Source organism: Erinaceus europaeus, chromosome 15 (genome assembly GCF_950295315.1).
Source record: "Erinaceus europaeus chromosome 15, mEriEur2.1, whole genome shotgun sequence".
Taxonomy (NCBI): Eukaryota; Metazoa; Chordata; class Mammalia; order Eulipotyphla; family Erinaceidae; genus Erinaceus; species Erinaceus europaeus.
The window spans coordinates 65,560,185-65,624,412 of NC_080176.1; the positions used below are offsets into that span (position 1 = coordinate 65,560,185).

The window sequence follows — 64,228 nt, forward strand, 5'->3', positions numbered from 1 at the left end:
TTACATATACTTACATGACATCAACTCTCTTGCAGATCATTATTTCTCCCAATAAAGTGATTTGAAAAATATATTAGATGTTAAAAAAACAAATAATAGGTTCCAACATCATAATTATGTATTAAATAGATAATTTTGTCCATTAATGTTTCTGTTGACAATGAATCCATTAACTTAAACATTAAACTTAAACAGTTGTGTGTGTGTGTGTGTGTGTGTGTGTGTGTGTGTTTAAACAAACCTTAATTTTCAAAATAAGCCTAGGACAGGAAATGGATTTCATTATCTGCTTCCAGAAAAGAAAACTGGGTATTTGGGGACAAGTTTTCATTCCCTTCCTTTCCTACCTTCAGTTTTTCAACACACGCAAATGAATGCTAAGATCATTAAATAAAGTGATAAATATTATTCCAATTTCTTTGAAAATACTACCAGGTTATTGTTAGAATTTAATGCCTCTCCAAGAAAAGGTTAGCTTTGAGTGATAGAGGTTGGGAGATAAAAGGGTAATTTGTATTTGCCTCAAAAGGTGGTTAGTTTTTCTTACTGTCTTTTGAACAGTTATTTCTTTTAGAAGAGTTTTCTGGGAGTCTGGTGGGTAGCGCACCGTGTTAAGCGCACATGTGCAGGGGGGTCGCCTCACAAGTGGTGAAGCAGGTCTGCAGGGGTCTTATCTTTCTCTCCCCCTCTCTGTCTTCCCCATCTCTCTCGATTTCTCTCTGTCCTATCCAATAACAATGACAGCAATAACCACAATAATAATAAGAATGATAAACAGCAAAGTAACTAAAGGGGAGGAAAAAAAGAAAAGCATTCTTTTCTAATATTAAGAAAAAATAAACAAACAAAAGAAAAACCTGCTCCACATATTGGGAAACCTTGGGCCAGGGAATGGTTCAGCAGGTGTGGAGCACACACCTTACAGTGGGTGAGGCCTGGGTGCAGTCCTGGCAGAGGGTGCTGTACAGGTGGCGGGCAGCACCTTGGTATCTCTCCCACTCCTCTCTTTGTGTTACAGTCATTAAATATGCAGTGTTAAAAACAAATTGGCCTGTGGAGGCATCTCATTGGTGCTATCACTCATGAACTAGCTACTCTGTTCATTCCCCAGTACCAGGACCAAGTTAAACACTTTTTTTTTTTTTCAGGAAAAGTGAAACTGGGTGAGGGGTACAGACTTTATCAACCTGAAACTTCTCTGTAACTAATAAAAGTACTGGGAAATAAAATATTTTTTAAGTGTGATTTCTTAAAGGATTTTTTCAGTTGTTCAAGATTTGTTTATTTGTTTCTATAAAAATACAGCCTTGCTACCAGTCTACACATTTTTTGGAATTGATGTAAACAGCTAAGATATCCTGTAGTTGTTCTGGATTTCTATCAGAAAAGACTGCTCTTTGCTAAGTGAAAAGAGAAATGAACCCTAGAACCTCTTCTTGGAAAATCAGTAGGTACATAGTTGTTGAAGGTCATATATTTTCCAACCTTTAATTTACTGCTATTTCAGTCCTCACTGACGTCTTTTCATGCAATTAGAATGCTAGCATTTACTAGCCTACTTGAAGTCATTGTTTCAACTTCTTTTTAAAATTCATTCTGAAATTACTGCAGATCAGGTCATAGAAGTTATACCACTTGGTCTCTTAATACTTCATTGTGTATTTGCAGGGTTATCAGATTCAGAACATTTTAAATTATCTGAGATATAGTTTATCTCCTAGTTTTGTAGTTGTCCTGGTATGATATTTTTCTCAATATGCAGTTCCCAACCTAGGCAGGTCTTGCACTTAGTTGCTGTATTTGTTTAGTCTTCTTTAAATTCTAATAGTGCCCTAGTCCTTGCCTTTTCACAACTTAATGTTTTTGAAGAAAACTGATCAGTTATTTGTGGTATGCCTCTCATCATTTGTGATGGTGCTTGTCATACAGATTTCTTGTTCTGTGGCCTTTTGGGGCACCATATTAACATGAACCATTCAGAATAGGGAAATCCATACAGACTGAAAGCTTGGTAGATGTAGGCAGTGGAGGGTAGACTAACAAGGATTAGCAGTTTAATGGGGAGGCATTACATTCTGGCATGGTAAATATTTTAGAACTAGATAGAGGGTATGGTGCATAACATTATGAACTTTTAAAATCCCTTGGAATTTTTGTTTCTGTTTTGTTTCAGAGACAGAGGCAGGGAGAGAGAGAGAGTGAGAGACCACACACCAAAGTTTCCTTCAGTGCGGTAGGGGCCAGGCTCCAACCTGGGCTGCACACATGGCAGAGCAGTGCACTCTCCAAGGATACTATCTCCCCAGCCCTGGAATTACTCATTTTAAAATGGTTGATTTTATGCTTTGTGAATTTCACCTCTGTAAAAATTAACTTTAAAATATTTCAGTGAGATGCTTTTGCCGTACCGTATATATAGACCATGGACTTCTTCATTAGAAATACAAATTTTAGACATTTATAATTTTAATGTAGAAAAATCCACTTAAAATTTATTGCAAGATATTTGTGATAAATTGCCATTGTGTATTAACTTTTATTTAAAAGGAGTTTTTTTTATCTTCCCTATTTATTGGATAGGAATAGAGAGAAATTGAGAGGAAAGGAGATGGAGAGAGAGATACCTACAGCACTAGTTCACCACTCAAGAGGCCACCCCCTTGCAGGTGGGGGCTGAAGGCTTGAACATAGGTCCTTGAGCATCGTAATACATGCACTCACCCAGGTGCAGCACTTCCTGGCCCCTGGATAACTTAGTTTTAATAGGAAAATTGATATGCAAAACAATCTCTAATTTCAGGGCTGGGTGGTGACACACCTGGTTGGGCGCACATGTTACAATACACAAGGACCTGGGTTTGAACCCCGGTCCCCACCTGCAGGGGGAAAGCTTCACAAGTGGTGAAGCAGGGCTGCGAGTGTCTCTCTGTCTCTCTCCCTCTCTATCACCCCCTTCCCTCTTATTTCTGGCTGTCTCTAATAAACAAAGATAATACAAAAACATTTTAAAAAGATCTGCGGGTTAAGCACATGTGGGGCAAAGCGCAAGGACTGGCGTAAGAATCCCTGTTCGAGTCCCCAGCTCCCCACCTGCAGGGGAGTCGCTTCACAGATGGTGAAGCAGGTCTGCAGGTGTCTTTCTCTCCCCCTCTCTGTCTTCCCCATCTCTCTCCATTTCTCTCTGTCCTATCCAACAACGACGACATCAACAACAATAATAACTATAATAATAGAAAACAAGGGCAACAAAAAGGGAAAAATAAATATAAGTAAATATTTTTTAAAAAATAGCTGTTTAAAAAGAACATTTTTAAAAAAAAAAAACCTCTTGTTTCCATCAGTAAATGTTGATGGGTTTAATATATTGGGTAGAGTTCTCCATTTTTAAAAATTGTCATATTTGTGATGGATATGGGAGTATATAAGTGTTTTCTAGCCAATTTGCATGATTTTAAAATATTAAGTGAACAGCTTTTCAAAACCACTGAAAATGTACATTACTGTAAATACTGGATATTGTGCTTTAAATTTCTCATTTTAAATTTAAAAATCTACATGAAAATTCTCGATAGCTTCTTTTCCTCTAAGTGTATATGTTCCAGATTTTCCTATCATTTACTTTTCACTTCTTTTTTTTTTTTCCTTCAGGGTTATTGCTGGGCTCGGTGCCTGCACCATGAATCCACCGCCCCTGGAGGGTATTTTTTCCCCCTTTTGTTGCCCTTGTTGTTGTAGCCTTATTGTGGTTATTATTATTGCCATTGCTGATGTTGTTCGTTGTTGGATAGGACAGAGAGAAATGGAGAGCAGAGGAGAAGACAGGGGGAGAGAAAGATAGACACCTGCAGACCTGTTTCACTGCCTGTGAAGCGACTCCCCTGCAGGTGGGGAGCCAGGGGCTCGAACCGGGATCTTTACATTGGTCCCTGTGCTTTGTGCCACATGCGCTTAACCCACTGCATCACCGCCGGACCCCCTACTTTTCACTTCTAACTGAAACTTCCACACTCATTTGCTTGCTAGCCCCTAGATGTTTCTGAACCTCTGAGTTCTTTCTCTGCCAAGTGGGAAATACATACTTGCCACACTTGTGCGGATTAGAAACAGTTAATATTTGATACTTGCTATTACCCTTTGAAAATCCAAAGGCCTATAAAAACATAAATGTATTTTGAAAAGAAGATTCCTCACATGTAGAAAGTTAAGCTTTCTATGAATACCTGTCCAGTCTGATGTATGGAAAATTTTATCATGTTCCTCATCACTGCTATCTTTTCTCTCCCCAGGTAAAAGGAAAAATGTTGTCCCGATTAAGAATAGTTGGCACTCCTTGTACCCAGACATGTCGACACTTCCACATAAAAGAGAAAGGCAAGCCACTTATGTTGAACCCAAGAACAAACAAGGTTTGTGACATTAAGCACTAGCGTGTATTTTATCTCTTCCTGGTAATGGCCTGATGTACATGTATTAGACTGCTCAAGTATAATTCCTTTTTGCATTTGTTGCTTTATACTAAAGCTGGTATTTGCTTTTTCTGCATTAATGTGTTCTTCACTTTTGTCCACATGGCAGGACTCATGGCTGCTTTGTACTTCCCTCCAATTTTTTTGAAGATAACTATTAAAATATATTTTCTCTTTTTTTATTAGTGATTTAATAATGATTTACAAAGTTATGAGGCAACAGGGATATAATTCTACACCATTCCTGCCACCAGAGTTCTGAGTCCCCATTCCCTCCATTAGAAACTGTAGTAGTCTTCTCAGGGTCACAGGGGACTTAGGGATTGTTATTTCATAATTATCTGTCTATATTTATATATTTTTGCACATTTCTTCCACAGTGCTGCCCCTCTACTCCCCTCCAAGTCAAACTTACACCCACTGCCACTTCTGAGTGTCCTTCATTTTTTCCTCTTCTTTCTCAGGTCCTGGTGGGATTGGAGTTCAGAGACCTCTGGCCATTTTCCCCTAACATTTTTCCCCTTCTGGGAATATGAATCAAAATTCTTTATGGGGGAGCAGAGGGTGAGAGTTCTGGTTTCTGTAATTGTTTCTCTGCTGGACATAGGTGTTGGCAGGTCGATCCATACCCCCAGCCTGTTCTTTCCCTAGTAGGGTAGGGTTCTGGAGAAGGGAGGTTCCAGAACACTTGGTGAGGTCTTCTTCCCAGAGAAATCAGGATAGAACCATAGTAGCACCTGCAACTTAGTGGCTGAAAGGTGTACCTTCCAGATTTAACCCCTCACAATTTCTTTCACCAGAAAAGTATTGACTTTGCTTCCTAGCTTTAGTTTAAAAAAAAAAATCCAGAAGAGTAGTCTGATCAGGACATCTGCCCAGGTGTGGGATTTATTTACTCATTCCTTCCTTTATTCCCTCTTTCATTCCTTCCTTCATTCGTTTGTTCATTCACTGCTCCAGGCTGGCTTTTTCAGAAATAGAAAGGGAAAGGCACTACAGCCTTGAAGCGTCCTCTAATGGAATAGGGGCTGGATTCAGGTCTTTATAAATGTGTATGAGAGACCAGAACACCACTTCATCCTATATGGTGTGGGGTTGAACTCATGATGCTTAATAGTTTCCTAGAGTAATTTGGGATCATAAAAACAGTAAGAGACTCAGCCTGCCTTCTAATGGCTATATACTCTTCAGTGTAGATCTAACCTCTTCTGATTCCCAGTTTCTTCATTTCCACTCCTATAAGAAAAAAAGAAAAATTGTAGTTATGTTAAAGATATAAAATACTATGCAAATGTGGGTTATTCCCTCAAGGTGACCTTTATTTTTAAATTCATTTATTAATGAGAGGGAGAAACAGAGCATGGCTCTGGCACATGCGATTCTGGATATCAAACTGGAGGCCTCATGCTTGAGAAGCCAGCACTTTGTGCACTATACTGCTAACAGGGCTGTGAAAGGTGACATTTTATCATTTTGTTAGTCTGACCTATAACTGAATATCGTTGCCAGTTTGGGCATTATGAATCACTTGTCATGTTATCAACATTATCAGCAAATATTTGGTAATTTCCTTCCGATAGATTATTCTAACTTTGGCAAGGGATGGGGGGGATAGAAGAAACCTTTTATTTCATTCAGAGCATTTTTACCTACACATTCAAGAGTTAAGAATTTATTATTATTATTATTATTATTTTATTTCTTTATTGGGGAATTAATGTTTTACATTCAACAGTAAATACAATAGTTTGTACATGCATAACATTCCCCAGTTTCCCATATAACAATACAACCCCCACTATGCCCTCTATCATCCTTCATGGACCTGTATTCTCCCCACCCACCCCAGAGTCTTTTACTTTGGTGAGATATGCCAATTCCATTTCAGGTTCTACTTGTGTTTTCTTTTCTGATCTTGTTTTTCAACTTCTGCCTGAGAGTGAGATCATCCCATATTCATCCTTCTGTTTTTGACTTATTTCACTTAACATGAATTTTTCAAGGTCCATCCAAGATCGGCTGAAAACGGTGACGTCACCATTTTTTACAGCTGAGTAGTATTCCATTGTGTATATATACCACAACTTGCTCAGCCACTCATCTGTTATTGGACACCTGGGCTGCTTCCAGGTTTTGGCTATTACAGATTGTGCTGCCAAGAACATATGTGTACACAGATATTTTTGGATAGATGTGTTGGGTTCCTTAGGATATATCCCCAGGAGAGGAATTTCAGGGTCATAGGGTAGGTCCATTTCTAGCCTTCTGAGAGTTCTCCAGACTGTTCTCCACAGAGGTTGGACCCATTGACATTCTCACCAGCAGTGTAGGAGGGTTCCTTTGACCCCACACCCTCTCCAGCATTTGCTGCTGTTACCTTTTCTGATGTGTGACATTCTCACAGGAGTGAAGTGGTATCTCATTGTTGTCTTGACTTGGATCATTTTTTCATGTGTTTCTCGTATTAGTATTATTATTCATTAGTATTATAGGGACTTCGATAAAGACTGCACTGAATTTATAGAGTGCCGTGTCAGTGTGTGTGTGTGTGTGTGTGTGTGTGTGTGTGTGTGTGATTTTTAGGATGTCTGTTTTTAAGGGTAGTTTCTTCTGCTGAAAAAAAAAATTGTCTTAGTTTGACTTAACTCTGGTGATTTATTTTTGCTTTTGTTGCTGTTAAACTTGAATCTTGCAGATATTTCCAAAACAAACACCATGAAATGTTTATTATCAATTTTGAGTTGACTTACTTTGTTGTTGTCATTACCAGGGCTTCAATGCTCTTAGTCATTTTTATAATATAGACTGAAACAGGGAGAGAGTAAAATATATCAAAGCCATAAATCTATTTTCTGTGCAGAAGGGAACATATTTGAACCTGGGTCATGTGCATGACACAGCAGGCCCGTTATGCCAGTCTTTGAATTGACTTTTGTACATGATGGTCTGGTTTCATTCTTCAACGTGTAGCTATTCAACTTTCCCAACACTGTTTATTGAAAAGACTTTTCTATTCTCATTTTCTATTTTGGGTTCGTTTGTCATAACTGTTCATGTATATGAGTACTTATTTCTGGGCTTTCAGTTCTGTTCCATTGATCTGAATATTTCTTTGTTTCAGTACCACACCGTGTTGATTATTATTGCTCTGCAAAATAGTTTTTTTTTAAATATTTATTTATTCCCTTTTGTTGCCCTGTTTTATTGTTGTAGTTATGATGTCGTCACTGTTGGATAGGACAGAGAGAAATGGAGAGAGGAGGGGAAGACAGAGAGGGGGAGAGAAAGATAGACACCTACAGACCTGCTTCACCACCTGTGAAGCGACTCCCCTGCAGGTGGGGAGCCGGGAACTCGAACCGGAGTCTTTAACGCCAACGCCTATCCTTGCACTTTGCGCCACCTGCGCTTAACCCACTGCACTACTGCCCGACTCCCTGCAATGTAGTTTTAAGTTAGAAAACGTGGTGCCTCTTGTTCTTTTTTCTTAGGATTTCTTTGCAGTTCTGGGTCTTTTGTGGTTCCAGATAATCTCTAGTATTTATTCTATTCCTTTATAAAATAGTCTTTAAAGAAGTTTATAGGGACTTTGATAAAGACTGCACTGAACTTATAGAGTGCTGTGTCAGTGTATGTGTGAGATTTCTTTTTTCTTTGCCATCTTTAGGACTTCACTGCTTCTGACTTGCTTATTTGTTTATTTGTTTGCTTGTTTTCCAGAGAAAGACAAGCAGGAAAGGGGGTGGAGTAAAACCATAACACCAAAGTTTCCTTCAGTGTAGTGGGGGCCAGCAGTAGACTGAGTAAACTATTTTGCCATCCAGATTGACTTATTTCAAAATTCTATTGAGGTAAATGTTGCTTCACTTATTAACACCAGCCTAGTTGGTTTAAGAATTAATGACCATTTTAACTTCTGTATTATAAATAAAGCACTTTTGAGTGTCCCTTAAGTCTAGAGAATAAATGATTAATTAACTCATTTCACCTACCCCTTTTCCTCCGGCCATGTTCCCCTCTGCTCACCACCCAGCTGTTCTCTGGATTTTAGTTTGTTTTGGTTTGCTTGCTTGATCTGTTTCTTTATATTCTACACATCAGTGAAACCATATGATACTTGTCTTTGACTAATTTAGAGTAACTTTTTCTTAAGTATCACTTCTTCTTTTCCTCTTCCTCTTAAGCAGCTTCTCTCCTTTCTGCCAACAATAGCCTCTCTTGTCAGCTTTGTTCTTTTTATTTTTTTTTTATTGCCACTAGGGTTACTGGGGCTTGTCACCTGCATGATAAGTCCACTGCTCCTGGCAGCCATTGTTTCCATTTTTGTTTTTTATTATATAGGACAGAAACTGAGACAGGGGTAGGGAGACAGAGACACCTGTAGACCTGCTTCACTGTTGGTGGAGCTTCCCCACTGATAGTAGGATTGGGAACTTGAACCTGGGTCCTTGCACATGGTAATGTGTGCACTTAAGTAGGTGCACCACCACATGGCCCCTTTTGTTCTCTTTCAAACTATTCTTTTATTTCTTAGATGTACATACATTTGTATAATAATGTACACTGGGGGGGTTATAAACTTAACATTTAATAATGAGAGTGTGTCTTATAACTTGCTCTTTTTCTTAGCTGTATATTTGAGAGAATTTTCTACTATACACTTATAAATTTGTGTTTAGCTACATATTATTTCATGGTATGGATGGTACCTCATGGTATGAAAACAACATTCACTCCTTTACTAATCCCTAACTGGTGGATATTTAATTTGTAGTACCCAATGAATAATAAGCAGTGTTACAAATAATCTCCTTATGTATCTCTCTTTATACTTATGTACAATTGCTATCTAGAAGTAGAGTTGCTCTGTTGTAGAGGATTTGCCTTTTTTTTTTTTTTTTTTTTAAAATCAGTGCACCGTGCAGCTCCGACTTATGGTGGTGCCAAGCACTGAATCTAGCATTTCTGGTGCCTCGGATGTTAAAGTCTGTTTCACTGTATTAATTTTTTTGTTTTCCAAATCATTTTTATTGGGGGAAATAATGGTTTATAAGACAACTGTTGGCATATAGGTATAGTTTTTTTTTTTAATTTTTATTAAAAGGAAATACAAAAAACATAGGATAAGAAGGGTACAACTCCACACATTTCCCACCACCAGAACTCCATATCCCATCCCCTCCCCTGATAGCTTTGCTATTCTTTATCCCTCTGGGAGTATGGATCCAGGGTCATTATGGGGTGCAGGGTATAGTTTCTTATCTCCCCACAGTACGTTTTGGGGACTGCTCCCAAAACCAAACCAAGTCTCCACCATCATGTGCTGGATACCCGACACCCTCTTTCCCTCCCCTCTATCTCCCTGTAGTCCAGAGACCTTTCTTTGCTGCAGTATAGTACATCTAGTCCAAGCTTCACGCTATGTTTTCTTTTTCTTGTTTTGCTTCTTTTTTTAAATTTTTTATTTTATTTATTCCCTTTTGTTGCCCTTGTTTTATTGTTGTAGTTATTATTGTTGTCGTTGTTGGATAGGACAGAGAGAAATGGAGAGAGATGGGGAAGACAGAGAGGAGGAGAGAAAGATAGACACCTGCAGACCTGCTTCACCACCTGTGAAGTGACTCCCCTGCAGGTGGGGAGTTGGGGTTCGAACCCGGATCCTTATGCTGGTCCTTGTGCTTTGCGCCACCTGCGCTTAACCCGCTGCGCTACAGCCCGACTCCCCTTGTGTTGTATGCTTTACATTGGGTTGTTCTAATTCTCCCCCGCCAAGAGAATTGGATCAGTCCAGTTAGTTTCCCGGCCCGCTTGGCCCCGCCCCTAGGAACCCCGGCAGAGTTCCAGAGTTGGAGAGTTGCCGAGTTCGAGAGTGCTTGCGCCGCCGCAAAGAGACAGCAGAGTTCTGCTTGGTGATTAGTTTGTCTTAGTTTATGAATCGTTGCTCCTGAATAAAGAAATACAGCTTCCCTGCCCAGCCGTATGTCTCTGGTTGTCTCTGTTACCCGCCCGTGAAGCTAGCCCGGCCAGCTAGAGCCAGCCCGAATTTTAACAACACCCTTGTTTTGCTTCTTAAGTATCACCTGTAAGTGAGAGCATCCTGTATTCATTCTTCTATTTTATCTCATTTAACGTGATTCCTTCAAATGCTGTCTAAAATATGGAGAAGGTGGTTTCATTATTTCTTACAGCTGAGTCATACTTCATTGTGTGTATGTACCACAGCTTTCTCAACCAATCATTTGTTGTCAGGCATCTGGATTGCTTCCATTACAAATCATGCCACTGTGAAAACAGGCATATAGAGGTCTCTTTGGAGAGGTGTTTTTGTGTTCTTTGTATAGATCCATCCCTGATAGAGGCGCTGTACTGTCTCATAGGGTAGATCCATTTCTGGTTTTCTGAGTAACTTCCAGTTTTCCACAGGGGTTGAATCAATTTAAGTTCAACAACACATTGTTTCTGTCCTTTCTGAGGTATGACATTTTCACAGGTGTGAAGAGGTGTCCATTGTTGTCTTTATTTACATTGGCTAAGCATTTTTTTTTTACAGTTGGCTTTATTTACAGTTGGCTAAGCATTTTTTTACATGTCTGTTGGACATGTGGACATCATCTTTGGTGAAAATTCTTTTCATACCCTCTCATTTTTTAGTGGGGTTATTTTTTTTTTCTTGTTGAGTATTGTGAATTCTTTATGTCATTGGCTTATCCTTTATCTGATGTATGACCCATAATGACCTCCCATTCTGTATGCTGCTTTTATGGTTTGATGATGGTTCCTTTTGCTGTGTAGAAGCATTTCAGTGTGATATAGTCCCATGGTTTTATTTCTGCTTTTGTTTTTCTTGCTGTTGAGATTGTCTTCAAACATGTTTCCAAAGCAAACATTATCGAGTATTCAGCCAGTGTTTTCTTCTATGTATTTGATGGTTTCTAGACTAATTTCCATGCCTTTGACCCAAAATGAGTTGACTTTTTGCGCAAGATGATATGTAATGATCCATTTTCATTCTTCTGCATGTTTCAACCTAATTTCACCAGCACCATTTATTGAGAAAATTATTTTCTGCATTTAGTACTCTGGGACCCCTTGTCAAAAAGTATTTGTTCATAGGCATGAAGTGTGCTAATTTTTAGATAATACGTTAAATTGCCTTCCAGGAAGTCTAAACCAATTTATAATCCCAACAACAGTATGAAGGTGACACTTCCTACACCCTGACCAGTACTAGATAAGATTAGTCTTGGGAGTCGGGTGGTAGTGCAGCGGGTTAAGCGGTAGTGCAACGGGTTAAGCGGTAGTGCAACGGGTTAAGCGCTCATGGCGCGAAGTGCAAGGACCGACGAAAAGATCCCAGTTCAAGCCCCCAGCTGCCTGCCTGCAAAGAAGTCGCTTCACAAGCAGTGAAGCAGGTCTGCAGTTGTCTGTCTTTCCTCCTCTCTGACTTCCCCTCCTCTATTTCTCTCTGTCCTATCCAACAATTACGACATCAATAACAACAACAACTACAACAACAAATATATATAAAATTTTTTTTAAAAAGGTTAGTCTTAGGACTTCTTTACAGTATTAAGTTTAATTTTAAGTTCATTGTCTGATCTTTTTCTTTTTAGGGAATGGCATTTACACTACAGGAACGACAAATGCTTGGTCTTCAAGGACTTCTACCTCCCAAAATAGAAACACAAGATATTCAAGCCCTACGATTCCATAGAAACATAAAAAAAATGAATGGACCTTTGGAAAAGTAAGAATTGATTGAATGTCAGATTTATATTGATGTTCTGATCAGAAAAGAATTTGGAGTAGTATGGTTATTATGGCATGAGAAATATATACTGTCTTATATTGGAGTTTGTGCTTTTGTCAGTTAATTATTATTCTTTTTTTCTTTTCCATTTCCATTTATTCATACATCTCTTACACCCCAATTATTACTATTTTTATTTATTTTTTATTTAAGAAAGGATAAATTAACAAAACCATAGGGTAGAAGGGGTACAACTCCATACAATTCCCACCACCCAGTCTCCATATTCCATCCCCTCCCCGATAGCTTTCCCATTCTCTATCCCTCTGGGAGCATGGACCCAGGGTTGTTGTGGGTTGCAGAAGGTGGAAGGTCTGGCTTCTGTAATTGCTTCCCCACTGAACATGGATGTTGACTGGTTGGTCCATACTCCCAGTCTGCCTCTCTCTTTCCCTAGTAGGGTGTGTCTCTGGGGAAGCGGAGCTCCAGGACACATTGGTGGGGTCTTCAGTCCAGGGAAGCCTGGCCGGCATCCTGATGGCATCTGGAACCTGGTGGCTGAAAAGAGTTAACATACAAAGCCAAACAAATTGTTGAGCAATCATGGATCCAAAGCTTGGAATAGTGGAGAGGAAGTGTTAGGGAGGTACTCACTGCAAACTCTAGTGTACTGCTTTCAGGTATACATTTTGCAGTAGTTTATGGATACGTGTGAACATATGCTCTCTCTCACAGAAACTGGTGTATATCTAGGTTTTGGGACTTTGTTAGAAAGTGATCCACCTGGGATAGAATTAGAGAATGCTATGAAAGGAAAGGTCTCACCCGAGTAATGAAGCTGAAGGGATGTCATTCCACTCGTGAAGTCTCTGGACACAGTCTGAGCTGAAGCATGTTGAGGTGGCAATCGTTGCGTTCATTAGGTTGCGATCGGCTGATGCAATATTATTTGATATGGTTTGGGAGAGGCATGCGGGAAAGTGGACCCTATCCTAAGGTTCCAGGACTGGGGGAAATATAGGCTCTATAGTGGAGATGTGAGGTTCCTGCTGTCTTAGGGTTCAAAAAGACAATGGATAGTTAATGTTATCATCACATTATTTGGTAATTGGGTTAACTTTGAAAAGTCCTTTTATTAGGGTATGCTGTATAGTACCCAGTATCTTGTAAATATCTGTGCCACTAGTTGCCTCTGGTCTAGACTTTTGAGAGAGTCCGCATATCAAATAGACAGCCTATATATTAAGAAGATTCAGTCTGTGTTTTAAAAACTTCAAGACATACAATTAATTTTTCCCCTCTCATATTAATTAACTAGTGATTTATATGACTACACTTTACTAGGAGTGTACATAAACACCATTCCCACCACCAAAAAACTGTATCCCATCCCACCCACCCACCCCCACCCCCCCACCGGCCCAGGAAGCCGCATGTCTACCCCTCACCACAGGGTTTTTACTTTGGTGCCTACTTTCAATTTAGTCAGATCCTGCTTTTAGTTTCCCTTTCAGATCTTCTTTCTCAATTTCTGTTGATGAGTGGGATCATTCCATACTCATCTTTATCTTTCTGACTTAGCTCACTTAACATAATTCCTTCTAGCTCTGTCCAAGATGGGTCAGAGAAGGTGGGTTCATTGTTCTTGATAACTGTATAGTATTCCATTGTGTGTGTGTGTGTGTATATATATATATATATATCACAGCTTTCTCAGCCATTCATATGTTGTTGGGCACCTGGGTTGCTTCCAGGTTTTAGCTCTTATGAATTGTGCTGCTATGAACATAGGAGTACACAACTCTTTTGGGTTGGGTGTTATGGAGTCCTTGGGGTGTAACTCCAGGAGAGGAATTACTGGATCATATGCAAGGTCCATGTAGCCTTGTGAGAGTTTTCCAGACTGTTCTCCACAAAGGCTGGACCAATTTACATTCCCACCAGCAATGCAAAAGGGTTCCTCTGTCCCCACAGCTTCTCCAGCATTTGTTGCTGCTGTCCTTTTTGATGTATGCCATTCTCACAGGAGTGTTGTCTTAATTTGCATTTCTCTGACAATCAGTGACCTAGAGCAGTTTTTCATATGTGTATTAGCCTTTTGGATCTCCTCTGAGGTGAATGTTTTGTTCATATCCTCAGCCCATTTTTGGATGCTAAGTTTGCTGAGCTCTTTATATATTTTGGTGATTAGTTTCTTGTCTGATATATGGCATGTGAAGATCTTCTCCCTTTCTGTGAGGGGTCTCTTTGTTTGTTTAATAGTTTCTTTGGATGTGCAGAAGCTTTTCAATTTGATGTAGTCCCATGGGTTTGTTTCTGCTTTAGTCTTTCTTGCAATTGGGTTTATTTCATCAAAGATGTCCTTGAGGTGTAGGTGGGAAAGTCTTTTACCAATGTTTTCCTCTAAGTATTTGATTGTTTCTGGTCTGACATCTAGATCTTTGATCCATTTGGAATTGATTTTTGTTTCTGGCAAGATAAAGTGGTTCGATTTCATCCTTCTGCATGTTACAACCCAGTTTTCCCAGCACCATTTATTGAAGAGAGCCTCCTTCTTCCATTTAATGCTTTGGGCCCCCTTATCAAAGATTAGATGTCCATAGGTGTGGGGAAGTTAATTATTATTCTTAAGTGCTCCCTTCAGTGAATACTTGGGTTCACTACAGTAAAATTTAGCAAAATTCATTTTATTTAAAATCACAGAGAACATTGGTTTTAAATGGGATATTCAAAACAAAAACTACCATCTTATTTGCACACATTCTATTTAATCACTTTTACTAATGTACTTTGTTTATGCCACTGCACTAGACACTGAAGATATAATCAGGTTAAGAGGTGATATTGCAGGGAGTTGGGTGGTAGCACAGTGGGATAAGCGCAGGTGGCGCAAAGCACAAGGACCAACAAAAGAATCCCGGTTCGAGCCCCCGGCTCTCCACCTATAGGGAGTCACTTCACAAGCAATAAAGCAGGTCTTCAGGTATCTATCTTTCTCTCTGTCTTATCCAATAACAATCACATCAAAAACAACTAGAACAATAAAACAACAAGGGCAACAAAAGGGAATAAATAAATAAAAGAGATGTGATTGCCATATAATATATTGTCCAATCCAAGATACTCTGGGGCGTAAAAAAGAGGAGTAGCAGAAACTGTGCTAGGCAGAATTGAGTGTATTATTACCCTAGTACTGAAAAGCTTTACTTCTTATGAGCTCATCCGACTATACTCTTTGTGACTATACTCTGTCATTGCATTTTGGATGAAGTATAGTCGTGTGTAGGACAATATGAAAAAGATACGTGGATGCTTTAAAGTTTACCTAGCCTACCTTGGCAGGTCAGCTTGCTGAAGACAACTGAAAATTAAGCAGTGTCTTAGAAGTAGAAAGCAAAATGAGAAAAAAAGGGCAAGTGTTCTCGAGAGAGGGACCAGTGTGAATAAAGGATTGAAATGTCTGTAGATTTATTAAGTATAGATTATTAATTATTGAAAACTGGTGAGTAGTTTCTTTTTAAAAAATATTTTATTTATTCCTTTTGTTGCCCTTGTTTTATTGTAGTTGTCATAGGATAGGACAGAGAGAAAATGGAGAGAAAGGGGGAGAGAAAGACAGACACCTGCAGACCTGCTTCACCGCCTATGAAGCGACTCCCCTGCAGGTGGGGGGCTGGGAGTTCGAACTGGGATCCTTAAGCTAGTCCTTGTGCTTTGCGCCACATGCACTTAACCTGCTGCGTTACCGCCCGACTCCCAGTACTTTCTTTGATATGAGCCAAAAGGTGAATGGAATAGATTGAGACATGAATGAGTGGGGTAGGAATTAATAAACTTTTAAAAGAAGTTTAGATAAGAGCAAGCAGAAAGACATTGAACTGTAAACAGAGTAGGATATGGGCTTATGGGAGAATGTTTCAGACGGGAAGGAAGTTGGGCATGCTCATAGATGGAAGGAATAAACCCCAAAAGAAGAATAATTTTATATCTCAGAGAAAGAAAAAGTGTATGGGTCTGGGGTCAAATCTGGTGGTAGAGTGATTGGCCTTGAACAAGAAAAAAAGACCAGCTCACTCTCTGTGCATGAGCAAATACAGGTATAAGTCCAGATATACTAAAGCAAGTGGTGGTGCAGAACTTGTGAAAGCTTATCATACCTGCTAGGTCCTTGATTTTCTTTGTGGTGTAGAATATGAAGCTTGTGACTAAGACTAAGAAGGACCAAGGTTGAATGAATTGGATAGGAGACTGAAGTATGTTTGGATGAAAACTGGCTCTTCAGGGCCCAGGTGGTAGTGCACCTGGATGAGCACATGTTAAAACGTGCAGGGACCTGGGTTCAAGCTCCCTGTCCTCACCTGCAAGGGGGAAGAAGCTTCACAAATCAAGAAGCTGTGCTGCAGCTATCTTTCTCCTGCCTCCTCAATTTCTCTACCTTTACCCAATAAATAAATAAACAAATATTAAGAAAAAGAGAAAATAAGTCCATCTTGTTTGTACTGGTGCTGTTCTGTCCAGCAATGTTGTTTTCTCATGGAAAAGGTGAAAATACACAAGCTTAATGCAATGATAGAGGCACTAGATAGCTAGCCAGAGAGTAGAGGGTTGTGATTAGAGTGTGAAACAATAACATTAGATTACTAAACTGAAACAGTTCTCAGCGAGGACTGTAATAATCAGTGTGAGGCACTCAGTAGAGTGACCAAAGTGCGATGAAGGAGAAAGTGATTGATAATGTTAAGGCGGCCCAAGAACTGTACAGCTCTCACATGCTAAATAGACCATCAGTTCCTCTTAATATTTCTGCTTCTGTTTCATAAAGCTTTTCTATCTTACAGCCCTGTTGTTAGTTTTCTTCCTTAGGTAGAGAAGAAATCTCTTGCCCTTTAACTCTTGCCTGTTGGTAGGATTTCTGCCCATGCTTCTGTGTAGAAAAGACTTCTCTTCTAACTTAGATTCCTCCTTGTTTAGTCAGAAAATATTTGCACACCAGTTGTAGTTCATATACTCACTCATTACTAGAAGCATGGAAGTGTATAAGGCAGTAGTTTCTAACTCATATCATCTAGGCTGGTGGGAAGATAGAAAAGTGAAAAGAGGGTTACAAAAGAGGGAGTATGGTGTTAGGGGAGCTGAAAAAAGGGAAATTTAAGATATATAATTGTGTGGTAGGCAAGTAGAACAAGCAGAAAAAGACCCCCAGGGAACATGGCATATGGAAGGTGTGAGTAGGACTGTGGCTGAATAGAGGGTGTTCCCGGGAGAGAATGCAGAGCGAGTAGCAATTCCAAGGAAAGAGTCATGGTGCATTTGATTCCAGTAAGTGCAGAATGAAGGAGACAAAACTAAAAAGTAGGCTGAGGTCGTGTAACTATTTTAGTAACTTAACTTTTTTTTTTTTTTTAGTAATTTATTTCTTTATTGGGGAATTAATGTTTTACATTCAACAGTAAATACAATAGTTTGTACATGCATGACATTCCCCAGATTCCCATTTAACAATACAACCCCCACTATGTCATTCATCATCTTTCATGGACCTGTATTCTACCCACCCACCCACCCACCCCAGAGTCTTTTACTTTGGTGTAATACTCCAATTCCATTTCAGGTTCGACTTGTGTTTTCTTTTCTAATCTTGATTTTCAACTTCGGCCTGAGAGTGAGATCATCCCATATTCATCCTTCTGTTGTAACTTAACTTTTTTATTATTTATTAATTTTTTTCTTTTGGATAGAGGCAGAGAGAAATTGAGAGGGAAGAGGAGATAAAGAGCAAAAGATTGGGGCTACGCATTGGCACACGTGGTTAAGTGTACACATTATGGTGAGCAGGGACCCAGGTTCATGCCCCTAGACCCCATCTGCAGAAGGAAAGCTTCACAAGTGGTGAAACAGAGCTGCAGGTGTCTGTCTCTCCCTCTCTAGTTCCCCTCATCTCAATTACTCTCTGTTTCTATCCAATAAATAAATAAATAAATAAATAATGTTTTTAAAAAGCAAGAGATTCACCTGTAGCACTGTCACTACTCATGAACCTTCCCCTCTGCAGATGGGACCTCGGGCTTGAGCCTGGCTCCTGGTGTACTATGATGTGTGCACTCAACCAGGTGTGCCATCACCAGGCCCTTTTATTTTATTTTTTAATGGCTCTTAGAAGGTGTTTAAGAATAAAAATCGTCAGAGTTAAGCTTTTTAAAGATTTCTATTTATTTTGCATAGAGACAAAAAATTGAGAGGGAAAAAGGGGAGATAGGGAAAGAGATGCCCGCAGCACTGCTTCAACCCTTGGGAAGCTTCCCTCCTGCAGGTAAGGACTGGCGGCTTGATCCCAGTTGCTTGTGTATTAGCATGCGTGTGCTCAGCCAGGTGTGCCACTGTCTAGCCCCTTGATTAGAGTTAAGTTTTTTTTTTTATAGCCCACTGTTAAAATTCAATCTGATTACTAGTTTGAAGTCTTAAGTGCTTAGATTGAAGGAACATATACTCAGAGCTGTGTTCTGTGCAACAAAAAGTTTGAGACATTCGATCCATCTTTTCTCTCTTGTATAAATTGAATAGTAATTTGTGAGACTATAAGTTAATAGGAGTGTATATTAAGAGTTAAATTTTTAAGAGATTAGAGCAGAGGGACAAAACTGCATGTATAACAACCAGTTGAAAAGCCCTTGAGATGAGAAAAGATAGTGGCACTTGGGTGCAGGTGGAGGGAGGATATATTTGAAAAGTCTTTAGCATATAGAATATAGACTGGAAGACTTGACTTAGTCAATTGGAATAGGATAGGAAAAGAAGAAATCAAGAATAAAAAGATAACAGAAGGAAAAATTAGTTGAGGGGAAGATAAGTCAGCTTTTGTTAATTCAAGATGGTTACCAATTTTTCAAAACATTTCCCTGCTTCCTAAACTGTATTTAAGTCATTGTTCATAAGAATTGATCATTACCTCTCTTATGCTACACCTGTGCTCTGTATAGATCAAATAATGCCTATAAGCCTACTCAGTTATGAACTTCATCAAGACAGGGGTTACTGAGTATGACCCTTGTTCAGAAACACTGTCTTGCACATAGTTGGTATTTAGTAAATATTTGAGTGAATACCAGTTAAGTTTCCATCCTTATTTGTGTGTCAGTCTTCTTGAGCTTCTTCTTCTTCTAGCATTTGCCCTTCTTCCGTAGCCAGTCAACAGCGTCAGGTTGAGCCTGATGTAAAGTTTTGAAACCTCCTTTGAATCTGGAGAGGTGGCAGTCGTTGACTATGTGGGTCATAGTCTGTCTGTAGCCGCAGGGGCAGTTCGGGTCGTCTCTGGCTCCCCAGCGATGGAACATAGCAGCGCACCGGCCATGGCCTGTTCGATAGCGATTGAGGAGGGCCCAATCATAACGTGCTAGGTCAAAGCCGGGTTGACGCTTGCAGGGGTCTGTGATGAGGTGTTTGTTCTTTACCTCAGCTGACTGCCAACTCTGTTTCCAAGAGTCTGGAACAGAGAAGTTCAGTGTAGGCGTAGGGGACCAGATTGGGTGACGAGACTTCAAGCGTTGGACAGGGTGGGCGAAGATATCCGCGTATATTGGCAGGTCTGGTCGAGCATAGACGTGGGAAATGAACTTAGATGATGCCGCATCCCTACGAATATCTGGCGGGGCGATGTTGCTAAGAACTGGCAGCCATGGAACCGGGGTGGAACGGATGGTTCCAGAAATTATCCTCGCGGAGGAATATAATTTGAAATCGACCAGGTGGACATGGGGGCTATGGAACCATACTGGGGCACAGTATTCTGCAGTGGAATAGCATAATGCCAGAGATGATGATCGTAGTGTGGAAGCGCTCGCGCCCCATGAGGAGCTGGCCAGTCTTGCAATGATGTGATTCCTCGCGCCCACCTTTGCTGCAGTTTTTATGAGATGTTTGTGAAATGACAGAGTGCGATCGAGAGTAACGCCAAGATAGACTGGCTGGGCTTCATGCCGGATTCTCGTATCGCCAAGCTGCACATTCAGCTCACGCGAGACCGAGGCATGGTGTAGATGGAAAACAGTTGATACCGTTTTTGCAGTGCTAGGGATTAGTCGCCATTTTTTACAGTAATCAGATATCAGAGACATGTCTTTCGTGAGTGTTTCCTCGAGGATGTCGAACTTTGATGCCTGAGTTGCACAGCAGATGTCATCGGCATAGATGAACTTCCTTGAAGAAGTTTCTGGGAGGTCATTGATGTAAATATTAAATAGCGTAGGAGCCAGAACAGAGCCCTGGGGGAGACCACTTGAGACAAGTCTCCATCTGCTAGACTTGTCACCCAGATGCACCCGGAATCTTCTGTTTTAGAGAGGAAACCATATAGTGTTGGCCACCCATGGAGGCAGGCATCTTGAGATCTTGACTAGGAGACCACAGTGCCAGACCGTGTCATAGGCTGCTGTGAGATCAACAAAGACAGCACCCATCTTTAAATTCTTCTGGAATCCATTTTCAATGTAAGTTGAGAGGGCCAGGGCTTGTTCGCAGGTAGATCTTCCTGGGCGGAAACCAGCTTGGGCAGGTGATAGGAATTTCTCTGTAAGAGGAGAAATACATAACAGAAGCAGCCTCTCAAGGAGTTTGTAACACTTGAGCAATAACTCCTCAATGGTGGGTTGTCTCGTGATGATCTTTTCACTGCCTTTGTCTAGAGAACCTGACTTAGATAAGGACTCTATAAATATTAGCTGTTGTTCTAAATATTAGCTCTTTTCATCGGCATCTACCATTTAAACATAATATAATTTTTATGAAATTTCAGTCCTGTGTGTTAAAAATAGTGACATTTGGGGTTTTCTTTGCTGAGAGAGGGGTGCTAAGCTTTAGACAGGAGATTTAACTTGCAGAGGCTAAACCTTTGAATGCACTTCTGAATGGTATAGACATTATTTTCTTTGCTTAATTTCAGATACATCTATATAATGGGAATTCAAGAAAGAAATGAGAAATTGTTCTACAGAATTCTACAAGATGATATTGAAAGTCTAATGCCAATTGTATACACACCAACAGTTGGTCTTGCCTGTTCCCAGTATGGACACATTTTTAGAAGACCAAAGTAAGATTTATTTTTAAAAACATTTATAGATGGCTAATCTGTAGAAAGAATAACACTCCGTAACACCTATTTCATTTCTACTTTATGTGGTGTAGTCTTATCTCACCCACACTTTTTACTTTATACACCATGAAGGGATTAATAAAAACTCAACATGTTCATATCTTTTATTTTTGTAGAAATAGCATCATTCATTCTTAACCTTCTATGAGTTATGGTTATTAGAATTGTATCTCCTATATAAAAAATGGTGGGTACTATTCTGGTGGCAAATTTCCAGCAATATCAGTTGGAGTTTTTAGCAGTCTGGCCCGACTTAGGGATTGATTTTCTCATTTTTCATCAACTTTGGTTTCTGTTTGCTATTTTTATGAATTCTCTTAAATTTTCACTTCAAAGAGTTCTGCTATCTCCAAATACTCTAACTGAAAAAGGATATTGGAATGGGCATTGACTCAAGCTCTTGCATAAATGACTTTATCCCTCTAGATCTGTCTTGTTATTTAAAAGAGGGATACTAGTACCTAGCAAACAAAAGCTGAGGTCAGATGAGGAAACTGATGCTTACGTGGGGGTTGATAATATAATGGTTATGCAAAGGACTCTTATGCGTGGGGCTCCAAAGTCCCAGTTTCAGTCCCCCACCATAAGCCAGAGTTGATAGTGCTCTGGTTAAAAAAAAAAGAAGAAAGAAAAAAGAAAAGAAACTGATGCTTTAGTTTGTTGCATTATTTTTTAATAAATTTGAATTGTCTTCTTCTAAACTCATTTTCTTCAGTATATATATATATAGACCTTTCCCATGTCCTGCTTACATACTGACATAAATATGGAAACCAGTACAGTATGTGATAGCATTTACCCTCAGCCTACTCCTACCTGGAATTTCAAAATCTAATGTTTGACTTCTTTTAAATGTTAATTTCTGCTTCCTTTCCTCTCCTCATTGCCAAGATTTTGATAAAAAGCAGAATGGAGGTCTAGATTTTAATGAACACCATTGATCAAAGTGCTGCAGGTATACCCTAGGAGATCATTTGAGAATACTGTTGTACTCTCAGTGTTGCCATCAGTTAATGTTTCAAAACCATTTCTTTAGTGGTCGGCAAAATAGCTCAACCAATAGACTGCTGGACTTTCATGCCTGATGCGTGAAGCAGGAATTTGATCCCCTTTACTGCATGTGCTGGAGTGATGCCCTGACCTCTCTCTCATTGTCATGTGAAACTCTGACTACTATGAAATAAATAAAGTAATTCTTTAAAAAAAATTCTGATACAACTCAGCTGTTCAACTCTTTCGTAATTTGTTTTACTTAGTGGTTCTTGATCCAGATTAAAAAAACACAAGTAAAATTTAAAAATTAACAGTAAAAGAACAAAACAAAAAGAAGCCTGGGTCCTACCCACAGTGATTCTGATTGAGTTAATCTAGACGTGGGCCCAGGTAGTAGTGTTCCATAAGAATTTCTAGTGTTGGGAGTCGGGCGGTAGCACAGCGGGTTAAGCGCACATGGCACGAAGCTGTGTAAGGATCCCGGTTTGAGCCCCCAGCTCTCCATCTGCAGGGGAGTCACTGCACAGGTGGTGAAGCAGGTCTACAGGTGTCTTTCTCTCCCCCACCCCATCCCCTCTTTTCTTCATTTTTCTCTGTCCTATCCAACAACGACAACATTAATAACAACTACAACAACAACGAAAAACAAGGGCAACAAAGGGGAAAATAAATAAATAAATATTTTAAAAATTTTTTAAAGATTCCTCGTGTTGACTTGCTGTTTCTACAGAGTAGAGAACTGAGGTGTGAGGTGAAACATAAAGAACATTACTTTTCAGTCATGCAGTGGGATTTTTTTTTTTTTTTTTTTGCATCTTGAGATACATACATATATATATATATATATATATATATATATATATATATATATATATATATATATGATGGCCAGTAAATTTTGGTAGTTAATTAAACTCCAGACCTGCTAATTTAGAATCTCTGGAGGTGGTAGGTATTTTAGTGTTTTTTAAAAACTCATCAAATGGCTCTGTTATGAAGCTGTGTTTGATAAATTATTTAAAACAACTGATTTTTACTAGAACGATAACACCCAAATTAATATATCACTGAGAAAATTGAATGTAAAAATCAGCTTAAAGGAACTGGGTGTTTATTGATTCTCATCTCTGCTTAACCTATAGTCTAGAACCTTCTTTCCTCTCTTTTTGAACCAGTACTACTTAAATCAATTGGATAGCAATATACTTTGTTTTTAAAATAAGCTCTTGCTTTTTCCTAATGCTTTTATTTGAAATTACTATACTTTTCCTCTTTATTCCTCCTTCAGATATCATTTTCAGTTTCATTTAGTTTTAAGAGTCATTTAGCCTTATGCTTGCCTGCATTGATGACTTGTCTCTGTATTACGTTTTGCTGAAAGTGGATTTGATTTATTTAAATATGGCAAATGAACTTTTCTTGGGTAAAATTATTATATCATTTAATAATAATCTTTATTGTAGCTAATGTGTGAGCAGTACAATTACAATTTGAAGTAGTTGAAATGTTTGGAACTAAACCCCTATGACTTATCTAAATTTGCTTATACTGTGTCATAATGTTTATAAAATACCTAAGTATTCCCAGTTATGACAAAAAACTTAGAAAAAATTATTGTGAAATGCAAAGGTGTTTTTGTTCTGTTGCAGGGGATTATTTATTTCAATCTCAGACAGAGGTCATGTTAGATCAATTGTGGATAACTGGCCAGAAAATCATGTTAAGGTACTAATAGCACAACCTTCCTTCTCACAATGCTTTTTTTTCTTCTTGTAAGTTAACTCTAAATTTCCTAGAAGAGTTTTTTTGTTGTTATTTTGATTTTGTACTCAATGCAGTTAGAGTTAGTACTCTGAGCAGACCATGATATGATTATTTTATGAGTTAATGGCATAGTGTTTGGCTCGTGAATAGAAATGGAATTAGTAAGGTGAGCCTGATCACTGTCCACACCATTGTCTCATGGCTAATTTATATCCCATCTAATTCTTATCCTAACTAAAGAAAATACATTAAACTGCTATAGCAGTTTTAATTCTGGTGGATGGTAGAGAGAATACATTCTATTTTTTTTAATCTAAAATTTATCTTTAAGCAATTAACAAATATTATTCAATCTAACTTTCAAAAAATAAAACCCAATGACTTATCTAGAATCTGGAGTAAGATTCAATGTTTGTTATTTTGCCTTTATTACACGTCTTCCTTACCAAAATAATCTTTGATAACTAATCATTAATTCTCATAATCTGGAAAAAATCATCAGATAATTTTATTTATCATCTTAAAACTTTATAGGTAGGTATATATACTTTTTAAAAAAAAAAACTCTAGATCCTTTTTTCTTTCACCATTACTTTTTCTTGTATGGCTTAGGTTGTTATGGTGGAATATATGTCATTTATTTCTAAATTCTTGATTCTCTCTATGGAAATCTATCAGAAGTTTGTTCACCTCTCCCCTATTTTAGCTTTTTTGAAGATATTTAAGTTGACTCCTGTCAGAAGCATTCTGCTCACAAACTAAAGACAGAGGGGAAATCAAATTTAGATAATTCTCTAACATCCAGATTCTAGAAATGCTAGAATTTTAGGAATGCTTCATTTACTTTGAAAGTTAGTCAAGAAACAGTTTTATTTTTAAGTGAATGTGAAAATGCATTAATAAAATCATTTAAAAATATTTTTCTTTTGCACAGCTTTTAATGCATATGTATTTTTATACTTAAGGCAGTTGTGGTGACTGATGGAGAACGAATTCTGGGTCTCGGAGATCTGGGTGTCTATGGAATGGGAATTCCAGTGGGAAAACTTTGTTTGTATACAGCTTGTGCAGGAATCAGGCCTGATATGTGCCTGCCTGTGTGTATTGACGTAGGAACTGATAATCCAGTGAGTAAAATTATTTTCCTCCTTTTACCTACTACTATGTTAAATGCTTTACTCCTCATTTAAAGATAATAAAAGACATTGTGATTACATGTTTCAGTCTTAACATTAACCCAGTTGTGATATTTATACAAACAATAGTAAATTATACCTGCTGGAAGTTTCCTGGAAAAAGACAGTGAAGTTTTAAAATACCAGAGTAGTGGTTTTTAAATTTAAAAAAATTTTAATATTTATTTACTAATTTATTTTCCCTTTTGTTGCCCTTGTTGTTTTTTCATTGTTGTTGTAGTAGTAGTTGTTGTTATTGATGTTGTTAGATGGGACAGAGAGAAATGGAGAGAGGAGGGGGGGACAGAGAAGGGGAGAGACAGACACCTGCAGACTTACTTCACCGCCTGTGAAGCGACTCCCCTGCAGGTGGGGAGCCGGGGGAGAGGGGGCTTAAACTGGGATCCTTGCACTCTGCGCCATGTGCACTTAACCCACTGTGCTATCACCTGACTCCCGTGATTTTTAAGTTTTGCAGTTTTTTTTAGACTTTAAACTGGTTATGTTTAAAAATATTTATATAAATATATTTCACTATAAAGCATATAAGTATAAGTACTCTAAAAACCATTTTTACATTTGATTTATTTTATAGGCACTTTTAAAAGATCCATTTTATATGGGCTTATATCAGAAAAGAGATCGCTCACAACGTTATGATGACTTGATAGATGAGTTTATGAAAGCCATTACTGAGAGGTAGGTATATAACAAAATCTAGTGCTATAAAGGCATGTTTTTTATTAGTGATTTAATATTAGTTTACAAAATTATAAGATAGTAGGGATATAGTTCCATAATATTCCCACCACCTGAGTTCTGTGTCTTCAGTCGTCATTCCCTCTATTGAAAACTGCAGTAATGTGTGTGTGTGTGTGTGTGTGTGTGTGTGTGTGTGTGTGTGTGATTTATTTATTTATTTTGCCCAGTTTTTTCCTACAGTCCTGCCTCCACTTCCTTTCTAAGTCACACCTACACGTATTGCTACTTCAATTGTCCTTTGTTTTTCCTCTTCTCTCTTAGATAGAAGAAACAGTGCTTGGCTTCCTCTGGTGTTTTCCAGATTCACTTTCCTTTCAGTGATGGTATAGGATTCCTGGTGACAAACATGAAAGCATGTTTTCATTTGTTTGTTTTCCTTGATCACTTGTGAAGATAGGTAGAAAGAGATTTCATTTTTGGAAACTTTGGTTCAATCTGCCTGATTAGATGTGCTGATACGTAGTGATACCCTGTGTACTTTGCTGAGTTATCTGATCTCTTGAGAGAAGTCTGAACTCACTGTTCCTTCTTTTAGCCCTTGGCATCTGGTCTCACTCCCACCATTCTGATGGCACTCTTGTGCAGCGCTCCTGTTTTTTAATGCACCTATCATTTAATGTGCTGTAACATCTCACCAGGTTTTCCACCCCCTACATCCTTGAAATTCTCATGACAACTAAAAGATTTCCTCCTAAATGTGTTTTCTTCCTCCTAACTTTTTCTTCCTTTATATTCAGTGGTTCTGCTCGCTGCCTTTTATTAAATATGGAAGAGTACATAGTTCTTTTGTCTTTGAGTCTTGTAAGTTAAGACCTTTATGCATGTGACCTCTCAGTCCATGAAAATCCATCTCTGCAGTCCCACCTCTCTGAGGTCTGCATTTCTAATGGCTGGAATCTCCTACCTGGACACTCAGTTGTTACTTAATATTCATGTGCAAAACAACTCTTTTTTTCTTTCCAAACTATCCAAATTCAATCTGTCCAGCTTTAATAATGGCAAATACTACATCCTATTGCCAGACCTAGTGCTATGTTTGACGCTTTAGTTTTTAGTGGATACATTATGTAATTACCTTCTTTGTAAGAGTGTAGGATACCAGTTTACTAGGCTAAATTGCACTTGTGAAAACAAACACAGAGCAGAGGTAGCCTTGAAGTTGAGGAGTGGTTTGATTTTGGGCTTCTTTCTATGCTCCTATTTTGCTTTTTTTGTGTCAGAGGTTCTCACCTTCCTGGGGTCTGGACTTTCAGAGCTTCAGGTTCTCCAAGTAAGCACCAATGAAGATGTTTTAGGACCTTTTGCATTGATGACAGTTGTGGTTGAGATGGTTGTGATAAATTTCAGGTGTGTCCTGTGTAAAGCACATGACCGAGGATAGCAGTTTAGTCACAGCTAGCAAGCTGCTACCCGGCTGCTTCTGGAAAATCACTCTGGTGCCTCAGTGGTCCCAGTGAAGACACTCAGTGGTCCCAGGAGCCTTGTGAGCTCTCAGTTCCTGACATGCTGACTGGTTGTTTGCTCTCACTCAGTAGCTTCTGAAGCACATCTTCTGTAGGATAATATCTAAGCATTTTGCAAAGTTGAACCCCTCAGATAACACCATTCTTACTTGATAAGGCAGAGAAGTTGCTAGAAGGCTAGAGAGGGAGAGAAACTAACCTGCAGCACTGCTTCATCATTCGTGAAGCTTCCCCATTGTAGGTGGGAACCAGGGGCTTGAACCTGGGTCCTTGTGTGTGGTAATGTATGCATTCAGCCAGGTACACAACTGCTTGGTCCTCAGTGCATCTTCTAATACATTGCATTTCTGGAATACATAGATTGGAAGTACCTACCGCTTCCTGTAAATAGGGATCAGATTGCAGTTTTGGTTGCTGTCCACCTTCCCGTTCAACTTTTGGAGTCATGATTCTTAATCTAATCACCATCATCCTTGACCTCAGATTTCTTAGTAGCCAACTTCTGAGTTTCTCCTTGGTTTTGTTTGTTTGTTTACCTACCATCTTGCAAAATGAGAAAGAGAACCTTTCCCCCCACCCCACCCCTTTTTTTTTTAGCCAGTGCACTACTCAGCTCAGGTTTATGGTGGCACAGGGACCTGGGAGCCTCAGGCATGAGAGATTATTTGTACAACCATTATGCTGTCTTCCCCCACCCTTTTCTTTATTTCTGAGCCACAATTTCTTCATAACACTGTGTTGCTTTCTCATCCAGATAGAGAGACACCATAGTAGTACCGTTGTAATGTGATGCCAGCTTAGTTCTGGGCCACACTCACATTTTCTTCATAGTAAATTATCTTTCTGAGCCAAGACTACTTCCTTCTTAAACACTATGTAGTCAGTCCTCTCATCCAGCTTGCACTATCACTTGGAATGCCTCAGAAATTTATCAGCTCTTTTCTACCCAAATTAATTTTCTGCTGATCCACCAACTCTCTTCTGAATTCTTCTAAACTTTCCAGTTTCTCTGCTCTTTTTACATGTGCCTGAATTACATCCCACCTCCTTTTCAAGGGTTCCTTTATTACCCCAACTCAACAAGATGACTAGCATCTTCCCTAAATGCCTGTGAACTCATACAGCTATTGCTTTATGGTCTCTCTCTCTCTCTCCTTTAATTATTTATTTAGTTATTTTCCCTTTTGTTGCCTTTGTTGCTTTTTATTGTTGTTGTAGTTGTTATTGATGTCATCCTTGTTGGATAGGTCAGAGAGAAATGGAGAGAGGAGGGGAAGACAGAGGGGGAGAGAAAGAAAGACACCTGCACAGCTGCTTCACCGCCTGTGAAGTGACTCCCACAGGTGGGGAGTTAGGGGCTCGAACTAGCATCCTTATGCCAGTCCTTGAGCTTCATGCCACATGCGCTTAACCCGCTGCACTACTGCCCAACTCCCGGTCTCTTTTTTTAATATATAGTCTCTCATGTTTCTTTTTTAACTGCTAAAATATTGCTAATAACTCAAATATTACTTTTTGAGACTCAGACTAAAAAGAAAGTTATATAGTACTTATATGTACTAGACAATTTCCTAGGTAGTAGCTTATCCATAATCCCATCATAGTGTTACATTTTTGCACCCCATAACATTTTTTGAATGCATAATAGATTTCTTTGTTTTTGCATATAAGATTTTATTGGTTCTAAAAATTGCCAGATGACTTTAAATGAACTAATGAATATACATTTTGGGATTTTGTTGGGGCTTCATGCCTGTGTGATTCCACTGCTCCTAGTAGAATCTCTTTTTCCTTCTCTTCCTCCTCCTCCTTTTCCTTCTTGATAGGAAGCAAAAGACAGAGAAAGAAGGAGAGGAGAGCAGCACCATTTCACCATTCATGAATTTTCTTCCCCTTTGTATGTTGTTTCCATGTGATGACCAAGGACTTAGAGCCTGGGTACAGTGTGCACTCTTACTGGATGAGCTATCTCCTGACCTGTATAATATATTACATTGAAAAGGAGGGAAATGAAACAGAGAAACTGTTTAATAGTCGTATTTTCTTCACAATCATTATGAATTTTGTTGATTATAGATACGGACAGAACACGCTTATTCAGTTTGAAGACTTTGGAAATCATAATGCATTCAGATTCTTGAGAAAATATCAGAAAAAATACTGTACCTTCAATGATGATATTCAAGGTAAAAGATGAAAAAGAACTTTTTTATTCTTTTTAAATGTTTTTAGTGTGCCCGTTTTTATTTGTTTATTTATAATCACTGTTTATCTTATAGGGACGGCTGCTGTGGCTTTAGCAGGTCTTCTTGCAGCACAAAAAGTTATTGGTAAATCACTCACACAACATAAAATCTTATTTCTTGGAGCAGGAGAGGTAAGTTTCTGTAAATTTGTTAGATTTAAAAATCAGCACTCTTTTAGATGGAAAATGGGGCAGAATGTTTACATGTCAAAGAACATATTAAGCTTGTGATTTTGAAATAGGATATGAATTCAAGATCTGTTTTAAATGAGGTAATTTAAAATGTTATGAGAGTATCACAGAGTCAGCTTCTTTGTGACATGGAAGGGAAGAATAAGTCAAATATTTCTCTTAATATAACTTTTCACATATAAAATAATTCAAATGTTGTACCACGTTTTTTTAAAAAAGATTTTTATGGGTGGGAGGAAGAAGAGCAGTTTTCTTTTGACAGTATTCAATTTAACTTGTCTATTACAACTGGCATTTGCTTTTCTCAAGTTCAATATCACTTTAAGGAAATGTGAATTTGTAGGATTTCTGTTGTGTCAACAATATATTTTCACATTTCCTCATGATACAGGCATCAGTGTTTTTTGTTTTTAATTTGTGTATTGAACAGGCTGCTCTGGGAATTGCCAATCTCATAGTTATGGCTATGGTGGAAGATGGTCTCTCAGAAGAAGATGCCCAAAAGAAAATTTGGATGGTTGACAAGTTTGGCTTATTATATAAGGTAAGGGTTTTTTTTTTTTTTAATTGAAGAAGCAAGAGGAATACTGTTATTTTTTAGTTTAATTTTTTTTTAATATTAATTTTCCCTTTTGTTGCCCTTGTTTTATTGTTGTAGTTATTATTGTTGTTCTTGATGTCGTTGTTGTTGGATAGGACAGAGAGAAATGGAGAGAGGAGGGAAAGACAGAGAGGGGGAGAGAAAGATAGACACCTGCAGACCTGCTTCACCGCCTGTGAAGCAACTCCCCTGCAGGTGGGGAGCAGGGCGCTCAAACTGGGATCCTTACACCGGTCCTTGCGCTTTGCACCACGTGCGCTTAACCCACTGCACTACCGACTGACTCCCTAACTTTTATCTTTTAAGAAGACTTTTGCATCATAATCAAATCATATTCTTTGCTGGTGCCAGTCTTTCCTGTTTTTTTGTTTACTGATCCTTAGGAGATCCGATAACCATATAAATGAGGTACTTGCTTATAGACAGTAATCATTACCCTTCTAAAACTAGGTTTTCCCTTCCTTTCCTTTCCTTTCCTTTCCTTTCCTTTCCTTTCCTTTCCTTTCCTTCTTTCTTTCTTTCTTTCTTTCTTTCTTTCCTCTAGGGTTATTGCTGGACCTTGGTGCCTGCACTCCAAATCCAGTGCTCCTGGAGGCCATTTTTCCCATTTTGTTGCCCTTGTTGTTGTTGCCATTGCTATTATTGTTGGATAGGACAGAGGCATCAAGAGGAGGGGAAGAGAAAGATAGACACCTGCCGACCTGCTTCACCGCTTATGAAGTGATCCTCCTGCAGGTGGGGAGCCAGGGGCTCAAACCCCGATCCTTACCCAGGTCCTTGTGCTTCGCACCATGTGGGCTGACTGCACTACCACCTGGCTCCCCAAAACTAGGTTTTCAGTGGGAACTCAGAAGTTTGTAGGTGGGGCCAGGCAGTGGCACACCTGGTTATAAGTGTACACATTATAGTGTGCAACCTGGGTTCCAGCCCCTGGTTCCCACCTGCAGGGGGAAAGCTTCAGAAGTGATAAACCAGGGCTGCCGGTGTCTCTGTCTCTCTCTCCCTCTCTGTCTTCCCTCCCCTCTCCATTTCTCTGTCTCTATTTAATAATAAATAAATGATTAAAGTATATTTTAAAAATTGTAGGTAGCCTGTGGGTAAGAATTGGGCTGTAACTCAACAAAATCATCTTCTTTTAAAAATGTTTTCACTATTATTAGTGATTTAATATGGATCTACAAAATTACAAGATAATATGAGTGTAATTCCACACCATTCCCACCACCAGAGTTCTGAAACTGCAGGGTTTCTCCCGAGGTCACAGATAGGGGTCTTTTCTATGGTCCTTCCTTCTCTTCCTTTCTAAGTCTCACCTACAGCTATTACTACTCCTGAATGTCCTCTTTTCTTCTTTCTCTATGGGTCCTGATGGAGTTTGGGTTCAGAGCTGTCTGGTCATCTTTGTCTATCATTTCTCCCCCTCTGGGAATATGGAACAAAATCTTTTTTGGGGTATAGAAAGTGGGAGTTCTGGCTTCTGTTATTCCTTCTCCACTGGACATGGACACTGACAGATTGATCCATATCCCCAGCCTGTTTCTGTCTTTCCCTAGTGGGTTAAGGCTCTGGAGAGGTGAAGTTCCAGAACAAATTGGTGAGGTTGTCTGCAGAGAGTTCAGAATGGAATCCTAGTAGCATGTGTAACTTGGTGACGGAAAGACAGTAAGATATAAAGCAGGGCAAAATGTTTAATAAGTGGGAACCAAAAAGTAGGAACAGAGCACATGAGAATCAGGATCTTAGGGTGGAGAGAAGCTAGGTAGTCTATTTTAGATATGTTCCTAGGGGTCTTTAGTAATTTTTGCCCAAGCTCGATAGCTAACATGGAGATAGACTAAAAATACTGGGAAGATAGATATGTTCCTAGGGGTCTTTAGTAATTTCTGCCCAAGCTCGATAGCTGACATGGAGATAGACTAAAAATACTGTCTGGGAAGATAGATATGTTCCTAGGGGTCTTTAGTAATTTTTGCCCAAGCTTGATAGCTAACATGGAAATAGACTAAAAATACTGTCTGGGAAGATAGTGTCAGAGTTGAGAATAGGAGTGGAAAGCTGCATTAGGATAGAGAGTCGCTCCCAAATTTGAAGAAAATTTGTAAATACAATTAACTGTTTATTACCCCATCTATTGGACCCAGGTCCTATATATATTTAGCACAGGAGCTTGTATAACCTCAGAGTCCCTGTCAGTCTGAATTAGCAGTCCATGGTCACAGCTGGGAACATTCTAGGCTGCACCCATTTCAGGACCAGTCTTCCTTGAGTGGCAGAGTAGAATGATTCAGCCTCCCTTTGGAGAGTGGGGAAATTCCTACCATTGCTAGTTCATAGTGATGGTATAGTCCTGAAGAAGCCCACAAAAGGGCTTATGATGATGTTCCCAATGGGTGTAACCAGTGATGGTGGAGAGAAGGATCTATTAGAGGTCTGAACCCATTGTATCCATGGGAGAATATGATTCCCTGACAAGGGGCCCAAGTGATAGTATGGTCTGGTAGTGACCAGAAAAGCCATTATTAAGTGAGCCAGTTGCTTGCCCCTTTTCCAGCTTGTGTGGTCCCTTTTTTATTTGTCAGGCTTAGAGTTTTTTTTCTCCCAATTGTTAATGCATCCTTTGTTATATCCAGAAGCGTATTAGGTTTATGGTATCTAGTCTCGAGTTAGGGAGGAAATACATGTAGATTTTTTTTCTTTTTTTTTATATTTATTTTTATTTATTCCCTTTTGTTGCCCTTGTTGTTTTATTGTTGTAGTTATTATTGTTGTTGTCGTTGTTGGATAGGACAGAGAGAAATGGAGAGAGGGAGGGAAGACAGAGGAGGAGAGAAAGATAGACACCTGCAGACCTGCTTCACCGCCTGTGAAGTGACTCCCCTGCAGGTGGGGAGTCGAGTTGGGGTTCGAACTGGGATCCTTATGCCGGTCCTTGTGCTTTGCGCCACCTGCGCTTAGCCCGCTGCACTACAGCCCGACTCCCACATGTAGATTTTAATGGGACCTAAGTTAAACATTTACTTGTTTGATGTTTGATGATTCTAATAAAAGTTGTCATAGGGACAGTAATAGTCCTTAGTTGATCATTATTTTTGCCAGTATTTCTCTCTTTTGCCAGTATATCTCTTGGCCAATTGTATACAGTGTTTCTTCTAAAGATTTTCAAGAGGTGACAGTAACACCAATGCTGTCAGAAGAGATTAAGAGATACTGCTTACTTTCTTTTGTGTAGTTAGTTCAGTCAATAGAATGATTGAGGGAAGTGAAGTAGGGGGTAGGAGAGGAGAGGAGGGTGTCTAAGCCTGGGTAATAAATATTTGATTAGACTATTTATAGTGCCTTCTCTAGGCCTTTCTATTAGATTACCAAGCTTATTAGGTCTAAGTCATTTTCTTAGCCTAAATTTTCACCACATAAAATCTACTGGTATCATTTGAATGTTTCATTGGCTACAGCAATACTTCAGAACATCTTAGCAGGACACTTAGTATCTGAGCAGAAATTCTTAACCTTTGGTAGATCATAGCCCCCTGTGGCAATCTACGGAAATCTATGGAGTGTTTTCTCCAAAAAGAGTATATACTCCAAAAGCAATTCATGCATAATAAAGATCTTCTATGTCAGGTTGATTTGTCCTTTGGACCTTAGCAGCAGTTGCAATTTTTACTAGTTTAAGAAATGCCTCGTACCTTATACTGCTTTAACATATTGAAATACAGGTAAAGTGTTTCATAGGTAAGCCTGTCTAATACACAGAGCTGTTGTATTTGAGCTATCTATAATGATGCAATATTTACTTAGATTTCCATCATTAAAATATCTCCAACATTGTGACAAGACTTTAATGTAGTATTTAACCTCAAATATTGTGAAATTTCACAAATGAAGAAACTGAGGTTTTCAAAGATCAGGTGGCTTTTTGAATGACATTAGTTTTTAAGTGATAAAGGTTAGATTCATACTCAAGTAGCCTGATTTTGAAGCCTGTGATGTTACCTGTTAACTGCACTGCCCCTCAAGTGAGGTATATGTACCATATTTACTTACGTATAAAATCCAAGGGTTATGATACAACATGCCCTTTAAAACATTATTCAAGGGATATGTATTTTACAAATACACAGTTTGATGTTTCTTTTTGTAGTATTAGTTTTTCAGAAATGTTTTGTGATTCTCTTATCATACTTGTAACAAGTCATATCTTATCTTGGTTAGCATTAGTGAGCATCCCTCCTAATCTGCAAGTTCGAAAAATACATGTGTGGGCCTGACAAAATTGCTGACTTGGATAGTGTTCTGCTTTGTAATGTGCATGACCCAAGTTCACACCCTGCCCCCACAGCACTGAAGGACTCTCTGGTGCTGTGGGTTCTTGCCCTCTCTCCTTAGTCTCTTCCTATCCTTTCTGTTGAGAAAGCTTAGAATGGAAAAGCCCTAGAAGCAAACCCTCCCCCCACCAAAAAAAAAAAAAGTGTGTGTCTACACATGGACTTCATTTCCCAGTCTGCATCATGGGTATCTACAGAATACTCTCACCCCCAACCTAAGTCCCCACCCCTCCCCTTCCAAGCCTCTCTCCCATTCCTTCTCCAGAGTTTTTTGCTTTAAGCAGTACTCCACCCCCAGTCCAAGTTTCACCCTTTGTTCTCCCATTTGAACTTTGTCTCCCAAGTTTCACCTATGCATGCAATAAGTCTGCATTCTTCCCTTTCTTTCTGACTTATCCCACCCAACACCTTTCCTTCAGGTTCCAGCCAAGATGAGGCAAAAATTAGGATTTTAGAGTTTCAGATCTATTTTTTGGCCTTTTGATATTTGGCCTTGCTTCAGCAACATTGTTCATATTGCTCTGCCCATTTTTGTCCTCCCTTTTCAGATATCTTTGCTTCTTTTGCTTCTGTTGATTGCTTTCAGTTCTATTCTACCACTGATGAACTCATGAAGAGTTTGTTTGCTTCTTTTCATGTAGGACTCCTTTCAGTAATTTTTGTGAGGCAGTGTTGGTGGTACTGAATTCCTTCGGTTTCTATATGTTTGGAATGGTCTTAATTTCTCTTACCTATTTGTAGGATAACTTGGCAGAGGTAGAGTATTCTCGACTAGTCATCTTTATCATTTAGTGTAGTGAATATGTCGTTCTATTCTCTCCTTCTTATAGTGCTGTTTGGATTGAGAAGTTTGGAATGGCCTGATGGTTCTACCTTTGTATGTCAAATTCTTTTTTTTCCCTGGTGGCTTACTGTGTCTTTTCTGTGTCTTTGCTTTTGGGTAGTTCTAAAATGATGTTATCACTGTGGGCTATTTTGAGATGTAAGTCCTGAATGTTCTTCCAGGTTCCTCTATGCTTATATTTTCAGCATTTCACAGGTGTGGAAATTTTTCTGCTATAATTCTATGAATATGATCTCTGCTCCTTTATCTCTTCATCTTCAGGTACAATAACTTTTTTCTCATGGAGTCTGCTTTTTCATCCAGGATTGTTTCATTTCTCATGAGTCTTTCCTCTCCAGCAGCCACAATGGTGGTTTTATCTTCTAGCCCTGCTGTTGTCTTCTCTAACTGAATTATTCTGATTAATCCCTTCACTTCATGTATCTCCATTCAGTTTTTCTTTGTGAGCTTTGTAGCTCTTTGGTGAAATGTTCTCTGAGACCATCAATTGTATTTGTGTGTTACAGTTGGAGTCTTGAGTTGCCTTCATAAGTTGAATTCAAACTAAGACATTTTTTCCAAATCCTTTTAGCCTACTTTAAATTGTTGACAAACCATCACTACTCTTGTTTGCCTATGCTATCTCTCTTATAACACTGCTAAGCACTTAGTTCTGATAGTTTTTTTTTTTCCTGGGCTTTGGGAGATTTTGATGTCTATTCATCAAAGCATAATTTCTTGTTCCTATCATTTCTGAGTCCGTAGTAGTGTAAGTTCATAGTATCTGCCTGAAATTCTAAGATCTCAGAAATACCTGTGCTTTTGTTTGTTTTGGTTTTGTTTTCCCTGAAATTAATTTGGTAACAAATCTGACTCACCTGAATTTAATGTGATAGTAAAGCCAGAAAGGGTACTTGTAGTCTTAGCCTATTGTACTTGACATGACTATTCATAAGTTTTGTTCAGTTATGGGATACCCATTGGTAGGGTATTCATAATATTTGATAAAGTATTATAATACGTTTCTGCAATACGAAAAATCCAGAATTCCTGAAATGCACCTTACCTTGGTAAAGGAATGTAGATATTTATGTGGTATCACATCTGACATAAGGTAAAAATGAGGTTTTGATGGACTATCACATTTCTGGTTGTAATGGGATTTGACTTTTATACTTAAATTTATGGGCATTATGACTATATAACTGGAAGTCATAAAGAGAAAAATAAATGAAAAAACACTTCCACTGTGGAAACAATATGCAACTCAGCAATGTCTTTTTGGTTAATTCTCAGCACTTATAAACATTGTATTTCATCTAAAAATTCAGGGGCGGAAAGCTAACATAGAAACTCATCAAGAAGCATTTGCTCATGCAGCCCCAGATAACATACCTGATACTTTTGAAGACGCAGTTAAGATACTTAAGCCTTCAGCTATAATTGGTAAGTAGAATTGTTGATGCATCATCCTATTAACTACTTATTTCCAGGCATATCTACTATACCGAGTTGCTAAAAAGGAAATGAGCTTTTAACCTACTTGTCAGCATATGTAATATTTTCTGTAATAGTTTTTTTCTTAAAGTGTGTAAAGTTCAGTTAGCAGATGTCACTTATACTCATAAATGCTTTAGAAGTCGTGTGATTAATATATTTACCTTTGAGAGTTGGTATCACTTTAGAGTGCAAAACCTTAAAAAAAAAAAAACCAAGGTAATTTGGCATACGGATCAACAAAGAGTCAAAGATTTTCATTAACAGCCAAACTGACATTAGACTGTACCAGCATGGCCTTAAGTTCACAGCAGAAAAATGTAGAAAGGTTTTTAAAGGAGTAACTATTTTCGGGATTTGGGCGGTAGTGCAGCGGGTTAAGGGCACGTGGTGCAAAGCGCAAGGACTGGCAGGCGTAAGGATCCCGGTTCGAGCCCCGGCTCCCCACCTGCATGGGAGTCACTTCACAGGTGGTGAAGCAGGTCTGCAGGTGTCTGTCTTTCTCTCTCCCTCTCTGTCTTCCCCTCCTCTTTCCATTTCTCTTTGTCCTATCCAACAACAACTACATCAGTAATGACTACAATAATAAAACAAGAGCAACAAAAGTGAATGAATACATACTAAAAAAAAAAAGGAGTAACTGTTTTCTTATGTAGTTGTAAGATTTGAATATACAGGTTTTTTTTACTTTATTGCCATTTTTTATTTGTGATTAATAGGAGGTTATAAGATTATTTGATTACAGAGTATAATTTACACCACACCCACCACCAAAGTTCTGTGCCTCCATCCTCCCACCTCTCAAAGATAGCCACCAGAGTTCTCGCAAGTCTTAGAAACAGTTTATTTGCTTTTGTTTTGGTTTTGTTTTGGAAGTTCATGTGTATCTGTTCTCTAGATACCTCATTGGAGTGAAACCATCTGGTACCTGCCTATAATCTCTTCACCTATTTCACTTAAGCTTGATCACCTCCAGCTCTACCTCTTTTGTCCCAAAGGATGCAACATTGTCCTTTTCATTTCAGAGTAGTACTCCATGGAGCATATAACCCATAACTTACTGAGCCAGTCATGTATCAGTGGACATTTTAGCTGCTTCTACTCTTTAGCTATTGTGAATAATGCAGCTATGAACATTGGGGTGCATATGTCCCTTTAAATAGGTGTCTGCATGTCCTTTGGATAAATGCCTATGAGTGGTGAGGCCTCTCCATACAGTCTTCTGAAGGAATTGCTACAGCTTGCTTTCCCACCAAGAATACAGATAAAGGGACAAGAATACAGAAAAAGGGACAACCTTGTTAAGACCTGTCATTTCCTGTTTTGTTGATGTAAGCCATTCTCAGGTGTATGGTGCAATCTCAGTGAACTTTTAATTTGCAATGAATTGTCATTTTTATTATAATTTTATCAATTTCATATAAAAATAAAATAATAAATATGGTAAGTTTTGTAGTCAGAAAGAATGTGTATTAAAGTTTTCATTGATTACAATTTGTAATTTTTTAGAACTAGATGAAAGATCATCTGGCCTATTTTTCTTAAAAATCAGTATGAACACTCAATCTGTTTATTGACTCCCTCACTTTTTTGTTTGTTATTTCTGAGAGAGAGAGAGAGAGAGAGAGAAAGAGAGAGGAGTGATAACACAATGCCACTCCCTCATCCATGGAGTTCTCCCATTGATATTCATGATGCTCTTCACGGTAGGAGGCATGCATTCTGCTGGGTAACATATTTCCCAGTCTTGAAAATTGTTTTGACCAATGTAAGTTCTGCTGTTATGTCAACTGAATTAAGTATTCAGCACAGGCATCACTTAGTTATTGCAAAATCCACATGTGAGCTAACTTTTCTTCATGCTGTGCTTCCATAACACTGCCTTCTTAGCATTTGCTAGGAATGGATAAAGCACTAGGCTCTTAAGTAGGAGGTCCTAAATTCAGTCTCCAGCATCTCACATTACAGAATGATCCTTTGACTCACCTCCTTCTGGTGCTGGTAAATTCAAAGGCTGTTGAGCTGAATCCTATGGAGCAAATGGATTACTCTAGGCGAGATGATCTTTTATCCCAGGAATGGGGCGTTCCCCACCTGCAAAGTTATGTGGCTTCATTCTGCCAAACCAACCGCAGGCAAGGCTTGCAGTTTAGTAAATCTGTGCATTTTTTTATTATTGTGTTAATTTTTAGTTAATAATTTTCTATGGCCCTCGAATGATGTCATAAATATCCAAATAGTCCTTGGCAGAAAAAAAAAGTTCCATATTCCTGCTTTACCCTTTCTGAATTCTTGTTTTGTAACAAATATCATAATTTAACAGTTTAATATTTGAGACAAATTTTTCTCATAAAATTGTTTCAGTGTGGTAAAATACAAATAATAATAGAATTTGTCACTATCACCATTTTTAAGTGTACAATCAGATAGTTTTAAGTGCATTCACTCTGCTGTGCAAGCTATCTCCAGAACTCTTTTCATTTTGAAAAACTGTACTCTATACCTATTAAACAAATACATATTTCCCCACTTCCTGGCAGCCACCATTCTAATTTTTGTGTCTCTGTATTTGGCTACTCTAGGTACCTCATATAAGTGAATCATGCAATTTGTTGTGTGTGTTTCACTTACTGTGTGTGTCCTCAGGGTCTGTCTATGTTGTAGTAAATTTAGCCTTTTTTAAAAATTTTGTTTTTTATGTGTTCTTTTTTTAAATTTTATTTTATTTATAAAAAGGGAACACTGACAAGACCACAGGATAAAAGGGGTACAACTCCACACAATTCCCGCCACCAGAACTCCATATCCCCTCCCCTCCCCCTTATAGCTTTCCTGTTCTTTAACCTTCTGGGAGTATGGACCCAAGATCATTGTGGGGTGCAGAAGGTGGAAGGTCTGGCTTCTGTAATTGCTTCCCCGCTGAACATGGGCGTTGACAGGTCGATCCATACTCCCAGCCTGCCTCTCTCTTCCCCTAGTGGTAGTAGTTTAACAGTGGTTTTCATGAATATACCATTGCAGGGGTCTGATTGCATACTGTAACTGGCACGAAAGTTCTGTGTCCCTGCTCTGCTCCATACTCAAACCCAACAAGAACCACCAAGTTCTCACTACAATCTTAGAGATAGTTTGGTGGCAGCTGCTGCCAATTTGCTTGTCTGTGTGTGTGTGTGTGTGTGTGTGTGTGTGTGTGTAAGTTCATGTACTTTAATTTTCTTAATTAGATGGGGTAGTGGAACAAATTTTATGTTTTTTCTTATAATTTACCATGTATAGGATAGACATTGACTATTTAAACATTTCAGGGTTTGTTTGTTTTCCAGATTTAAGATTTTGTCTCATATTTTTCAGCAACACAAAATTTGTCATGTAGTATGAGTTTTTTTTTCCTGACCTAAGTCATTTTGTTGTTATACCATTGCTAGAAATGCTATCAATTAGAATTGTTTTATATTACCTACAATGAAAAAAAAATTACCATTTTATTATAGGAGTTGCAGGAGCTGGTCCACTTTTCACTCCAGGTGTAATCAAAGCCATGGCTGAAATCAATGAACGCCCTGTAATATTTGCATTAAGCAATCCTACAGCGAAGGCTGAGTGCACACCTGAAGAGGCATATACACTGACAGAGGTACTAATAATAATAGCATGGATTGGTTATGTCCATTAATTTTTCTCTATAAGCCTGTTTTTTTATATATTCCTAAGTAACTATTCCATGGTCATCCTAGAGATTATAATAAACTTTCATGGACTATTGCTCTTACTTTTTTTTAAACAAAAGTAACTTTTATTGTCATAGTATTTTTTTTCCCATAAGGACAATGAAGACTTTGTTCTAGGGGGCAAAAGGCAATGGATATCAGATTAATCTAGATATAAGAAGTAAATTATAGGGGGGCTGGACGGTATAGCACAGTGGGTTAAGTGCCCATGGTGCAAAGCACAAGGAGTAAGGATCCTGGTTCGAGCCCCTAGCTCCCCACCAGCAGGGTTTACTTTGTAAGTGGTGAAGCTGGTCTGCAGGTGTCTTTATCTCCTCCTCTCTGTCTTCCCCATCTCTCTTGATTTCTCTCTGTCCTATACCAACAATAACAGCTATGACAACAATAACAATAATAACTACAAGCGCAACAACAAGGGCAACAAAATGGGGGAAATAGCCTCCAGGAGTAGTGGATTCGTAGTGCAGGCACTTAGCCTCAGCGATAACCCTGGAGGTAAAAAAAATAAAAAGAATAAATAAATAACTCATATTGACACTGTTTATATTAGTGATTTAATATTGATTTACAAAATTATAAAGTAATAGGAGTATGGGAGTCGGGCGGTAGCGCAGCAGGTTAAGCGCACATGGCGTGAAACGCAAGGACCAGCGTAAGGATCCTGGTTCGAGCCCCTGGCTCCTCACCTGCAGGGGAGTCACTTCACAGGAGGTGAAGTAGGTCTGCAGGTGTCTCTCTTTGTCTCCCCCTCTGTCTCCTCCTCTCTCCATTTTTCCCTGTCCTATCTAACAATGACGACATCAATAACAACAACAATAAAATAAAGTAATAGGAGTATAGTTTATCACCGTTCAGCCACCAGAGTTCTGTTCCCCATTCTGTCCATTGGAACTGTATTCTCCCAAGATCACAGATATGAGCTGACTTATTTCTGTAAGTATATATGTGTGTGTGTGTGTGTGTGTGTGTGTATATATGATGTATATATGCCCATTTTTCTATACATAAACTATTGTTCTAATGTTATTAGCTTATTTTGGTTCTAGAAAGCAGTACCATTTTAACACTATGATTTTTGTGCTGTTGTTGTGTTTTAATTCTCAAGCTATTTTAACCCCAAACAACATTTTGATTATTCACTGCTTTACTTTTATTATAAGCCAATTTTTACTTATTATTTTTATTAGTAATTTAATACTAATTAACAAGATTGTAGGATAAGAGGAGTATAATTCCATACAATTCCCACCACCAGAGTTCTGTGTCCCATCCCCTCTTTTGGAAGCTTCCCTATTCTTCCCTCTGGGGGTATGTTCCAAAATTCCTCATGGGGTGTAGAAGGTGGGAATTCTGGCATCTGTAATTGCTTCTCCACTGAACATGGACATTGGTGGGTTGATTCATATTCCCAGCCTGTCTCTCTTTCCCTAGTGGGGTAGGGTTCTGGGGAGGTGGGGTTCCAGGACACATTGTTGAGGTCATCTGCCCAGGGAAGTCAGGATGGCATTATGGTAGCATCTGCAACTTGGTGGCTGAAAAGCAGTAAGATATAAATCAGAAAAAAAATTGTTTAATAATCAGGAACCTAAAGGTCAGAATAGAGCAGATGGAACTAAGGGTCTTGGTGTGGGAAGAAGCTAGGCAATTCATTTTAGATACGTTCCAAGGGACCAAGCCAGTTGTTACGTGTGATCAGTAGTGGTTTACAAAGTTACAAGATTATAGTTACACAGATGATAGTTCCACACCATACCCACTGCCAAAGTTCTGTGTCCGCACTCTTCTGATAATAACCAGAATTTTCTCAAAGTTGTAGAGACAATTATCCTGTCTTCTGTCAATGGCATCTAGGCTGCTTCCACTATGGCTATGGTGAATAATGAACCTATGAACACAGGAGTACTTACATTGCTTTGAATTAGTGTTTTCATGTCCTTTGGATAAATGTCTGAGAGTGATATTGCTGGACTGTAAAGTGGTTCTATTTTTATTTGAGAGGACTCTGCATACAGTCTTCCAGAGGGGCTGCACCAGTTTGCACTCCCACCAACAGTGTAACAGTCCCTTTTTATCCACAGCCTTGCCAACATGTCATTCCTCGCTTCTTTGATGTAGGCCATTCTCATAGTTGTAAGGTGGAATCTCATTGTCATTTTGATTTGCATTTTTAACGATAAGTAAAGTGACCATTTCTTCAAATGTCTGTGTACCACGTGTATCTTTTCTTTAGAAAATTTGTCTATTTAATTCTTTGGCCCACTTTTTCTTGGAGTGCTTGTTTTTTGAGTTGTCAAGTCTTTCATAGTTGTTTGATATCCGTCACTTGTAGGGTATGTGATGTGCAAAAATCTTCTCCCAGTGGTTGGGTTGCCTGGTTAGCTTTGTGGGGATTTCTTTTGATGTATAGAAGCTTTTTTTGTTTGATGTACTCCTACACTTATTTTGTTTTCATTTCGAATGCCCAAGAGGTTGAGTCTCCATGTACATCTTTGATGTTAAGGTACCACAAATGACATTGTATCCTTAAAGCATAAATTATTCATTTAGATTTGCCTAGATTTCAATGTTTTCTGTCACTTCCCGTTCTTTTACTGCTATCTAGAATGATTTTCCTTCTATTGAAAGAGCTTTCCATGTGTGTTTCTCTGATTAATTACCTTAGTAGAGATTCTATTTTGCCTTCATTTTGAAGGAAGCTTCACTGTTCATGGAAGTGAAAGTAAAAGTAGTTACTTTATTTTAATAATATCAAGATGTCATTCCACTGGGCTTTTGTTGTTTTTCTGTTTGATATATCATTTTGTCTTTTGCTCCTGGTGGCCATCTTTTTTCCATTGTTGTTGCTGCTGTTATTGTAGTTGGATAAGACCGAGAGAAATTGAAAGAGATGGGGAAGACAGGGAAGAGAAAGATAGACACCTGCAGACCTCCTTCACTGCTTGTGGAGTGACCCCCACCCCTGCAGGTGGGGAGCTGGGGAGCTGGGGCTTGAACCAGGATCCTTGCATTGGTCCCTGTACTTCACACTATGTGCACTTAACCCGGTGCACTACCACCTGACCCTGTCTTTTGAGTTTTAAATAGCTTTACTACCATGAACCCAAGTGTGATTTTCCGTGGACTTATATAGAGGGTTTATGTAACTCCTGAATCAGTCGCTTGAAGCCCTCCCCACCTTTTGGGGTGTTGGTTTATTTTGGAAATATATCTGTCTTGGAGGTTTTTATGGGACTCAACCTATATGGATGTTATATATTTCTATCGTTTTTGCTCCATTTCAGTTCACTAATTATGTTTGTCTTCCTTCTAGGTTTGCATATTGCTTTTCCCCCAAAAAAGTTTATTTAGTTAATTTTAATTATTACCACTAGGGTTATCACTGGGGCTCTGATCCTGCATAGCGAATCCACCACTTCCAGTTGCCTTTTTTTCTCTTAATTTGATGGACAAAGAGAATTTGAAAGAGAAGGGAGAGAGAAAGACCCGCAGCACTGTTACACTGCTCGTGAAGCCTCCCTTCTGCCAGTGAGGGGGGGTTAATAAAGACTCAAACCTGGGTCCCAGTACATGGTAATAAGGATATTCTATGCTTTATGCCATTACTGGGCCCCTTGCATATTGCTTAGTTGAACTAATCTGCTTTTGGGTTCTGAATTTTGTTGCATTTTTCATCAGTAGAATTTGATTTTTCAGCAGTACATTACTTTGTGACATAGACTTAAAAATCACATATTGTCATAGTCCAGGAGGTGGTGCAGTAGGATAAAACACTGGGTTTTCCAAGCTCAAACCATATGCCAGAGACAAAGCAATGCCATTGTTCTCTCTCTCCTCTTTCTAACATTAATGAACAGATGTTTAAAGCCATATATTATGAAATAATTCATTTATAAATACTGCTTTCTTACCCTCAGACTTTATAAAACTTTTTTTTACTTTCAAATGCTTCTTTATAATTCATGTTTGTCTTTATGAGGGTTTTGCCCATTTTTTTTTATTGTCGTTGCTTTGCTGACAGCTGTCTGGAACAAATTTTCACTTTTATTAGAATTGTTAAAGATTTAGCTCTCTGGAATTTGTAAGCACTGATACCAGGTTATAGCCCAGCTGTAAGTACCTGCTTATATGCCATTGGAACACTTGTCTTTTTCCTACTGTCCTATAAGAATGTACTTAATAACTTCTGCAATATGGTTACTTGAATTTTTTGTTATCTTTAAGTTGCTCTAGGAAGTGATTTTAATATTAAGTAATGCTTGAGAGTAATTAATACATCTGTAATGTTTTAACACTCTTTTCTTTTTTTAATATTTTTTATTTTATTTATTTATTCCCTTTTGTTGCCCTTGTTGTTTTATTGTTGTAGTTATTATTGTTGTTGTCGTCGTTGGATAGGACAGAGAGAAACGGAGAGAGGAGGGGAAGACAGAGAGGGGGAGAGAAAGATAGACACCTGCATACCTGCTTCACCGCCTGTGAAGCGACTCCCCTGCAGGTGGGGGGCTGGGGTTCGAACCGGGATCCTTATGCCGGTCCTTGTGCTTTGTGCCACCTGTGCTTAACCCACTGCACTACAGCCCGACTCCCCATGTTTTAACACTCTTAAAGTATTTTATTGTGGAAAATTTTTAAACATCTACAGAAGTAGATAGTGTAATTAACCTCCTTGTACTAATACCTTGCTTCAGACACAACCCATTACCAATCTTATATCTCTTACCTTCTGCCTACCCCAGATTATTTTGAAGCATACTTCATACATCATTTCAATGTAATTATTAAAGTATGTTTCTCACTAGTTAGGAATTCTTTTTTTTTCAATATTTTATTTATTAGAAAGATAGGAGGAGAGAGAGAGAGAACCAGACATCACTCTGGTACATGTGCTGCCAGGGATTGAACTTAGGACCTCATGCTTGAGAGTCCAATGCTTTATCCACTGCGCCACCTCCCAGTCCACCTACTTAAGAATTCTTTAAAAATATAATCACACTGTCATTAATGTAACTTACAATTTTAACAATAATTCTTTAAATCCAGGCATGTTCCTTTGTGTAGCTTGCAGTATTCTGTTAAAATATTTTGTCATTTTATTTCTTGTGTCATTTTATTTCTTGGATATTTGAATCATCATTAAAGTAACATATTGGTCTTTTTTGCTGCAGGATCTGATTTTGTTTGAGTTCATGTCAGTTTTCTAGTTCTCATAACAAAAATGAGGTGATTTCATCTTTTAACAGGGAAGGTGTTTATTTGCCAGCGGCAGTCCATTTGGGCCAGTGAAACTCAGTGATGGGCAAGTCTTTACACCAGGTCAGGGGAACAATGTGTATATTTTCCCAGGTAAATTTCACCATTCTTTACATTTTAGTAATAACTATATAAAGATACCTAACAAAGTTATTTAAGATTAAAATGAAAAAAACAATATTTATAGGACTTGGTATGTATATACAGTAAGCTCAAGGAGCTTAACTTATCCACCTATTTTCACTTCTCTTGAAACATGTTGCTTGAATTTGTGTTTTAATATAGAAATTGTGTAATGTGTGGTTCATAAAAATACAAAGATAACAGATTGTTATAAAACTAATTAACCATCTTTATCTCCCCTAGTAGCTACTTAGCACACTTCTAATCTATAGCCACTTTTAGTATTCTACAATTGTATTTTTTGTTTAATGTGATAGAGAGAAAGGAGAAACACCAAAGCACCAAGTCGCCATGCTTGGAGTATCTTGTGTGTTTGGTGTTCCCATTGGCGCTTGCACATAATCCAGGGCTTTATGCATAGAAGGCATGTGCTCTACTCAGTGAACAATTTCCCCCTGCGTTGAGTTCTTCTGGTAGTTATAATCATGACTAATACACTAATCTCCTTTTAACTTGTTAACACTTGTTTCTGTTTAACTCTGTTCTTCAACTTCCATTAAGAACTTCGTTCGGGGGTCAGGCGGTGGCGCAGTGGGTTAAGTGCATGTGGCGCAAAGCGCAAGGACCGGTGGAAGGATCCTGGTTCAAGCCCCCAGCTCCCCACCTGCAGGGGAGTCGCTTCACAGGCGGTGAAGCAGGTCTGCGGGTGTCTTTCTCCCCCCCTCCTCTCTCCATTTCTCTCTGTCCTATCCAACAATGAACAGCATCAACAATGGCAACAATAATAACCACAACGAGGCTACAATTACAAGAGCAACAAAAGGGGGAAAATGGCCTCCAGGAGCTGTAGATTCATGGTGCAGGCACCGAGCCCAGCAATAACCCTGGAGGAAAAAAAAAAAAAAAGAACTTTGTCCATGAAATATAAGTAATAATACACTTACCTCTTTTTTTTACCTTTATTTATTTATTTATTTATTTATTTATTGGATAGAGACAGCCAGAAATCGAGAGATAAGGGAGTGATAGAGAGGGAGAGATACAGACACCTGCAGCCCTGCTTCACCACTTGAAAAGCTGTCCACCTGCAGGTGGGGACCAGGGGGTTGAACCTGGGTCCTTGTGCACTGTAGTGTGTGTGCTTAAACAGGTGCACCACCACCCAGCCTCACACTTATCCCTTATATTTTGCTTCCTGTTCCTACCTCTGTTTGTTTTACTACTTTTAACTTTCCTAATAGTTGTCTTTATCTCTAGAGCATAAACAACTTTGATTAGCAACCTAAGACAGCTTTTATTAACATGACTGGGGAAAAATTTTTAAATCTGGTATTTAGTTTTCTTACCTCTTCCCAGTCCATCTTTCAATTTTGTTCAGTTAATATTTGTGCATTTTAGAGACCTTTTTTTTTTTTTGCTTTATCTTTACCTATGGATTCACTCTGAAATTTCATGATTATGTAAATTCTGTATAAGAGTTTCATAAATATAGCAGAATTTGCTATCCTGTATTATAAAATTTTTTACAGTCTTCCAATTGTCAAGTATACCTATCTTCTTCTAATATCTTCAGCTTTTTTCATTTCTTTTTCATCCAACTCCTCCAGCAAACTACATGTTTTGTACTTTGTTGCTATTATTTCTCTTCCACATATGCTCTAGTTCTCTCTGTCTCATTTTCCTAAAATGCATCTTTAGTTTTTTTTAAGCAAGGCATAGATGAAAGCTTCCTGAGTTTCTAGCTGTCTAAATGTTCTTGTTTGGGCCTCTCTCTTGTTAGTTTGATGAGTAGGGATTTATAGATTCAAAATCACTTTCCTTAGGAGCTTTGGCAACACTTACTTATGCACTTTGAGTATACAGTGTTGCTGATGAGGACTCTGATACCTGTGAAATTCTAATCACTTTATATGCACTAGCTTTTTTTTTCTTCTAAAATGTTTAAAATTTTTTCTCTAGATTTTAAGAAATTTATCAGCATACATCTAGGTTTGGGCATATTTCCATTTGCTGTACATGTATCTGTTGATAGATATAGATACTGTATCATCTTTAAAGGATTTGGGTGCTGGTCTTTGCCCCCCTCCCCCTGTTCCTTTTATTGGCCTTGTAAATTTTATTTTATATTTTCACCACTACCTTTTTTTACTTCTTCTGCCATTTTGTTTTTTACCTGTATATGGCCAATGTTTGGGGGCTTTTTTTTTTTTTTTGCCTCCAGGGTTATCGCTGGGGCTCAGTACCTGCACTAAGAATCCACTGCTCCTGGGGAGTCAGGCTGTAGTGCAGCGGGTTAAGCACAGGTGGTGCAAAGCACAAGGACCGGCATAAGGATCCCGGTTCGGGCCCCGGCTCCCCACCTGCAGGGGAGTCGCTTCACAGGCGGTGAAGCAGGTCTGCAGATGTCTATCTTTCTCTCCTCCTCTCTGTCTTCCCCTCCTCTCTCCATTTCTCTCTGTCCTATCCAATAACGACAACAACAATAATAACTGCAACAATAAAAAAAAAACAGCAAGGGCAACAAAAGGGAATAAATAAAATAAATATTTAAAAAAGTTAAAAAAAAAAAAAGAATCCACTGCTCCTGGAGGCCATTTTTCCAATTTATTTATTTATTTATTTATTTATTTTGATAGGACAGAGAGAAGTTTTTGATAGGGGAGGAAAGGGAAGGTAGAGAGGAGGAGAGAAAGATAGGCACCTGCAGACCTGCTTCCCCACCTATGAAGCGACCCCCCTGCAGGTAGGGAGCCAGGGGCTCAAACCGGGATTCTTACACAGGTCTTTGCACTTCATACTATGTGCACTTACCCTGGTGTGCTACTGCCCGGCCCCCAGATTTCTTTGCTTTACACTTCTAGTGCCTGCTTTCTTCCATCAGTGTTATTATTGTTATAGTTATTGAAAGTTTCAGACATTCAAAAGTAGAGGTAAGAAAGTGGGACTTCATTCTTACTCCAGTAGCAGGCTGTTCTGTCCAACAGCGTTTCTATAGCATAAAGGCATGGAAAAGAATACTTTCCTGATGATTTATAAAAATACAGAAGCCAGACCTTCCACCTTCTGCATCCCACAATGACCTTGGGTCCATATTCCCAGAGGGATAAAGAAAAGGAAAGCTATCAAAGGAGGAGGTGGGATACGGAGTTCTGATGATGGGAATTGCGTGGAGTTGTACCCCTCTTATACTATGGTTTTGTCAGTGCTTCCTTTTTATAAATTAAAAAAGAAAAGAACTACTAATTACTAAACTCTCCCAGAATGCAGTGTGTGTGTGTGTGTGTGTTCTATCATAATTGATTAGTAGAGTACTGTAATTAAAAAGAATAAAAGACTTCACGGGGGGCTGCAGCTTGGTGTGGGTTGAAAACAAAGGTTTATTCTGTAGCATTATAGAACGGTATATTTTAGGCACAGTAAAGTAAGTAGGGGTAAGAATAGACCGGGTACAGCTTCACTTGTGTACAAGTCTGCGGCCATGGTGGGGCCCGAGCATGTAGGAAAACAGGGAGCAGGAGAACGGAGTGTAGGAAAGCCCCCCCTGGCTTCCACCTGGCTTTTAAGTTCACCCCTATGCTACTAATGTTTGTCAGCCGTGTGCTAATCAAGCCCCAAAGTCATGTTCACTGGCTGTAGAGTATTTGGGAGTTGATTCTTTTTATATAACACTTCAAGGTCCTAACTTTATTAATACCAATTATTAGTCCTATAATTATAGGTGTAAAAATGACTGGTAGTAATGAATAAATGTAGATTTAAACTCTGCAATGCTCAAAAGTCTACTCTTTAGCAATTAGAAACTTCAGTATCTGCTAATGTTTGAATTACCTAGTCCAGCAATTATAAAAATTAGGTGAAATTTTTAAAAAAATTTAAGAGGTTCAAAAGGCTAATAAGATAAGTGACTAAAGAAAATATTGAGGTGGCTGAGTGGTGGCACACCTGGTTGAGCGCACATAATACAATGCACAAGTATCTGGGTTCAAGCCCCCAGTCCTCACCTGCAAGGGGAAAGCTTTGCCAGTGGTGAAACAATGCTGCAGGTGTCTCTCGGTCTCTCTCCCTCTCTATCATTCCCTTACCTTTCAACTTCTGGCTGTCTCTATCCAATAAATAAATAAAGATAATAAAAAATTTAAAAAAGAAAATATTGAGAAATTCTTCTCAGTTAAGACTATGAAGAGAACTAGAGCTTGGAGAAGTGAAATTCACATTAGTAGGAAGATTTGTACTAGTTGTGTTACCTAATTAGGATTGATGTGATCAGCCGAGGGGGAAGGCTATGTTTTTCATGGAGGAAGGATAAAGACTGGTGTCTGGTGCCTGCCAAAGATGAGATTCTTCTTAGAACTGAGGTCCTTCTTCTTCTAGCATTTGCCCTTCTTCCGTAGCCAGTTAACAGCGTCAGGTTGAACCTGATGTAAAGTTTCGAGACCTCCTTTGAATCTGGAGAGGTGGCAGTCGTTGACTATGTGGGTCATATGACTACACCATGGAATATTGGTGTTTATATAGTGTCTCATGGATGATCTAAAGACTTTTGTTCTGGTTTATTACTGCCCACAAGTACCTGACAAAAGCAAACAGAGATTTTGGAAGTAGCATGACACTATCCCAGTCCTTAAGTTATTTTGAAAAAACAAATTTTCAATTATAGCCATATTTAAAAAAAATATATACTGTACATAAAGAGGCAGAACAACATCTGCCAAAAGATACAGGAATAACAGGGAAGTCTAGATATTCAGGAAAGTGCTATGAAGTTCTCAATAATGATGTTATTTTGTTGGGACAAAATGAATTGAACTGGAGGTGATTATACTAAGTGAAATAAGTAAAGCAGCTACCAGATGGTTTCAGTCATATACATGGAATATAGATAACTAAATAAAATGAACTTTCAAAAAATAATAATAACCAAACCATGCCCTGGGCTTTAGGGAAACTGGTGGTTATCAGAGGGAAGGGAGGAACGCAGGAACCAAAGTGGGTGTGATGAGTCCTACTTCCACATACATGGGTGTGAGACTATATCCTTGAAATTGTGAAATTCTGTGGGCCACCACTAACTCACTCATGAAGTTGAGAAAGAAGTGCAAGGCAAAAAAAAATATATATATATATATATATATATATATATATATTGTGTGTGTGTGTATATATATATATATATATAATGTCTGTACACATAGAAACCAATATTTTGACTTAGTCAGATTTTACTGTACTAGGATTTTGAAAATTCACTTAGAAGTCAGTGAATAGGACTTACTAGCAAGTTAGAATAAATTGGAAGATACAAGTAACTCAGAGTGAAACAAAGACCAAGAAAAGGAAAATATGGGGGGTGGGAGGGTGAGACCATTTAAATTGAAATCCCAAAGCAAATGGGAGTGAGAATGAAGCAGAGGCAGTGTTTACAGTCCTATGACTGAGAATTTCCGACATCGGCACACAACTTTCAGGAAGCTTGGTGAGACTCACTTCCACCTCCAGGATAAGTAAAAGGAAATACACATCTAGGAAATACATTGTGAGACTTCGGAAAGTAGCAGAGAAGACAATAATGTGACTAAAGCAAAAAGAAAAACAAACCTTTTCCTTCAAAGTAGTAACTGTTAGACAACTGACTCATCAGTGATAACAGAACTCCAGAAGGTGTAGGATAATGTACGTATGCTGTTAATACAAACTGACTTTCTCAAGGATTAAGGCACAATGAAGACATTTCCAGGAAAAAAGCTAGAAAAAACACAAGAGTTGGACGATAGTGCAGCGGGTTAAGTGCAGGTGGCACAAAGCGCAAGGACTAGCATAAGGATCCCGGTTCAAGCCCCCAACTCCCCACCTGCACAGGAATCCCTTCACAGGTGGTAAAGCAGATATGCAGGTGTCTTATCTTTCTCTCTCCCTCTGTCTTCCCCTCCTCTCTCCACTTCTCTCTGTCCTATCCAACAACATCATCAATAAGAACAACAATAATAACGACAACAGTAAAAAAAAAAAGACAACAAGGGCAATAAAAGGGAAAATAAATAAATTTTAAATTTTTTTAAAAATGTTTATTTATAAAAAGGAAACATTGACAAAACCATAGGATAAGAGGGGTACAACTTCACACAGTTCCCACCACCAGAACTCTGTATCCCATCCCCTCCCCTGATAGCTTTCCCATGCTTTATCCCTCTGGGAGTATGGACCCAAGGTCATTGTGGGATGCAGAAGGTGGACGGTCTGGCTTCTGTAATTGCTTCCCCGCTGAACATGAGTATTGACAGGTCGATCCATACTCCCAGCCTGCCTCTCTCTTTCCCTAGTAGGGAAGGGCTCTGGGGAAGCAGAGCTCCAGGACACATTGGTGGAGTTGTCTGTCCAGGGAAGTTTGGTCAGCATCCTGCTAGCATCTGGAACCTGGTGGTTGACAAGAGAGTTAACATACAAAGCCAAACAAATTGTTGACCAGTCTTGGACCTAAAGGCTGGAATAGTGCAGATGAACAGTTGGGGGGTCCGTTTTATAGATAGCTAGTAGGCCTATTTTAGTTATATTCCAAAGGGCCTGTGGCTATCCTAGTTTTTTTGTTTGTTTGTTTTCTTTTTTTTTCCCCCCGGAGCCTGAAATCTGATATGCAGGTGGATCCAAGTTACTGTCTAGGGAGATGATGTCATGGTTGGAAAAAGGACCAGAAAGCTGGATCAGGGAAGAGAGTAGCTCCCGAATATGGGAAAGGTGTATAAATATTGTTGAGTATAAACCCATCAATTTGATGGATCTGGGGCCCATATTCAGCTTAGGAGCCTATGTGACCTCTGCATCCCTCTAGATCTGAGCTCACATTCTGTGGTGATGAGAAGGAACATTCCATGCTGCCTCAGTATCAACCCATCTTCCTCAGGTGTAGCATAGAATATGTTGTCCATCCTCCCTTCGGAGGATGGAACATTCTCTACCATTGTTGATCCAAGTTGAGGGCAAGGTCCTATGGGGTCCCACAAAGGGGTCTATTCTGTTGTTCCTGATAGAAATGACTGGTAACAATGGAGAGAGGGATTCATTCAAAGTCTAGGCCCATCATGTCTGTCCTCTCTCCACTTCTCTCTGTCCTAACGATGATATCAATAAGAACAACAATAATAACTACAACAACAATAAAAAATAAAAGACAACAAGGGCAACAAAAGGGAAAATAAATAAAAATTTTTAGAAAAAGAAACGAGAGCAGGATGTTTTGAGAAATTTCCAGTTTAAAAATTGTATCATCACCCATTTGTAGTTTTTCAGAAAAAGTATATCCTGCCAAGAAAAAGTAGTAACATAAAACTTTAAAAACTGGGAATTAGTAAATGAACCCAGTTTTGGAAGAACGAAAAGGAATCCCTGTGGTGATAAAAACAATTTTCCAGAATGACAACTCTTGTTTGGAATGGAGATCAGCCAGACACAACTGGAGCTCAAGCATAAATTTATTATAGAGAATGCATGAGGTAGTTGAAATATTACCAATTTCAGCAATTAAATGAGGGCTTCAGGGCATAACAGTTTTAAGTGCTGCACTTAAAAATGAAGGAGTGAAAAAACGATAAAGTTACACAGAGAGGGGAAAGTAATAATAGTAGAATGTTAATATATGGTTCAGCTAAGACTGACACTTAGGAGGTCACAGTAGTATAAACATGGAATATACATGTAGCCAAAACCATAGTTTGACTATATTGGGAAGGAGGGAGAAGACTGGAAAAGTGAAGAAAGTGAAATACTTAGTTCCCACAGGAACGGATTGATGATGTATAAAAAAAACTCAAGTCAGTTGAAAGAAATATGAGCAAGCTGTTTTAAGAGTGAGAAAAACAAATACGAAAATAATCAGCTAAGACAATTGAAAGTAATTACCTCTGTAGAGCAGGAAATGGAAGGTTAGAGTCATAGGCTGGAAACTGATGCTTTTAAAGTGTTAATATGTCATTTTAATAAATTAAAAACTAAATTGAGGAATTCCATTTGATACTTCTTAAATTTCTTCCAGTAGTAAATATTTTGAAGATAATTTGATTATTTACTCTGAGATTGCTGTTTAATCTTTACTGATTTCTTCTTTTTGGGGGAGGGCGAGACAGCATATTTGGGATGTCAGTAGGTTACTTTAAATCTATCTGGCACTTTTCAGACCACATCAATGTGAAAAGTTACCTTACTAAATAAACTATTTAAAATGTATTCTAGGCGTGGCTTTAGCTGTTATTCTCAGTAACACCCGGCATATTAGTGACCATGTTTTCCTAGAAGCTGCAAAGGTAAATGTTTTAAATACTGTTTGCTTATTTTAAAAAGGATAAATTATAAAATAAGGGAATCTTAACTAAAACCAGAGCTATAAAGAAATAATAAGTTAAATCTGCCTTATGCATGCAAGGAGTTATTCATATCTTTTTGATTTGCCTATACCTTTTTTATAAAATTAATCTTAATACATATACTTTACCTGTATTACTTTTCTCTTAGGCTAGCATATTGTGACCACATCAATAAAGTATCTTTGCTTTTTCTAATGGACAAGTAAAAGTTTATTTGAAATGTTGAAGCTCCACACTTTGCTTGATACAGACATTATTATCTAGTTTTATGGTAGCCATTGTAGTTATGTCAACACCTATATTATAAGTAGAATCTGGGTTTTTTGTTTTCAGGGTTTTTTTTATTTCTTTGTTGCTTAGTGGTAAACAAATTGAAAGTCTACAGTGGTTTAGATTCAGTCCTTTTGGAAATAAGAATTGTTTTGCTGGTATTATTGTTTGTTCCCCAACCCTTTTTCTCATTTAGATGCTCTTATTTCTATTATTCTGTGCAATTAAGTAAAAAAGTGATTTTTCCTTCCAGGCACTCACAGATCAGTTAACTGACAAAGAACTAGCACGAGGGAGACTTTACCCACCACTTGCCAATATTCAGGAAGTTTCTATTAATATTGCCATCAAAGTAAGTAATTTACAAATCTACACAAATTTCATTGGGGTTTGCTGAAGCACACATAATATTTTTTATTATAAATAAGTTTGAGAAAGTCAGACGGTAGCACAGGGGAGTCACTTCACAAGCAGTGAAGCAGGTCTGCAGGTGTCTGTCTTTCCCTCTTTCTGTCTTCCCCTCGTCTCTCCATTTTCTCTCTGTCCTATCCAACAATGACAGCATCAGTAACAACAATAATAATAACTACAACAACAATAAAAAACAACAAAGACAACAAATGGGAAAATAAATATTTAAAAATAAATAAATAAATAAATTTGAAACATTTAGGGGAGGAAAGAAGAAATTTTAGGTCTTCCATACTCACCGCCAGAAAATAAGCCCAAGTCACATTCATTCTGTATCCAGTGCCTTCTTACTGGTTTCTCCCCAAAGCAAGCACATACGTGCAAATCTATATACATGTCCTGTCACCTGTTTGGATTTTGTCAGTAAGTTTCTTGCTGTGTACCTTCCATTTAACATCAGTTAATAAATATCCCATGTAAAATCAGTAATAATTCTCATGTGGTTAATGCCACATGCTATTCTTTTAGTTACTGTTTTGTAATTTATTCAACCATTTCTCTATTTTGGAGGGGGGATGTCTAAACACTGTTCATTTTTGTTGGAAATAATGTTAAAGTGAACATTCCTATTTGCATCCTAATTTTTATATGTATATGTGATTGTTCTTAAGATAAATTCTAATCTTAAGAACAAAAGGGGGGCCAGGTGGTGGGACATCTGGTTAAGCCCACACATTACAGTGCACAAGGACCCAGGTTCAAGCCCCTGGTCCCCTCCTGCAGGGGGAAAGCTTCCTGAGTGGTGAATTAGGGCTGTAGTTATCTCTCTGTTTCTTTCCCATTCTATCTTCCTTTCCTCTCTCAATTTTTCTCTGTCTTTATCCAATAATAAATAAATATTATTTAAAAGAAACAAAAGGTGTTAGTATACTAAGACTCCTGATAAATATTGTCACATTTCTTCAGGAAAAAAAGTTGAGTTACATTATACCTGTTAGGTTTAAGTTTATCTCTTTACGCACATCTTTTTGCCTGTCTTTAGAATTACTGTTTAAACCTTGCTTATTTAATAGGTGAAATTTGTATGTCATTTTATTTTTATTTTATTAGTGAAACTGAGGTACCTTTTATGTTAATTGAATCATATTCCTTCTGTGCCCTGACTTTTGCAAATCTTTCCTTGTCTTCATTCTTAATATTTTTTTCTACTTTTTAATAGTGAATTTTAGTGAGACTTTATAAATTCAGAATAATAGTGATCCTTTTGTAGTGGTACAAGTTTTCCCATCTGCCTTTAATTTACAGAATTGTTTGACATGCCATTAAGCTCTTTAATAGAATAAATCTGTTTTCTTTATGGATCATTTCTTCATTTTTTAATGTTGGTGTCTTCTCCCATTTCAAATTATGCAAATAATTTTATTGTAACAAAACTTTAATTCCTCTGAGATTTGTTTTAGGATATGATGTGTGAGACTTTTTTTTAAAAAAGTTTTTCTTTTTTTTAATATTCCCTTTTGTTGCCCTTGTTTTATATTGTAGTTATTATTGTTGTTATTGATGTTATCGTTGTGGGATAGGACAGAGAGAAATGGAGAGACGAGGGGAAGACAGAGAGGGAGAGAGAAAGATAGACACCTGCAGACCTGCTTCACCACTTGTGAAGTGACTCCCCTGCAGGTGGGGAGCTGGGGGCTCGAACTGGTTTGCACCACCTGAGCTTAACCTGCTGCGCTACCACTGACTCCTGACTTTTTTTTTTTTAAGTAGTTAACTAGTTACCCAGGCACCAGTTGAGAATACTTCATTACCAAAAATAAAATTCTTTAATCTGTTACTATGGCTTCTGTTCCTTACTATAATTATCTATTATTAATCATTGTTTTAATCATTATAGAATGTTCACCTTGTGTTGATCTGTGACATCGTATGTTTTTCATGTAATTATGTTTTTTCAGTACTTTTTTCTTACCTGTTCTAAATTGTTCTTTTGGATGAAATCTTGTAGTAAGTCTTCTGAGTTCAAAGAAAACTCTGGTTTATCTGAGAACTTGGTTTTACATATGACCCAGGTTCTGTCCAGTTCCTATTGTACTGGGAGAAGCTTCAGTGCTCTCTTGTCTTCTCTTCTTTCTACCTGAAAAAGTTAGGTAGAGCAGTAAAGCCCCAGTCAGTGACAGAAGGAGGGAGAGAGAGAAGGTGCTGTAACTGTATGAAATTATTTTATTTGTGAATTTAATTGATGAAATTGAGTCTTTCAATATTGATTCTTAGCCACTCAGTATCTACAGTTATTAAGGTCCTGTAACTGTATGAAATTATTTTATTTGTGAATTTAATTGATGAAATTGAGTCTTTCAATATTGATTCTTAGCCACTCAGTATCTACAGTTATTAACCTCTTTATTTCTAAATCTTTCAGTATAATTTGGGTTTTTTTTCTTCATTTAAATGTGACATATCTCTTATGACTTAATTTTCTTGTATTTAAAATTGTATGTTAGATCATTGTACAAATTATTTCCATATATTTTTCTCTGGTCATTTCTGACATATACGGTAGGTACTAATTTTTATGACTAATAACAGGTCTGTGAACGGCCTTTTCTAAATAATTATTGTTTTTTACTTACTGAGTTTTGAATTAACTGCAATTTTTTTTCTCTCATGTACCTTCATATTTAGGGAGTTCACAGTAATCTTACTTTATTTTTCAGGTTACAGAATACCTGTATGCTAATAAAATGGCTTTCCGTTACCCAGAACCTGAGGACAAGGCCCAATTTATTAGAGAAAGAATATGGCGAAGTGAATATGATTCCCTGCTTCCAGATGTGTATGAATGGCCAGATTCTTCGTTACAACCTCCCCAGATAATAGAATAGAAACACTCCCACTGAGAAATACTTTCTAAGCTTCAGGGAACCCCCTACCCTATCTTCTTTTTTCCCCCATTCTAAGACAATAAGACGATATTCTGAAAGTTATTTTCAGTCTCACCACTTTGCTTGGCTTTTTTTCCCCTCCTATGAATGGGACATGTCTGTAGGAGCTAACTGTGCTGACTACTGTTAATGCCCACCAGTACCTTACAAGCAAATCACCATAATGCTTTCATTCTGATTTCAAGCTCATACCACATCAAAGAGATGTTGACAGTGTACTCATGAATGTCTTCACTTGTGCTTTTTACATGTTTGCCAATGGACAGTATTTGCTGTTTCCTATTCAAGGAAATGCTCTTCTCTCACCCAGCTCTTTTAGGCTACTGAAATAGGAATTTACTTCCATGGCCATGAGGACAGGATTTTGAAAAGTCAAATTCAACCAAATTCTGTGGACATATTATCAGTATCTACAAATGCTCTCTTATAACTGCTTCATTTTTCCTTCATGATCTGAAACTCCTTTAGATAAGAGAAATATGAAAAAAATCTACCCTATTTATTTTAAGGAACTAAATTGAGGCTTACCTATCACATTGTAAGAAAGAAATGGGAAGTATATCTGCCTTTAGACAAATGAATGAAACAGTCATTGTTTTCAATGGTGTATAAAAATCATAGTGTAACTTTATTTAATAAAGGTAATATCTTAAATTTAATTGCTTCAATTATGCTACTTTATTGTCCAACAGAAATCTAGGTTTTCTAATTATGAAAAATGCATTTTTCATTTTCTTGTAGATAATCCTGTGAGGTTATATATTATAAATAGTGGCTGATTTGTGACGTTACACATCAGTCCTGTTTCACCTCTAAATGAAGCATATTTACTTGGAGACTATATCCTTCTTACAGCAGTGATAATCTTTAGTGCTTCAGTTAATTTTGGAATGCCTTTATAGTGTATCCCATTGAATATCTTCAGTAGTCACAACTCTTTCCATTGAATATGGACATCTATAATTTTTTAACCAACAAAATTAATTTAAAGCCCAGTTGGAAGGAGTAAGTAAGCTTATTTTTAAGCTGGGAAATGCCATTTTTAATCAACAGTAATAATTGGCTAGTAAAACCACTTTTCTTGTGTAATTCACATATTGAAGAATTCTAAAGGAAAATCCAAAACATTTTGAGAAATAGTAATGTCATAGTATTGTCTTACATGGTTATTTTGGAGGAACTAAACTTTAAATACTTTTTGGAGTGGTTAACTATAAAAAAATGTTAATAACTACTGCACATCATTTGATATTTCTCCCCATGATCTTTGATGTGTTAGATACAATGTTCTTGGGGGTAAGGTTGCTTCATTTTTATGTTTTTCATTTTTTCCTTCTACCTACTGGGAATGACTGATTCATAATAATTTTGAATGTTGTTCAGTGTTTAAGAATGTTTAAAATTGGCATTGCCATTTGGAGTATGGCAGAATGCAATTCATTTCCCAGACTAGTAAAGCCAGAAGTCAGCCTTTGTGAGCAACTAAAGTGAGCAACATTTCTTTAGAGATAAAAGACTTTTTTGTGTTGTGTCCAAACAAAATCAGTCCCTAAAAGCATTCTGAAATTTTTATTTTAGCTTAAGATAAATATAAGAACTATAACTGCTTTTTTTGCTTAGTGGTTACTGAAAGCAGGAACACAGCTGAAAGTAAATTTATGACAACATTGGCTTATTAAGATGCTCTTTTTAAAAATATATATATTATTTATTTATTAATGAGAGGGATAGGAGGAGAGAGAGAACCAGACATCACTCTGGTACATGTGCTGCCAGGGATTGAACTCAGGACCTCATGCTTGAGAGTCCAACACTTTATCCACTGAGCCACCTCCCAGACCACTAAGACGCTCTTCATAAATACTTAAGGAAAAAAGTTTAGATGAGAACCTTACTTGAATAAGAAATCCTTATTCCTTTAAAGCATCTAGTCTTGCTCTGTGTTCCATCAACTAGTAAAGTTTACTATTTAAGCTAAGAATTTAAGTTAGGAATTATCATTAGGGTAGGAGAGGCACATGTAGTAGCAAATTAGGTGGGGAGAGACTAAAATATTTTAGACCTTAGCCAGAATCTTTTACCTAAAAGGTCACTCTGAAAAACAGGAATGAACAGTCATTTTTTTTAACAGAAAAAAAATCTATAGATTTGTCAAATTATTTGATAGGTGAAAGTAAGAATACACATTTCTCTAATCTGGCACCACATGCAGTGTGACACAGATAAATAGTGAAGGAACGTTTTATTGACTATAATGGGATGTCTTAAGGATTTTGGCTAAAAATGTTTTTTTTATTTATTTATTCATTTCCTTTTGTTGCCCTTGCTGTTTTATTGTTACTGTTATTATTGTTGATGTTGTTGATTATTGTTGATGTTGTCGTTGTTGGATAGGACAAAGAAAAATGGAGAGAGGAGGGAAGACAGGGGAGAGAAAGATAGACACCTGCAGACCTGCTTCACCACCTGTAAAGTGACTCCACTGCAGGTGGGGAGCCAGGGGTTTAAACCGGGATCCTTATGCCAGTCCTTGTGCTTGGCACCACGTGCGCTTAACCCACTGCACTACTGCCCAACTCCCTGTTAAAATGTTTTTAAAGGGTAGATTCAGAACCTCAAAGTATCCTTAGGTTACTATGAAGCTTTAAAATGCAAATACTTCTGCTCCCTCTCCTAGTCCTCCTGGAAGGTATATTTTCTCCAGGTTTCCAGGTGATTTTGAAACACTTCCTCCCCCAATCACAGCCTTAAAGCAGCATCTGAGTCATCTGGAAAGTTAACTGATTCCTCCTGCTGGTGCAGTGGGCTTGGGGTGACTTTAGACTCATTTCTGATAGAAAACTAATTTCTGACCAGTTCCTGGATGCTGATACTGAGAAGCTGAGTGGTGCTGCTCTGGAGTAGAGTCCAGTGTGCAGTTTGCTTAGTGCTTATGCGGGATAAACTTTATATGAGAAAAGATAACTAGAATTATGTTCTTACACAGAATTGACTTCATACCTTGGTGGGGGTGCGATTGACATGAATTTATGGCGCTGACCAATGATTCAATATTTGTAGAACAAAAGGACCACAGAAAGTCTGGTTCCATCACCATACAGTTAGTTTCATCTGCTATGTGCAGTTTTGACATTAATACTGAAGTGGATTTTTCTGAAGCTGCATAACTAGAGTACTGTTAATTCTCAGCCATAGAGTTATAGTGTACTTAAGTAAAACAAACTGGCCAACTTTGACTTATAAAAGCTTAACTCTCAAGTGGACATTTATTTCTCTATTTTTTTATGATAGAGCTTAACCTGTCATTTGCCCTGTCTTCAAATTATTCCCCTCAGAGAAATAAGATTTTACCCTCTGCTTTGCAAAACAGTTACTAGAAAATTAAGATCCAAGCATAATATAATAATTATTAATTATTGTGCATTACTTACTACTCTGATTACTGAGAAAGCCCAAAGCAGTTGGGGAAGAGGAGAATCCTTGACTTAGGAAAAAAGACATAATCCACAAAAGCCTCCCATAGTTTTTTTTTCCCCCCAATCCTTTCATTAATATCCTTCAAAGATCACTTCATACTCTTGAAAAGCCGAAGGGTTCTGCTGAATTCACCAAAATAGAACCCACTCTGTTGAACAAACATAATAGTGGAGAACATCAGTATAATTCCCAAAGTTCTCTACTGGGATTCCGTTTAAAAGAACTGTTCTAATGGATGATACAGCACCATCTTCACTCTCATCTAGATGCAGACACATTGCTGACTTTACAAGGAAGTGGTAGATTCATTACTTTGGCTCTCAGCCAATTTGTGATTTGTACCTGAATGTGCATGCAAATGTTTTTAGAATGAGATCAATCCTCTACAGACCAGATAATACACTTAACATTTATAATATTCAAGATAATTCAACTACAGAAAAATCCCCCCAATGAAATCCAGATAAGACATTTGTTTTTGTTTTTCAGATAAAACATCTTAATGTACACAGATAACTCGTTGCTTTCAAATTTTAATAAATTCAACTAGACCTAATTAGGACTTGAATCTTACTGTATAATTCCTTTAATCTTTGCCAGGAGTTACTCAGATAAACTAGTGAATATACTTTAAGATTATTTCTTTCTAGGCAGAGATTTTCATGCCTGAGGCACTCAAGTCCCAGATTCAATCCCCCACACTGCCATAAGCCTGAGCTGAGCAGTGCTTGGGTTAAAAAAAAAAAAAAAAAGATTATTTCTTTCTTTGAGAACAAATTCTGTACCATTCAAAGTTTAGGTATAATATGGGAATGTGGTCACTTGCTTAAAGTTTACAGATTGTCATGTGACTTTCAGGTGTTTTGTATCTTTATCAGCTTTTTGCCAGTAAATTGACTAGCAATTTAATCTTACATTTCTCCAATTGAAAACTTACTTGCCACTGTGCTGTCTATATTCAGCATATTTTTAATTTTTTTTAAGACAGGGAAATTTTGTCTTCATTATGTCCTTTATATTCTATAGAGAAATTACTTTTAAGTGTGTCTTCTAGCAAATGGTTACTTCCTGCATGTTCACTGAATCATCACCATGTTAGTAGGGGTGATTAACTAGTGATGAGGAGCTCCTAGGATTAGCACCTACTCTGCCAGCACTGCCTGAAGCATACTACATGCATCAGCGCCTTTGACCCTCACCATCATCCTCTGTACAGAGATGGACACAAAGATATATGGTTAAATGACTTGCCCACCGTCTCAGCTGGCTAGTGTACAGAGCTGGAGCACTTAACATGAGCCTTTCTGGAGAAGGGGCCCTTTGATAGGTATCCAAATCGTGAAAACCTTACCTTCAATATTTATTATACAGGGTGGAAACTCTTCACTTATTCTTGTAAGATTAGTCTCAGCTCCTTGTTAATATATATTTTGCCAGTTCATTTGAACTTTACTCTGCTCCCATTTACAATCCAAGTAAAGATCCTACAGCATTTTAAGTATTGAATGTAAACTTAAAAGGTCTAGTTTGGAAATTGGTGAATTATACCAAAGAATCTCTGTAACCAGCTCACATAACATCTTTTGATTTGGTAATTGTCACAGACCCATCAACTGCTGTCACTTCTATGCATATCAGTTTCAAGAGTTTTTGGTTATATGTTTTGTGAACCTGCCTAAGTCAGTGTGAATTTTAATTGTAAGGTGTATTATTGATATCTGTTGTACTATGCACATATATAACTTCCATTAAGAAGTGAGAACAGAAAATAGTAATATGTGTAGAATAAGGAATTTCTATCTTGGCTAGATATTAGAAAAGGTATAATTTTTGCCTGTTTTATTATACTTTGCCTAATGATCTTAAAATGAGTAAAATCATCTTTGCTAGTGACATTTTTTTGTGTGTTCTCTTTGGTAACATCCATGAATTATTGACTTTAAGGAAGATATATGTTGCAAAAGTCATCACTTAGCCTTTCTCATCTTTGTACTTAAAAGATGAAATGAATTGTGGTGGAGTACTAGTTTAAAGGAGAATTCTTTGTACAGAGTATTATAACAGATCAACAAATTGCAGATGGTTCCAAGAAAGTCTATAAATGTCATCATAATGTGAATTGTTTTTCTCTTTTGTGATATATAATTGTAATGAGATGTGTATATTTTCTTAGTAAAATTTTCTTAAGCATACAATTTGTGTAATGACCTTGTTTTTAAAGGATGCTGTATATAGGGCACTTTAAACTTGGCATTATCAGGCTACCAAAATGGCTTACCTGGACAGGGTGCCTGCTTTGTTTTATGTGCAGCCCAGATTCAATCCCAGAATACCAGAATTGGAAACATCAGTACTATGTTGTTTCTCCCTCTATCTCTGATTTCCTCTGTCAGAAAATGTTGGCCCAGAACGGTGAAGCTATGGTGACTCCAAAAAACAAAAGGTGGTATTATACTCACACTAGGATAC

General features: G+C 38.0%; 1 protein-coding gene across 1 annotated transcript; it reads left to right on the top strand.

Moving 5' to 3' along the window:
* Positions 1–1,312: 1,312 nt before the first annotated feature.
* Positions 1,313–58,941, top strand: ME2 (malic enzyme 2). Its single transcript, XM_060173890.1, has 16 exons — positions 1,313–1,447; positions 4,287–4,406; positions 12,080–12,213; positions 21,152–21,301; positions 24,007–24,082; positions 25,087–25,248; positions 25,892–25,995; positions 29,598–29,707; positions 29,801–29,898; positions 30,389–30,502; positions 37,039–37,153; positions 40,696–40,838; positions 46,173–46,275; positions 54,526–54,596; positions 55,180–55,278; positions 58,055–58,941. Exons 2-16 carry the CDS (start codon positions 4,299–4,301, stop codon positions 58,220–58,222), a joined length of 1,755 nt encoding a protein of 584 aa, XP_060029873.1. The 5' UTR covers positions 1,313–1,447; positions 4,287–4,298; the 3' UTR covers positions 58,223–58,941.
* The last annotated feature ends 5,287 nt before the right edge of the window (positions 58,942–64,228 follow it).

Bases quoted from the DNA above. Each gene is read 5' to 3' on its own strand.
- ME2 (XM_060173890.1), top strand. From the start codon at position 4,299: ATGTTGTCCCGATTAAGAATAGTTGGCACTCCTTGTACCCAGACATGT. The intron at 12,214-21,151 runs GTAAGAATTGAT...GCTTAATTTCAG, and splicing joins ATGAATGGACCTTTGGAAAA to ATACATCTATATAATGGGAA. The intron at 40,839-46,172 runs GTACTAATAATA...ATCTTTTAACAG, and splicing joins AGGCATATACACTGACAGAG to GGAAGGTGTTTATTTGCCAG.